Below are 72,089 nucleotides of genomic sequence, written 5' to 3' on the forward strand. Positions count from 1 at the left end.
ACTGAGTTATACATGGGGGAAATGTATACAGGCAAATAAACACAATGATACAGAGTTACTTGATGGATCTCAGAGCAAGAGAAAAAGGGACCACTATCTAATGTTTATATTTCACTTTTTATTAGCTTCTTTCTTTTATTTCCTTATATATATATATATATAATCATGTTCATTCAGAAATTAATCAGAGCAAAGAAACCCAAGAGATAAAAAAGCATAAGAAATAGTAGTAGGATTTTCTATTCCAGTGACTGAGGACTAAATTGGTTCATTTATGCAGCCGATGTATTTCACTGCCCCATGTCATCAAATCAGTGGCCAGGTCGAGGGCTGAAATACTTACATTAAACTGTATTATCCAACCATATGACTGAATATTTTGCTATAGGCATTGACTAATGTTATAATCTCTGTGCAGGATGCTGCAAAACAAACTCTACGAAATGTTGTTGAAAAGATATGAGAACAAAGATATGCACAAAGGGAAATAAAAATAGACAGTTAAGGAAAACAATGGGAATCAGAATGAGGGAGAGAAGAGATCCCGGGTGAAGGTGCAAAAGAGAAGAAAAGAAAAAAAGTATAGAGTAAGAGAAGAACTAGACAGACAGAAAATATCAAAAGGGAGTGGAATAAAATGGAGTAGGTTAAAACAAGAGAGAATGAATAACTTAAGAACAGTGACTTAAGCCAGCTGTACATAGCCAAGTAAATCTGGGCCAATTTGGCCACCCACATGCAGGGCCAAATCGGGATGGTCATACCTTGGGGCCTTCAGAGGCTGGTCAGATAAGGAACTCATCAATGTGCCAATGAGCTCCTGATTTGACAAGATTTTCAAACCTGAGATCTAGCCGATTTTTGGCCAGATCAGTTGTGCAGGCCCCATACACAGGCCAATAAGCTGCTGACTCTGTCCCTCCAGACCACTTTTATCATCCCTTGTATGGACACCTTCAGTGGAAAGAATAAAGCTCATAAAAAATGTAAAAGAAATATCAGTTAGTGGCCCATTTTTCTCTTGCTATGAGGTCCATGAACTAACTTTATATCATTTGTGTTTATTTGCCTATATAAATGTCCCTTGTGTATAACTCAGTTGTCTTAGTTAAATACAATAATATTTATTGTTTAAAGTACTCCACTTGCAGTCACATTTCGGCGTTTTGGTTGTAATAGATGGTTCTCGTTTAATGACCAACACAAATATAAAAAATGTTTATACCATAACAGCCAGTAAAATAAACACGGGAATGTAGAGAAAGTCTGGCATTGCAATCAAGAAATTAAACAAGAGCTTATAGTAATTGTGGAATTAAATATTTTCCTGTTTTATATAATCTGACCAAAGTTAAAAAAAAATGTGGCAAACGTCCACAAATTATAGATTGGGTCATGTAAGGTCTGAGGCAAAGTCCATTTGAAGTTTTTTGTGATTTTACAGTGAAAAACAGCTAATTAGCCTGGCATTAACAAAAATATCAACTTATTTAAACAGATCATAAGCTCAGTTACTTAAAATTTCAATACAACAAACGATTTTCTCTGAATAATAGATGTGAATGATTAGATGACTTAGCAAGTGAAACAGAATAATCTCAGTTAAATCATGTTAAGAATAAGCTCGCTTGTCCTTAGCTCAGGAGTTCAGAAATATCACTAAAGCGCTTATGTGTGTGTGTGGGGGGGGGGGGGGGGGGAGAGTTGATAAAATGTTGCTTGTCCTTTTTCCCCTGCAATTCCTTGCTCTTATTTTACAAGAAAAACATGAAAGTCACACGAGAATGGAAGATTTTAAGTAAGTGGTATTAATTAGTTTAGGGGGAGAAGTGTAATACAGAACTAAAATACAACTAATCCAAGTCCAGCAGAAATGTAATCCTGAGTTTATATCATGTGGTTTATGGGAGTTTATTGGAATATACAACAGGGTTCATGTAGTGTGTCACCAGGTGAAGTCTGTTCGCTGGTGATTTACAAGCTGCATGAGCTGGTAGAACTGAAATTTATAGAACCCAGATGGTAAGGAATGCCCACCCCCACTCCACCACCGTGGCTGAATCAAAAACCAGATCCATGTGTTATCTGCTATGGGTACCTATGGTTTATGGTCTAACGTTCTATCATTACTCATTAACGTGCATTAAATTTGTGTAGACTTGTGTGTATATATATAATTGTTTTATGCACATTTAAGCGCCATTAGCTTATTCCATATTTAAATATCTAGTACCCCTAATCATTGTTTTATGACATTTACATTATTTTTTATCTTTATTGTTTCCATACCTTTTTTATGTGCAGGTCCTTTTAATCCTATTGTTATTCGGTAATCATTGTTTGATATTTTACTTTAAGACCTCTGATCAATGATGAGCGAATTTATCTGGTTTTCGATTCGCAGAGTTAACAGAAATTCGGGAAACTGCTGAAAAATTTGTGAGATGGCGAAAAATTTTCACCGTATGTGGCTACTGCACGACTTTTTATATGCGTGCAACTTTTTTGACATAACCACAACTTTTTTGGCGCAACCACAACTGTTTTCTCACTGCACATTTTTGTTGAGGTGAATTTTTGCATCAGTTTAGCAAAAAAAAATCACCAATGGCAAAATGCAGAAATTTGCAGTGAATCCATGCCTGGAAAAAAAAATTCTCATAGTACCCCTATTTGTTAAAAAGGTATGTGACCCATTATAGAGAATGCCTGGGTGCCTTATTATAAATACACCCCTGGTTTTATTATTACAGAGAAAAAGGAAATATTTTTTTTAAATTTGAATTATTTTATGAAAGTGAAGTCTATGGGAGAAGACCTTCCCCTAATTCACAGCTTTCTGGATAACAGGTTTCCGGGTAACGGGTAACGGGTCCAATACCAGTATACCATCTTGTGTATGTTGATGATGCCATATAAATAAACAAAGATTCTCAATTTTTCTTACTAGGATGAAATACAAAGAACATGTGTCAAAGTTTTCTTTTTTTCAAAATAGCACTGGAGATTACAACTAATTTGCCTTACAAATTGGCAACTTGGCTGCTTTTAAGAGTATTGCATAACTATGGGTCCATGTGAAAGCCCCAGAGAATGTTGTATCCACTGAAAATGTGGAATTCTAGGGGATAAGATAGTCAATGTGCCTCCCAGCAGTATGAAGTAACAGAGATGCAGAAATAGACTGCTGGCCAAAGAACAGATCATTGCAATCTGGGGCAATCATTTCTATCTCAATAAGGGACCAGGGAATAGCCAGTTTAACTAGGGTATGTGCAAAAATATGTTAAGTAAGATATATAGATGATAATGGACACCAAATTAACACCTACCTGCCTATCTATTAACTAATAATGTATCAATCTGTATCTATTGTTCATAGGTCCAACATTCTTAAATGTTACTGATCAATGCTAGTTATAAAACAATATCTAACTGCTATAGCCATGCACTTTGAACTTTCCCCCATCACACTTAAAGGTTAATTTATCAAAAATTGAAATTTAAATTAAAAAAAAAAAAAATGAATTGAAAACCTTGACTATGTAAAGTATAGAAACATCTAGAGAAGAAAAAGAAAAGAGAGAAAAAAAAACCCCATAGTACTCAATGAGTCTGCCAAATTCCAATGAATCTGAAAAAAAAATAGTTTTGTGACTGAAGGGCTGCGATTGGCTATTCCCCTCTTACTGTGCTTCTTATAGGGACCATTAGGACACACCTAGAAAGGATCTATAGGGAGCTCCAATAGAGGGGCCATTTTTAAAGTTAATGATAATTTTTTGCCCAAAGTGAAACCAGCACTATACTGTGTATTACTAATTACTGCCTATTGATAAATCTGGCCATTAGTTATGAAAATTCAAATAGATAATTTATTGTGTCTTTCCCGTAATTGCGCAGTGCAACATGTATCAAAATAGAACCAAAAACTGTCAAGGGCTGTAGAATTTATGATGCTGGCCCAATCTGACTTTCAGCTCCATAGATTCTACAAACTGTTACTCTTAAGGGGTTAAAGTGTAATGCCCTTTGGATATAGAGCTGTGAATAGAGAGCAGAGAGCAACGACCAAAGTAACAGTTGATATAATAATACTATATACATTGCTCTTGTTGGTATAGAAAGATGAAATATATGAATTAATCTTTAAAAATGTATTTCCATTATGAGTCCAAAGGCTTTGGAATCTCTGTGTGGATTCAGTTATTCATTAAATCTAATCAATAGATTCTATTTATGTCATAGGTAGTAATACATGAAAGATGGCTATGCAAACACACGCCAGCACACAAAAAAAATCTTCTTACGTTGGAAAAAAATCATCATGATTATTAGTTCAACCTCTGACATCTAGGTCTCGCAGCTCTTTAACTGCACTGCCATCTTTAAATGGCAGTCATGTGATATACCCACTCTTGACACATCTGTTTAAGATCTGTAACACCCTTTGCTAGTCAGACTGATGCTAAAATAAATATACTTGCTTCAATAGCACAAAAAAAAGAATCAATTGTAGTTCAGATTTTATTGCTCGGGTCTTTTTGCTTTTATTAGTTTCATCAGTGTATTTTATTAAATGTACACGAGTTAACTCTTTCATGCCTGCAGCCTGGAGGAAGAAGAAAAATAGTTAAACTGGGATGTGACATATTTAAACGTATGAGATCTAACGTACGGTTTTATTAACTTTATTTAAATTTCATATGAAAGGTGTAATCAAATAAAAATATTAAAATGACATAAGCTGCCTTATCGAGGGTAGAGAAAGAAAAACAGAAGGAGGGCCGTAATGGAAATAAAATTGACAACCTCTCAAAGCTCAGGTGGCACTTTCCCTTGCCAGTTAATTACGGTTTTAATTACAGAGCTTCTTGTGACTCCTTGATACCTAATAAACTAGACTCTGTGGGGCGGCAAAGTTGAGTTTTGCTTGAACTGCAGGTGTAAGCTTCAGTGTGAATCATAAATCAGCATCTTAAAAGTGTTCCTAAAGTTTTATTCAAGATTTCTTTTCCCTTCTAACATTATTGGCTTACAATGCATTGAATAGCAGATTTATCTGTGATCTGCTCCTGTCAGCAAGAATCAAAATCACCAAGAAGACGAAGAATAAAATCCAGCATGTGTACAATGCCGTCCATTCAGGCTGGGATTTATCCTAGTTCCATGCCATGTTAATATGTTTGAATATTGCATTCCTACTGACACTATTGGGGTTCATTTCATTAAATGCCCAGTGTCTCTTCCATTTCTTAAAGGACATGTAAAGCCTATATTTTCCTTCAATGTATATAGGTTTGGCACATCTTCCCCACCCAAATGGCACTATTTGTACTGCATATATCCTGTTCTTTTGCCAGTGCAATCACGTTTTCTTAAAAATAGCAGCTTTCACCTTGCGGCCATTTTCCCTCTGACATCATCAGTGATGTTTACATCTGCAAACAGCACATGTGCACTGTAAAGCTCACGCTTTTAAGAATGCAGGCTTACACAGGCAGAACTTACTTACTTAGCACTGCAATTGTTAAATTAAGCTCAGGAGAGGCGGTTAGGAGAAAAAAATAGGAGCATACAATGCCACTTTTCATTGGCTGCTAGACTAGAGGGTGTGTTAAGTTATCTGAGCTGAGAAGAACTGAGCATGCTCAGTAGCCAACAGCCAAAGTAACTTCATGAGAAAGGAATCAGAGTGGGCTTGAAGAGGAGAAGAATTCCTACGTGATTAAGGGGATGCTGCAGCCTTGCTGCTGTTCACTGATTATATTTTTTGGGGGGGAAGGGGGGGGTTATATGTCCCTTAAAATCAGACCCTATTCACTTTGCATGAAAAATTTCATACATCAACCTTTTTTGTGCAAGAATAAGGGCCCTTTGGCAATTGAAAAGACCAAAATGGCTATTATGCCAGTTAAAAGTTTGGCACTATGCATTCCACAAAAAACTCATCTACTCTTGGTGCCAAATAGCACCTCGCAAACAAGTTTTATGCGTAGAAAGAACACTTAATAACCTCTAAATGTAGTAAGGTTACCAACTAATTTAAAAAATTTGGGTCACTACTAGAACATTCAGCTAACAGGGCTGCACTGATCTAGAAATCATATCCTGTAGCTGCAGGTCAGCCATTGACCTTATCATAAACACACCAATTAGAATTTAGGGCATTAAAACATATTAAATAGGGACCCCTTAGAATAGATCCTGCTGTAAATTGGAGGGAAGTTTAATTATGGATAAATACTGGACTCTTGTAGGGAGTCCCTACTTCCAACATGGTCACGGGGGGCACAGAAGTGTGCCCATAGCACGTACAATTCAACTGGGTGGGTACATTACAGAAGGAGAACCAAGCAGAACAGAAAAGGTAATATTGAGGCAGCAAGCAAAGAGTTTATAGCATGCTTAGGGGTCGGGTTTTTATCTTATGAGACATCCAAGGGTGAATGTTCTTATGCTTAAACCTGTTCTCATAGGCTTTGTAAGTGTCTAGTAAATTACACATAAAGGTTTAAACAGGGGTTTGGCTACTTGAAAGGCCATTTACAAAGAGCATATTTTACATAGTCCAGAATAAACTGAGATCTTACATATTTACACAATATAAGCATCTCCTGGCTACGCAGGGTGTTGTAGTAACTTTGCTTAAGGGCGTTATGTCTTATTAGACAGTCAAAAACTTACAGTGTAAAACTTTTAATATGAAATATAAAGGTGATGTAAAGGTGATACCTTTAATGGATAACTAAAATGGTAATCTCAGGAAAATGTCAGAACATTCCATCTTTTTTAAAAGATAATTACCTCCCAGTTTTTGCTCTCTTATATAATGCCATGTGTAAGTCTTCATTCAAAACTCTTATTCTACACTGAGTTTATTCAAACTATTTGTCTGCAGACACATACTGATTTTTTGTAGGTGAGAGGTGAGTTATGGGACCACCAAAAGCCAACTCTGAATAGAGTCTATCTGTAAACATCTTGCCCTACTGCCACGATGCTGGTCTGTTATCCACTACTCAAACCTACAAGTACTGTTCTGCTAGGCCAAACGTGGGTCTTTGAGCAGTCAACCCTATTTGCAGTCTTCTTAAAGCAGATTTGCCTTGGACTTGTTCAATTGTTGACAGAAACAGGATAAATACAATAAATATGCTCCTGTCTGTCATTGTTCAGTTACAGCAATAGACATTTTTGATACAGGTGTGGGATCTGTCTCCCAACGGAAAGGGCAATTCCCATAGACTCCATTTTAATCAAATAATTCATTTTTAAAAATAATAGCCTTTTTCTCTGTAATAATAAAACTGTGCCTAGTGCTTGATCCAAACTAAAATATAATGAATCCTTATTGGAGACAAAACATCCTATTGGGTTTATTTCATGTTTAAATGATTTTTTTAGTAGACTTACAGCAGTGAACCCCAACCAGTGGCTCGTGAGTAACATGTTTCTCCCCAACCCCTCTGATGTTGCTCCCAGTGGCCTCAATGCAGATGCATATTTTTGAATTTCTGAGGAATAAAGATCATGGGTACTGCCGAACAGAGCCTTCTGTAGTTTTAAACTCCACAGTGGCTACCAAATACCAATCACAGCCCTTATTGGTCACCCTAGAAATATTTTTCATGCTTGTGTTCCTTCCCAAGTTTTTTATATTTAAATATTGCTCATGGGTAAAAAAATGTTGGGGTCCCCCAACTTAAAATATGGTGATCTAAATTACAGAAAGATCCCTTATCCAGAAAACCCTAGGTCCCTAGAATTCTGGATAACAGGTTTTATATTGGTACAGGTATAGGGCCCATTATCCAGAATGCTCGGGACCAAGGGTATTCCGGATAAGGGGTCTTTCAAAATTTGGATCTCCATACCTTAAGTCTACTAAAAAATTAATAAAACATTAATTAAACCCAATAGGATTGTTTTGCATCCAATAAGGATTATTTATATCTTAGTTGGGATCAATTACAAGGTTCTGTTTTATTTCTACATAAAAAAAGGAAATCAGTTTTAAAATTCTGAATTATTTGCTTATAATGGAGTCTATGGGAGACGGGCTTTCCGTAATTCGGAGCTTTCTGGATAATGGGTTTCCGGATAAGGGGTCTGATACCTGTACTGAAAACAGTGCAGAGATATGTTGTTTTAATGCTGAAATGTTAGAAGTTCTTCTATTTGTATATTCATTAATTCACCTCCAACAATGCTGCTATACAAAGATTTAGCTCCCATATTAGAGCAGATTCTCAGCCTTCCCTGTAATGATATAAAAATTATTAACAGTCCCTAGGACAGACATGTTAATGTATCGTCATTACCCACGGGATTTTATCCACTTTCACATTCGATATTCAACTGGATGATTTAAAAATTTATGTTGCGATGTCCTTATGTGATAATCACTTGACCTAAGAAATCACCCAGCACTAGAACTAAATTTTACTCCTCATAACATGGGCATCCTGGTGTTCATTAACTGTGAAATACACATTTTGTTCATGCCTGAGAAGACAATGCCATATTTTTTCTTTAGATGACTTTAATAGATTGTTATCTTATCCTGCCATATGCCGATTTTAAAAAGAATCACTTAATTGATTACAGAATTCCATTATGAACTAATTAAGACTATTCTCATTTATATGACTTTATTTGATTTTTTTTTTTTTTAGAAATTATAGCAGAAATAAAGCTTTTAAAATAAGGCATATTTTTAGGGGTGGCCAAAAATGTTATTTTTAAAGGCTGCATGTTGTTGAAGATTTTGGCATCATTTTGAAAACAAAGCCTACTGAATCATAAAAAAGAAACCCTTTGAAAGTCTATGGGAGGGGGGGGGGGGTGAAACCAAGCCAAGTCCTTAGATTCAAAATGTTTGCTCTTATCATGGGCACTGAATTAGCGGTTTTCTGAAGTCCATTTAGAAAATAATCATTGAAGCATTTATCATTATTTTGTAAAACGGAGACTAATCTTGCTCTTAGTAAAGTCTACTCTTTTATCTCACATTCCTTCTTGCAGAATAGCAACATGCACATTTGGTCGCCTTCTGGAAGCCCCGGCTTGCATATGTAAGATGCAGTACGGTTGCAAATACAGTCCTGGCTGATCAAAGAGATTATTTTCTTATATAGCCAATAATATTTCTTTACAACTGTACTACTTTGGTACAATCTGCCTTTTCACTATGCAGCTATTATTAATAGAGCAACAGAATTTAACATGTTTAAAAGGCCACTTGCTATTTTATAGGAGAGAAGTTCTATAAGAAAGCAAATAAAAATTGTTTCCTTATTCTCCTGGTATATATTGGTAAGTCCATTGCAATGCAAAGCTTGTGCTGCTTCCATCATTTACAATGAGTTTATAAAGAAAAAGTTCAAGAAAAAAAAAATCTCAATCGAAATTTAGGTGCAACAGTAGGGAGAATGAATTTAGCAGCGCAAATATAATAAAGGGCACTATGGGGTTGATTCACTAAAGGTCGTTAAGCATTATCGCATGGTTTTTTGCGTTCAAATTGATGTGATAAATAACGACCGATTTGTCAAAGTAATTTCCCATGCGTTAAAAAGCGCGCTACTGCAATGCGTTAATTTTAACGCATGCGTTAATTAGTGCGTAGATATAATACACAAACACATATGAAGCATTAAACGCTAAATATCGCATTAGTCTATGCGAAGATGAACACCTACTTGGGGCAGGAGGTACTTAAAGAAAATTGTGGTTCAAGAGCTTTTGGCAACACAATATGGACTTTGCAGTGGGATTTATTCAAGTCTGTGTTGGCCCTAGAGTGATGCAGCCTCCAGTTTGCAGGGAAATGGTCATTTTCCGAAAAGTAGTTTCACGAACGTAATGCGTTAAAACGTGCGCTAATATAGAAAGCGGCAAAATATATTGCGCGCAGTGGGAATTAACGCACGCACGGAAAATAACGCAAGAAAAACGCTCATCGCGACTTAAATAACGCAAAGAACATGATTTATTGTGGGACCCAGTGACTTTTAATTAAGCCACTGGATCTGAAATTATAACATTATTGATCTTTAAGCTTAAAATCTATAATACCCATATGTCACTTTGACATATAACATTGTACTCTTCACTACTCTTTAGGCATGCTGTGCATATTTGACTGTTTGTAAATATGGATATTCCTTGGGGGAAAAAGCTGCATAATTGTTGAGAATCCAAGACTATTCCTCTCTGAAATGAATTACTCCAATAAAAATACTAAAAAAGTATAACAAAGAAAAAAAGAATATAATTGAGTAAAAGTCCACACTGTATTTTTTTGTTTCTGTCAACAAAGCTGACATTGGTATCGTAGCTTCCCCTTTAAGACAGTATCGGATCTAGAATTAATGGGTTGTATTCCTGTCACATCTGCAGAATGTTATACCTCACCTGAACAATAGTGAAAAAAGGCAAAATCTCTAACAGCAGGTTCCACTCACACAAGATAACAGAGGGAAGCAGAAGACAAATGGGACAAATGAATGGAGGCCAGTCATCATCCGACAAGTGAAAAGCCTTGTGGTTTACTTCTTTTGCTTTGCTGCGGAGAGAAAAAAGCTCTTTAATTTATCAAAGCTGTTTGAGTCATTATGTGAAAGGCCACGAGGGTATCAAGAAGTTTTATTTCTTTCAACTTCAGCATTTGGGTTTATAACAACATTCTCCGCTTAATGATGGAAGCAACTTAATTACTTTTCCCTTTGTTCTGCGGAGGACTAGGAATGAAGGCATGTCAAGATCATTTACTGACAGAACATAATTAACAGTAAAATGAATATTGATTAACAGGTACAATTGGTGATTATTGTTTAAAGACTAAAAATGAAGCTGCAGCAATATACACGTTGGTGTATTCTGAAATCAGGATTGGTGCAAGAAGATATAAATCTTGTCCTGCGCTGCTTTGATTTTCAGCACAATTATAATCACACAAATGTTGATTTAATAAACAGGAAACATTTTGCCCATGCTGTGGAAGACTTCATGTCAAAAACATTTTGTGCTGTGCTGTTCCTTTTTTTGAGAATAATAATAATAAATTAATATAATTATTGATATCTAGCATAAGGGGTATATTTATCTTGCTGTGTAAAAAGTGGAGTAAAACATTACTGTTGCTCATTGCAGCCAATCAAATGCTTTGCTTTGGTTTTCTAACTGTTGAAATCTAATAGCTGATTGGTTGCCCTGGGAAACATCACCGGTAATGCTTCACTCCACTTTTTACACAGCATGATAAATATACCCCTTAGTAAATCTAGAGCAACTGAACTTGCTGAGTAGTCATTAAAGACGTTTCACTACTCAACCGAGCAGATTCTTCAGTTCAAGGTAGATTCCATGACCTGGATGAATGAAAAACCTTTATGGTCATAATCATTGATTATGGTAAGGAAACATTTGCTTATGTTGGCAAATAACTGTTTGTCTGTTCCTTCTGTATTTGAGTTGGTTTCATTTTGGTGCTTCCACAATCCAAAAACATACCATTAGGGTTATTGACTTCTTATGATAGTCACATTAGAGCAGGGGTCTCAAACTTGCGGCCCGCGGGCCATTTGTGGCCCTCGGTACAATATTTTGTGGCCCGCACCAACGCCTTCGCAAAAGCAATGAATGGATCGCGATTTTTATTGCGATTCAAGGGATAATTCAAGGCACGGCGGGCGGGAGCTGCTGATTGCGGAAATGACGTTATGCCATCATAACAGTTATTATGGGAAGACGTTCTGTGTGCACAATTAGCTCCTTAGTTAGCAGCTAATTTTGCACACAGAACGTCTTCCCATAATAACTGTTATGATGGCATAATGTCATTTCCGCAATCAGCAGCTCCCGCCCGCCGTGCCTTGCATTATCCGATAATGCAAGCCTTCATGGACTTTTTTTGTGAAATCCCTTATGCGGCCCAGCCTCATCCTGACTTTGCCTCCTGCGGCCCCCAGGTAAATTGAGTTTGAGCCCCCTGCATTAGAGTGTGTTCTTAGACATTTTTAGTTGTGGTGGGGACATCAGAATGTAAACTCCACCGAGGTAGGAAGTGAGTAATAAATATTCTGTATAAAGTATAGGGGTCATTTACAACCACAGCGCAATGAATAAAATGCATTTTTAATGCAATCGCCATGTTTTTTACCATTATGCAGACTTTTTCCCAGGATTCCACAGTTACAAGAGGTGTTGTACCTGATGCAGTTGTGACCAATGTGTTAAAATCAATGCACTTGCACTTTAAAGTAAAGCGGATGCAATCGTGTTGAAAGTTTTCCAAGTCAGATTGGCCCTTATTTCCAAGTGTTTGCATGGGAGTTGCATGTGTGTCTGAATCATGTGTGAATGTCTGAATCATGAGTGCTAGGGCAACCCTGGAGCTACCGCCTGGTCCGGAAGCGGCTGCAGCGACAGATTTCCTATAACAGACGCAACTGCACTCATATAACACAGGAAGGCAGCGGCAATGAGCACAACTTCATGGAAGTGCAAGGAGCACATTTTGATGCAAGTAGTTTTCATTAAATAGTTTTTTTTGATCAACTACTGCAGGGAAATCTGCATTAACACAACTGTGCTTGCAGCTGTAAACGAGTCCTTATATCTTACTACATTGGTAAAAAAAAACCATAAAATTTGTAAAATATAAAAACTATTTTAGCAGACCCCAATAAAAAATGCCACAATTTGCAGCTCTGCCGAACTGTACAATCCATGTGGACCCAAGGTGCCATTATCAATCGATTTTATGAATCAGTTCATCTATGTACAAATAATTTGTTAAAATTTCTAACAAGTTTTGCCATGCTACATTTGTGCAAATTAGGGGGCAGATTCACTAATGGTTATAAGGAATGCAACAAACTACATTTTTATGGCTTTGCAAAACCTTGTTTACACCATAGGGTATTATTGTGAGAGAAACCTATTATTAACTGCCCATGAAAAGCAAAAAAAGAAGGTAAAACAGTATGGGGTAGACAAAATGGTATTGATGTGGCATTCCACACATTTTAAGAAGTAAAATAACGTTTTAGGACCGAAAACCAAAAAATATACAACGTATTAGCGGAAAGAGAAACATATTGCATAAATATTACATGCATTTTTTAATCATTATTCAGTTTAAGACCCAGTAGTAGAATAATTTCTAGACTGTATTTTTTTATTTGCTTATGAGTAGCTAAAGCTGCCTTTGCTCAGATATAGATGTCGGGCACTTGTGTGTGAATATACAGTTGAATACAGGGAAGGAAACCCAGTCCCATTCTATAAACAAAGAAAGAGGGAATGCTCACACTTACATTTCTAACAGTTTTGCTGTGTTGAAGAATTAACGACTTGATTAAACAATGAAAACATGGTTTATGGATTTGTTTGACTACCCCGGCTGGTTTCTCATGTTTGTATATTTTATACTTCACAAATTGTTTTAAATATTCCAAGCACATCTGAGTGATGATGGTTAAATAATCTCCTTGAGTCTAGGTCATAATAAAAACAACAAAAACCAGGTCTGAACTATAAACCATGTTCTTCCACCATTGTATTTTTTTGAAGTTTTGATTATGTTATGCCATATTGCTATGGAATGGCATTTTGTTGCAGTTTCACAGTAGTGTTGCACGATTACTTTTTCAGTAAAAAAAATTGTTGGTAAAAATCCCCCTTTTTTTGCACACAAGTACAGGTATGGGATCTGTTATCTGGAAACCGGCTATCCAGAAAGATCTGAATTACAGGAAGGCTATCTCCCATAGGATCCATTTTAATCAAATAATTCAATTTTTTTTCAATTAACTTCCTTTTCTCTGTAATAATAAAACAGAACCTTGTAATTGATCCCAGCTAAGATATAATTAATCTTTATTGGGGGCAAAACAATCCAGTTGGGGTTATCTAATGTTTAAATGATTTTTTAGTGGACATAAAGTATGGATATCCAAATTACAGAAAGATTCCTTATCCAGAAAACCCCAGATCCCAAACATTCAGGATAACAGGCCATTTAGCCCCCTTTTTATACTTCTACTACAGGTATGGGATCCGTTATCCGGGAACTCGATATCTAGACAGCTCTGAATTATGGAATGCCTGTCTCCCATAGACTCCATTTTAATCAAATAATTCATATTTTTAAAATTGATTCCCTTTTTTTCTGTACAAACAAAACCGTGCTTTGTATTTGATCCCAATTAAGATATAATTAATCCTTATTGGATGTAAAATAATCCTATTGGGTTTAATTAATGTTTTATCAATTTCTTAGTAGACTTAAGGTATGGAGATCCAAATTACGGAAAGACCCCTTATCCGGAATACCCTTGGTCCCGAGCATTTTGGTAATGGGTCCTATACCTGTACTGTATTTTTTTTTTCTATTTCTTCCCATCACTTCATCAAATAATAAAATAAATAAACACTGAAATACATTTTAATATAATTTGCAGTTTGTTAGTTTTTTAGTTTTTTAATTCCTTCATGGCAGGTCATGGAGGCTCGTTGGTTAAAATTGCTGGGATCTTAAATTAAATTTTGACTTAAGCAATATCTGCATGTAGTGTATGTGTTCTTCTTGGTCTGTGTGGGTTTCCTCCAGGTTCTACAGTTTCTTCCCCAACTCCAACAGGCAGGTTCATTGGCTCTTAATAAACCTGATTCAAAAACCGAGGCAGCACCGGCCCAGACAACTAATGCAAAAACTGTGTAATATTTTGTGTAATATATAAATGATAATACAATGTTTTCTTTTCTTTTTGGATGTTTTCATTCCAGGTATTGGAAATATCAGGCAGTTATTTGTTATATGCATGCTATACAAACAGCACTTTTCCAAAAAAAAAAAAAACGTATTTTTCTATAAAAATGTCTTTTATATAAATGTATGTTTCATTTACAGCAAATGTTATTTAACATTTTCATCATCATCATCATCATCATCATCATCATCATCATCATCATCATCATCATTTATTTATATAGCGCCAGCAACTTACGCAGAGCTTCACAATACATTTAAACAAACAGGGATCTTAAAAGTTCAACAAACAAGGGTATACAGAGTAACAATAGGATCAGCGGGCCCTGCTCGCAAGAGCTTACAATCTACAGATTAAACAAAGCTCAGCATTTTCAATAGATAACCATTTAAATGAATGACCCATGGGCTTTTTTTTATCTGAATTATGAATTTTAGAGTTTGAACATTTAAATCGTGGTAAAAATTCTAATGGGTTATCTAATTGTTCTGCTCCCAAGGGCATGGTTCAAATGTTTTACCCTGATATCTGAATGATTCCCAAACAGATTTGATTGAGGAGGTTATTGTTTCTTGGTCCAATACAAACTTTAGCTATTGAGCTGTCTCAAAGCTAAATCTCCTAGCATGCCTCCCAGGTTAGTTGTGGAATGCTTGCCTTGTAGTGCAATGGCACCCAAAATCAAAATGCCAAATTTAAATGATACTGTAGAGTTATATCTGCTTAAATTCTTGGCAAAAGACCTTTGGGTTGCAATAGCCTAAGACTTTTCAGTATCAATGCTTTGAATCTTTCCCATAGAGCTACTGGGTAAATAAAATGGAGGCTATAGGGAAGTACAATGTTACAATTTTACATTCATGATATTTATTATGTAGACCCACATCATAAAAAATATCTATACAAGTATAGGACCAGTTATCTATAATGCTTGGGGCCTGGGATAGGGGGTCATTCCATAATTTAGATCTCCATACATTAGGCTTACTAAAAAAATAATTGTAACATTATATAAACCAAATAGGATTGTTTTGCCTCCAATAAGGATTCATTATATTATAGTTGGTATCAAGAATAAGGTACTGTTTTATTATTAGAGAAAAAAAAATTAAATTAGAATTATTTATTTTATTATTTGTCAGTGGTAGATCACTTTTTAGTAATTTAAAACTTTCTATATAATGGGTTTCCGGATAACAGATCCTATACCTGTACTTATGGCAGATATAAAGTGTAACTACTATTATCAATTGAAAGCCATACTCCAGGACATACCCAAGAGGCCTATAATAACCAAAATATGGTGAATAAGTGAATGTTACACTAAAGTCAATGTTCCTGTCAATATAAAAACAACAATATTAAAAAATAAGGTTTTTAGAGTGCAATATAATGCATTTTGTTAACTGTATATAAAGTACAATTCACAGGTATTGGTTATCTTTTGCCATTTTAAAAGCCTGTATATAATTAATTTATTCCCAATGATTGGCACATACAATGAATAGCACTGCTTCTATTGATGAAAATATAAATAGCTTTTGATATGTTATGAACTTGCCAAACCGCACACGTGGCTAGTGACACCCACTTTCACCGTAGCCCATTCTCGCTGGTGATCAATATTGCAGTGGAAAAGCCTCTTAAAGCAAAGTTGTAATTAAAAAAGATAATATTAATGAGAGCAGTGCAGAACATTTATGTCATGCCCATTGACATCATTTTCCCCTGCAGTTTCAATCCAACAGCTGCTCAGTTCAACAGATGACCGTTTATACTTTGGAGATTTTTCCAAAAACCTGATTTTGTTACTTGTGCAGCCATCGCCGCCAAGAATAATTTTCCCTTTCCAGTACAACACACTTCATAGCAACAAGTCTTCCAATTGTAACCGACGTTGAAAAAAAAAAAGGCCTAACTTTGCCTGCCAGAAAAAGACAATGCTTAGAACATTGAGATGAATGGATCTATTTTATGAGCCATAAAAGTTTTATTTATCTTGATGCTAAAACAGGTTTAGTCAGAGAGCTGACATGCCTTAAATAAATTAGTGGAATTAATTCCTACTTTTTGATACAACAGAAAACCAACGCTGGCACCGGAGATCAACCCATTGCATCCTGTTCTGAGTTAATAACGATATGGATATTGTTTAGATTTTTTTTTTCCCCCTTCCAGACGCAATGCAACGAGGGCTAGCCCGAGCCACAGAGATTCTGCCTGTTTATTAGAGGCTGGAAAAAAAAAAAGGATCAAGACCTGGTTGTAACACAGCTAACTCTGACAGCTAAAGAACCAGTTTGGCGTCTGGTTTGTCTGTTGTTTTACTGCTGACCTTCAAATCAACTTTAACCCATGACTTCTTCAGGCATATATCATGACAAGAGCCTGTTTAACACAAATGGTGCCCATCTTAAGGGGAAGAAAGTCAAGATTTCCTTTTTTTTTTATGAAGAATTTGGTTTTCCACCCTGCTTTTCTCCGTCACCACAGGTGAAATCCTTCCTAGCAGCTGGCTTATGAAATATTGTGATGGGAGGCCTTAATAAGCCGAAAGCACCCTCAGCGGGAGATAAATGTATGCAAATGAGATGCACAAACAAAGGAGCCCGGACAGAGAAATATCTGCAAATCCAGCAAAAAAAGCTGCCTGAAGCTAGAAGATGAACAGCTTTGATAAAATGGTAACAAAAAGCACCTTTTTATCGTGCAGCATGTTTTACATTGCAATAGACTATTGTCATTGGAACCCATCAGAGCATGCTGGGGTTTTCTGCACTATTTCAGTAACCTGGTTAAGCATTTGATTTGGGGCATTCATTCAATAGAATAAACACTTTATTTGAAAGAGTTAAAGAAAGGCACTAAAAGTGATTTCACGTCAAGAAGCATATATCTTGCTTGTTACAGGTAATTTAAAGAATCTGTAGGGGCGGTAATAATTCCTGACAATACTGAAAAGAGAGAAAAAGAAAGTGTTACAGGCACAGTTTTATTCTCATTGTATGTCTTCTTATTCTAAGTAACTCACATTAGACATTTGAATTCATTCAGGGGTTTTATAAAACACTGGAAAACAATGGTATCTACCTGAAACTATGTTTATTGAATTCTTGAAAAAAAAAAACATTTAGGCTACAGAACAAATGTAAACATAAAAATGTGAGAACAACGTATTTGATTTGTTGAAATTAAGACAATTTTTTTTATTTCTATTTACTGTATATTATTTTCTAAAAATATTGAGAATGAGTTTGTAAAGGTATAATGTGCAGTAAAGGTTCAGTCCAATTGTATACAATCATGTGCAGGCTTAGTAATGTAGAAGAGCACAATACAAAGAGTGACAAATATCACATCCCAAAGACAAACATTGCGGGCAATTGTCTTTTAAAGTGATTCTGTCGTGTGTTTGTGTGTGTGTGTTTGGGTGAATTTATACACACAGGAAATTTGCCTGCATTGTTTTTCAAGAGCTGTGTGTTTTCCAACGCTGGAAACTTTAGAACTTTGATGCACGTACAAATTTGATTTTAATTCTAACATCTGGCAGAGGGAAACAAGCTGTACCTTCATTGGCGCTGTGTTTGTTGTCGAGGATGATGCAGGAAATCTACAAGAGCTATTCATCCAGCCCAAAGGCAGAGTACAGGTTGTGTCAAGTTGTGTATTCAGATACCACAAATATTTAATGATACTGAAGGGTCTAAAAAACGAACACGGACTGTAGTTTTAGCTCATTAACTTCGAAATGGAAACATACATTTAGAGATCAGAGCAGGGACATGGTTGCAGTTTACATCTCTCTCTGCAATCTCCTGCTCTTGGCAGTGTAATTATATTCAACTGCTGCTAGATCTAAAGGGCAAGCAGCAGTTTCCACCCAGAACAATGAAATTACAGCTGAGATTTAAGCTGGCAAAAGCCGTCTTCTCTGGGCTTTTATGATTCATTATTTCCCATTAAATACAGTATTAAAAGTGTACACCAGATAGCTCCTGCTTTCTGCTCTCAGAGCACATTATCTGTATTACGCAGGTCTGGGGAGCAGAATTAGAAAACTTTAGGGGAATGAACAATATGTGTTTGCTGTTAGACATACCATATGGCTCATCTTTCTCAATTGCTTTCATTGCGATCCTGATGCAGGAGAAATTAAAGTTTTATTTGATGTGGTGCCGCTTAATGAACTGTCTTCTGTTTGGAAATTGAATATGTTTTCTGTTATCTGAACACAAAGCTTCTTGCATTTGACTTTATTTGTATTTGCTTTTCTTTGCCAAAGAATTTTACAGATTTTTAATCGAAAAACATTGGAAAAAATATCTTTAAAACAGGAATAATGGCAGTGTTTCTATGACTAGACATTATAACTATAATTGAGTAAAAATGACCTGTTTATGAATAATGCAGGTAGGGGCTGACAGTTATCTTATTGGGATTTCCCACTCTAGAATTTTGTGTTCTATTAACAAACTGAGATTAAATATTTTTACTTGTGTTTATAAACATTTATCATAAGGATATTAAAGCATCTGCATTGTCTCTTGTAATGTTTATAGTGCCCAGGAAATAAAAAAGACAATTAAAAAAACAACAAAATTAATTAAAAACAAAGGCATAAAAGGTAAAAGAAAAAATGCAGTGTGTTTGTGCCTTTCATTGCATTCTCCACATTAAAGCCTTGGCTTTTCCAGTGATATTACAGAACATAGATTATAGTGAAGCTGCCTGCATTATTCTTTATGCCAATGATGTCTTTAGTACTTTGCATTAATATTCAGGTTTAATGCTGGAAAAGAAAGTATGTTTGTTGCTGTATTTTTACTTTTGTTTTTCTTTCCTTGGAATCCTAGCTTTCTAAAGGGACAATAGAGGGGGCTGTACAAGCAGAAAGGGAAAATGGGAAAACAATAAATTAATAAGTTATTGAATACATAGAATATTAATGGACAGAGAAGGAAGGCTCTTTGGGGGGATTTTTTTCTACCATGCACAGTTTAAAGAAATCAAGTATAATCCATAGGGCTCTAGACAATGACATATTAATATAGAGATTCATGCGTATATAAGTGGTGGGAGGCACCTGTCCACAGAGCTTGCAATTTAAAAAGGATAATATTGGCATTTAATTGTAGAATCAAAGTGTCTGAGAGAAAAGCATTGATAAACCTAATAAGAAGTAAAATTAAGTACAGGTATTAAACCTGTTATCCAGAATGTTTGGGACCTGGGGTTTTCCAGATAAAGGGTCTTTTCAGTAATAAGGACTTCATACTTTGTCTGATAAAAAAATCTTTTAATAATAAATAAACCCAATAAGATTGTTTTTCCTCCAATAAGGGTTAATTATATCTTGGTTGGGATCAAGTATAAGGTACTGTTTTATTATTACAAAGGGAAATATGTTTTAAAATGTTAAATTATTTCATTAAAATGGAGTCCATGGGAGATGCCCTTTCTGTAATTCAGAACTTTCTGTATAATGGATACCTGTAACAGAAATTTCAGCAGTATTTCTCCCTAATTTATGGTATTTTACACACTTCCTAAGGCATACATTTTATAACAGGGATAATAAATAAGTGTAACAACACTAGTAAGGATGAGTTGTCACGATAGTTGTCCACCTTTAACCACAAGTGGTATCAGGGACTCCGCCAGCTTATTAACTGATTAAAAAGGAAATAACACTGTAATACTTTTATTAATTTTGTATAGTCGTTACGGTTAGTATCATTCTAGTTATACAGGTATCTGACCCCTTATCCGGAAACCCGTTATTCAGAAAGCTCCGAATTATGGAAAGCCCATCTCCCATAGACTCCATTTTAATCAAATAATTCCGAATTTTAAAACTGATTTCCTTTTTCTCTGTAGTAATAAAACAGTACGTTGTAATTGATCCCAACTAAGATATAATTAATCCTTATTGGATGCAAAACAATCCTATTGGGGTAAATTAATGTTTTATTGATTTTTTAGCAGACTTAAGGTATGGAGATCCAAATTACGGAATGATCCCTTAACCAGAATACCCTTGATCCCGAGCATTCTGGATAACAGGTCCTATACCTGTATATGAAAAAATAACATTGTGAACTCTTCATTCAGTGGTAGTCAGTTGTGCTTTCTTTACAGGTAACCTGATATCCAGAAGGCTCTGAATAAGAGGAAACCATCCCCATAGAGTCCATTTTAGGCAAATTCTAATGTTCAAAAATTAACTATTGTTTTTCTATGATAATAAAACAGTACCTTGAATCGATATTAGTAACAAAACAATCCTAGGGTTTATTTAATGTTTAAATGTTTTTTTGTTAAACTTAAAGTATGGGGATCCACATTAAAGAAAGATCCTTTATCTATTTTTTCAAAATGTTTAGGGGAAAAGGGCCAAAAGATTAATCAAACGTAAACTGCCCATTTACTAGTATCGTGGTATTGCCAATCTTTGGTAAATCGAACCGCCTAGGTGGTGGGTCAGATAGAACTGATAGATTTGGATGGAATGGGGAGATCTGTGTAGATTGGGCCACGTGTGTCGTCTTTGCCCAAGTGGATGTTACATTCAACTTGACTGACAACTGGCCAAACCCCAGTCAAAAATAATTTGGGGAGTCTATCTCTTGGCCTCAATAAGATATCAGCCGTCATTACTGTCTCACGTATAACCAGCTTTATTTTAAGGATCAAATGTTAAATAGTCTGCTGCTATTGGTACCCAATAATCTTCAGATTTTGCCAACATTTGTGTGTTCTGTAATTACAGATGTATTGTCTTTGCATTCTTGATGTCTGAAGCAAGTACTGTTGCATGGGCTTAAAGTTTTGTAAGTCATTTTTAGGGGTGGAAATATTCGAAAAGTCTAAGTATATATGAGGGAAGGATAGAAATTTCCTGCAGTTTAACTCTCAGCGCTCATGTACTAAACTGTAATCAATTCAAACAAATAATTAATATCTGCATTTATAGTTTATTTGCCCATATCAGCTATAAGCTTAATTGTACATGCAGATTTGTTTTTTCTTATGGCTAATGTATCCAAATGCGGGGGCTGCCATGTGCTTTATTCTACAGAATAAAATTTATGACCACTTGGAGTGTTGTTGTTGTTCTTTATCTTCATATCCACTGAAGAAAAATAAACATATGATAAACTTTAGCAATATACACTGTATATTTACCCTTTAAAAACCTGAATATATAAAGGAGAAGACAAACCCCTACATATTGGATCCCGGTTTAAGAAACAGATGTACAATAGCTACAAAATTATGGGTTAAACAAGCTCTTTTGGAATTTGTATCTAGTAACCAACACTTTTCTTTTGCATTTGTTTGCTAAATATGCTCTTATTTTGTTCCTCAGGTGAATGTGGATTCCGGGTTTCGAAGAAGAATGGATACTTGGATGGAAAATTGGAATAATATCAGAATCAGTGTCAAAGGATTGTTGGAATAGGACACTCCCACTCTAAACAATACGTACACATGAAATTGTTGACACTGTCTGATAACAGAACCAAAATAAATCTGCACTTTATGTACAAAGCACGTGCACCTTCTTTTTCTGATTTTATATTTATTTTCTTCCTTGAAATGCCTGAAACTAAATATGTGTGTGTGTGTGTCAATGATTTCTTCTTGTCCAAAGCCCCCCCCCCCCGGAGAGAAAAGACTTAAATGATCAGTAACACCACAAAAAATGAAAGCTGATCAAAGTAAATAATATATTATGTACAGTTGCCCTGCACTGGTAAAAGTTGTGTGTTTGCTACAGAAACGCTACTATAGTTTATATAAACAAAGCTGCTGTGTAGCCATGGGGCAGCTATTCAAATTAAAAAAAGGAGAAAAGGCACAGGTTACATAGCAGAAAACAGTGTAGATTCCCATTGTATTCTACAGAGCTTATTTGTTATCAGCTTTGTACCCTGTACTTTTTATCCTTTTTCCAGCTTTATATGGCTGCCTCCATGGTTACACAGCAGTTTGTTTATATAAACTATAGTAATCTTTCTGAAGCAAACACACAACTTTTACCAGTGCAGGGCAACAGTATATTCATGTTTTGGTGTTACTGTTCCTTTAATAATGAGTAATGTTCCTAAAGATACCTGTAAGTAATGGATAAACAAACACTACTTCCCCACTAGCTGGAAATATTTACCAGTTAAAATTGTTCCTTATGCTACGAGTGCCATTGAGTAATAGATAACCAAACACAGAGGAAAAAAAATATTCAATAAAATGTCCATTTCAGCAAACGTAGGAGTGCAAACGTCACTTTAGATGACAGTATTTTTCATGGAAATTGCCAGTTTTTATGAAAGCCTATCGCATGACAAAAGGGTTCCTTTGAGAAAGAGCATTATGCATTGTTATCAGCATGGCGTAATTTGACTGTTGACAAAGTGTCTTTGGTGGCAGAGGGAATGAGAGCAGTTAGAAGTGCAGCGGATTGTAATCAAGAAGATGCTTAGCTGTGCAACGCTGCATCTTGAGCAGATTTGAATCAACATTGCCTTGAGGGGACATACGCACACACACACACCAAAAAGAGTCCATTCATTTTTAGTGAGAAAATTAGAGTGGCACTTCATGAGGTAAAATTTGACATGCGTTAATTGCTGTGCAGTTCTCCTAATTAGGGATTTTCACATTCTTTTACTGCTGTCAGACTGATGGCACATTGTCTCACCGGACAAAAAGCAAAATTACGATTGAAGTTGATCACAGAATTGAGCATGTGAAGTGAGTAGAGTTTCACAGCTCATAGATAGAGAGAGCTATATGGCAAGTTATAAGATATATATACTGTATATATATATATATATATATAAGGCAAGAAAATGGGAAAAAATTGTAGGACGCAATGGATAGAAAGCAATGCAATGAAGCTGCTGATATGAAATAGGTGCAAAAAATAGGAGCAAACAGGGACAATTTTTTTGTCGAAACCCCAACACCATTTATTCCCCCAGTTATAATTTATAGTTGCAAGTGCTTCTTATTAACATTTTTGCATATGTACATTTTGCACAAAGGGCAATTGTAGCAGGTGCATCACGCGTATTAAGTTCTAGGTACCCATTTGAGATGGCAAATAACAAGTATAAAAAAAATGGACTTCATAGGAATAAAAACATAATTTTTCATTTCGAAAAATAATTAAGTCGAGATGCCGTGTCTACAAGTGCATTAGCATCTCCCGGAATCGACAGGACAGATTTGGCCGGCTATTAAAATGATGACTACACTTCAGTTTCCGTTTTTCATTTATGAACTTTCCGCCCTGAAACATTTCTTAACATATTGAATTTTTTTTTTTTTTTTTTTTAATTTTCTGTCTCTTCTTGACAACGATATTAATATTGGGGGGGGGCAAGCCTTGATTAGAACTAAATGACTTGTTACCCAGTGGCATTTATTTATATGGCACTGAATTATAAAGCTTTACTATTGTCATGCCTTAGGCGAATTGTTTATGACACCAGTAATAGAAGTAATTGTTATTGTTGAAATTACCTGTCAGCTACCCATAGCAGTGGCCCTTGTCCCACTGACAAATAGTGACAGGGGAGAGGGATCGACCACACGTCCTCTTGATGACTTCTCCTCTGATAATAAGGAGTGCAGGGCCTCTGATAATTTGCCTGTCACTGTTGAGTGCAGCTCAGACAGAGTTGGCCAAATTGTTGTCATTCACTCTGACAAAGGCAGCAAAATGCTGAATGCGAGGAGGGGCATACATATCCTAACACATCCTTTCCGTTGGCTCCAAATATGCTTTGGCTCCAAGACAGCAGCCATATGAGAGCTGTACAATTGCAAAACATTTATTATAACCGTTGTGATACCTTCCACTGTCTGCAAAGTGAAATCACATTTCAATTACCATCGATGATATTTTCATTAACCAGGCTGTGTTCTGTTCAAATGAGATCTCACAACATAATGCGGATCAAAAGCTATCCAATAAATAATACATTTAGTCAAGGAGCTTCAAATTCTCACCTCTTTTATAGTATATTTCTATCATTATATTTAAGAAAAAAAATTGAAAACTCATTTTAAAAATGGGGGGAGAATCCACATTTCTGTTGAAATTTAGTGGCAGATTTTGGTCAAAAAAGACACATGCCTCATACTAAGGAATAATTAGTAGTTCTTCTTATAATTAGACAGTAGTCTTGAATTAGGTTGGTTAATGGAAAATAATGTTTGTGTTGCCAACTGCCTTGTTTTCCTTCAGTGTATAGATATTGGCAGGAATTTATGGACACTGTATTGCATATTAAAATATGTTCAGACACCTAAATCCACATGCGCAGAATGCACTTTTCTAACAAAGCAGTAGCTTTTTGCAACCAATCAGAAGTGGGTTTTGATTAGTCTTGTTAAGGATAATGAAAGCTAAAGTATACTAGCTGATATGATTTACAGCACTGATGCAAATTTTTGCTTTTTTTTTTTTTTTTTTTTTTTACTACTGAGATAGTAGGCTGCAATAATAAGGATAAAACACTGCCTTAACAAAGAGATAAAGGAGATTTATACAGGAATAGAATCTCTTATCTAGAAGGTTTGGGACTTTTGTGGTTTTCTGGATAAGGGATTTTTTAATTGGGATCTCCATACCTTAAGTCTGCTAAAAATAATTTATATATACTGTATATGTATATGTTTAATATATATATTTTAAAAAAAACAATTGGTTTTGCCACCAACATGGATTCACACAGCTTAGTTACCATCAAGTACAACCTACTTTTTTATTATTACAGTGAATAATGAAATCCTTTTTAAAAATAAGAATTGTTTGATTTAAATGGACTTTATAGGAGATAGCCTTTCTGTGAATCAGAGCTTTCTGGATAACAGGTTTCTAGATGAAGGATCCCATTCCTGTATATATACATAGCAGGAGCACACACATCTTAAACAACGGCCTGGATGCTAGCAAAAAGAGTATATACAAGTATGTGATCCATTATCTGGAAACCTGTTATCCAGAAAACTCTAAATTACGGAAGGGTCATCAGACATAGACTCCAAAAGTATTTTCTCTTTCTTTATAATAATAAAACTTGATCCCGACTAAGATATAATGAATCCTTGTTGGAAGCAAAACAATCCTTTTTAATGTTTAAATGATTTTTTAATAGACTTAAGGTATGGAGATCAAAATTATGGAAAGACCCCTTATCCAGAAAACCCCATATCCCAAGCAATGTTTACTAGTACACATTTAGGGGCGTATTTATTATGCTGTGTAAAACTAATTCGCTGAAAAAACGGAGTAAGATCGCCATCTGAACGCCGGATATTACGCCGGATATTACGCCGGATATTATGCCATTATTTTCCATAAGTTCCGGTGGAAGAAAAATTCGTAAAACAATTATGCCGTTTTTACGCCATTTTTACACGGCGAAGCCTGGCGATGTGTGGCAAATTTTCTCGCCGTTTTTTACACAGCATAATAAATATGCCCCTTAATGATATATGCATAGATTGTTCACCAGAATAATGAAGGGCCCAGACTGTAACCAATAGCTAAATTTGTATACTAAAATATGAAATCAGAAAGAATTGCAATAAAGAAGAGAGCCAATTGGCTCAAAGCCACATACATTTGCTAAAATATCTGCTAAAATATCAGCTGACAATAAGTAGCCATCATTAAATGTTCTTGCTGTCGCAACCATATTGCACATAAATACAGCGTGTGTATATATATATATATATACTGTATATATAAAAGCTCAACATTTTTTATATCATTAAACCACAAATAACTCTGCATAGTTTAACATAAAGTTACACAGTTCTGATTATAGTTTAACATCAATAGAGCAAATGAATGCATGCAATCTCTGTACATCCGACCTCAGCCTTGATACATTTAATTCTGATCCATGCAATCTAATGCCCTTGCAAAGCAAACTGTGAACAATGATTAAATGCAGACAACATAATTTAGTAAACACTTTAAGCGAGTAAAATGAGATTTAGCACACCCTTAATCTAAGCCAGTAAAATGAAACCAGACAAGTCATTTTTCTAATTATTCAAATTCCATACCGGACAATTAATCACGTCTCCAGACAGCTATTGTTGAGAATAAACACTCATAGCAAGATCTGGCCTCGTGTATAAATACTTAGCTGCCTTTCTTATTAAAATGCTAGCAATTTACCTGCGAATGCTGTTTGCTCTTCAAATACTTCTAAAGAATATTATGCGATGTTGTTTTCTCTGTCAAAGCCCTATAATGATCCCAGTGGAGAAAAACAAACCTGCGTTTGGAAATGATGGTTTTTAAATATACAACAAGCATATTTCAAAGGCTTCCTGGTCCTTGACATTTTAACTTCGCGCTACAAAAACCCAAATTAAGCCTCAGAGGAGTGGTTAATATTGTTTCCCTGTTATCAAATCCAATTGCATTTTTAGGTAGGCTTTATAGAAGTAAATTATATTTATACTGCAGGCATCCCAGGCTGCGTTGTAAAAGTCCCCATGAAAATAGGGATGGGGGGGGGAGAGGTTTAAATTAATATCTTTATTTCCAACACAACTTTCACTAAACATTAAATGCATACTGACTGATTGTCAGCAAACTCTTTATTCGTGTAACATTTTGAAAAAACCATCAATGTCAAGCACAAGTGAATAAGCCTCTGCTACTCCCACTAAATCAGGCAGAGCAACACTGAGAAAAATGTCAGAATATTCTCTGAGGATTGAAGCAACATTTCTGCACCTTGTCATCTTAGATGGCAAGGTTTAATGTTCTGCATAATTTGAGGGATATTTTCTATACAAGTATTCTTTATACAAACAGGCCTCGATGTTTTTTCGCTCCGTGTAATATTACAGATCATATTTTATGATACACTGCTCTAATAGCTGAAAAGGTACAGTGTTATAGCAAAAGTGAAATCAGTTTTGAGGTTAGCAGATTTATGTTGAATTAAAGCGGCTCGGATAAAAATTTCACAGTTTCTGGTCGCGGGTTTATTGTAATCTGATGGGCAAAGCTTAAGTATATGAATTGCACTTGTGTCGCTGCTGGGCGTGGCAAGACATTTTTACCGTGTTTAAGTTTCTCGAAAATGTATGTTTTTGTTGTAGACACTAAAAAATATATATATTGTCCCTGAGGAAGAGCATTGGTCGTGCTCGAAACGTTGGAATTTTTTCAATAAAAACATTTTTTCTTTTGTATCAAGCCCCTGTGTGTGCGGCACTCTTTATATATATATATATATATATATAAAAGAAACAAAAGGAGCACTCACTACAAACAATCAACTGCCCCAGGTGCTGGCCAGAAGGTTATGTAAATGAAGAAGAACACATTTAGGGGCAGATTTACTAATCCACGAATCCTCCGAATTCGAATCCCGAAAGGGAAAAAATCGTATTGGAAACGAAAATTTTGCGGCTTTTTCGTTGCCGTCGCAATTTTTCATATTTGTCTCAACTTTTTCGTCGCCGTCGCGACTTTATCGTATTTTGCCCGACTTTTTCGTTGCCATCGCAATTTTTTCATATTGAGCGATAGTAAACAGCGGAAAAACCAATCCGTTTTTTTTCGTGACGGCGACGAAAAAATCGCGGGACATACGAAAAAGTCGCGCCGGCGACAAAAAAGTTGCAAAATTACCGATCATTACGAAAAAACGCATTCGGACGCCTTCGGACCGTTCGTGGATTAGTAAATCTCCCCCTTAGTATTCAAAATGTTGGATTAATAAAGATTTTTTGTTCTTTTTTAAAGTCCCTGTGTGTGCGGCACTCTGTTCTTCCTTTTTATATATATATACAGTATATAGATAGACATGCTAAGATCACTTTATTGGGGCAAATGTATCAGAAATATTTATGAAATTAACAATATCATATACATATATCATATACACTTTGCAAGGCCGTATTTATATATAAGCACCCTGGGGCCTGTGCCCAGGGTGGCAGCTTTGGGGGTGCCTATACAAGTATGGGATCTGTTATCCAGAAACCTGCTATCCAGAAAGTTCCAAATTATGGGAAGGCCATTTCCCACAGACTCCATTATAAGTAAATAATTCTAATTTTTAAAAATTATACTTGTAGTTGTACTTGTACTTGGTCCCAACTAAGCTATAATGAATCCTTATTGTAGGGAAAACAAATCTATTGGGTTTATTTCATGTGTAAATGATTTTTTGGTAGACATAAGTTATGAAGGTCCAAATTACAGAAATATCCCTTTTCCAGTAAACCTCAGGTTTCGACAATTCTGGATAACAGGTCTTATACCTGTACATGCAATGTATATGATATACAGCACTGACACTTTGGGGTATATTATTCGACTTCTCCACAATATTTTGCAAAATGTATTAACAAATCAAATGTATGGCTTCTGGGAAATGTATGGCTTCTCCCTAATAAATATGCTCAAAACACATACACTAAAATATTTAGTTACAAGGTCAGTAACACTTCCTTTATACATTACTTTACTTATAATTTATTAATTAATTAATTAGCTTTGGCATGTTCCCACAAATTTGGCTCCTTCCATCCAAGTCACAACTCTGAGGGGCCTGCCCAACCCTATCGAATTGGGGCAATGACCGCATAGACTATTGGATGCAGCATTGTGATCCACAGAGATACAGTCATCTTAGATTCAAATGATTAGATCAACCTGAAATCTCATGGTGGGCATATTGGGAAAAAAAATCTGCTTATTTGAGGACCTCGCCAAATGAGTGGATCTTTCAATGTATTGCTAGGCTTTATTTTGCAGAAAGGCAGGCCAATCTTTAAGTGCTTGTAACACCCCCACACCCGTCTCCTTAATGGCCGTCTTATGTCTTTGAAATGGTGTTGGCCTATAAAAGCTACAGGGGGAGAGGATCCAAATTTGAAGTAAAGTCACAATTCTATTATACTTTAGTTAGCCTTAAAGTGGTCCCATTAATAACTTTAACCAGTATACAGGACCCCTGCAGGACTGGGTCCCCCAACATTTGAATCTTTATCACTGTAGAAGACCAACCACCTGTATCACACATAATTTCCAGTAATACATTGATAATGCTGGCCTCTGTACTCTTCATTTGGGAAATGCAGTCGCACTTGGGCCATTTTATCTATGACTTTTGCCAAGAAAACGTCACCAGGATCAAAATCATTGGAAATATCTCAGAGGAAAGATGTATAGATGCATTATTGCTCCATGTAAGCTTTTGAGATATAAATCCCGTGCCTCTTTTATAATGTTCTATCTTGGTTACTTATCCCACGACACTACATTAAATACACAAAAGTCCCCACTGCTTAATGTGGCAAATGGAGGCTTCTTTTATTAGCCTTATGCGCACTTTTATAAAGAGGCTCCTAAAAGAAACTTTGGAGTAAATCTAGTGCAAAGTGATTGATCCATATGTTTAAATGAAACACCATCCAGAGCAATCAGTGGAATGTTTTATTTTATAAATTACACTTTTATTTTAATGCAGCAACAGTTGCTTCCAGTATTCATTGGCCCTTCCACAGCTCCGAAATGATAATGTATTTAATATAAAAAAACAAAACTGTGTTCATTAAATAACTTACATAACTTTGATTCAGACATCGTAAATCACTTTAACCTCTCAGTATGTTCTGTCTATTCCGTTTCATTATTTTTATTTGAATGACATCATCAGCATGGCATAAATTTATCACGTTTATGTATATTGATTTCTAAAACAGTCTCATTAGTTATAATAACAGCTAGATGTAGCTGATATGACAAAACCATTTAACAGTTTTTAATACAGTTTGAACATGTAAATGGATACTATAGACAAGTCTAAGATTTAAACTGTGTTCCAGGAGTTAAGGAAATATTAGATTTGTCTTCTTTTTTGCCCAAGGCAGACCACTTTACATTGACATAGAATATAACTTAATAGGCCCTTTGCAAAACACCCCCACTACTATATATTTGAATAAACTAATTTATATACCTATGGGGGTTATCTATCAAACTAGGGCTGCCACCCCAGGAGGTTCTAAAAAACATCTTTAAGAGAAAATTAGAGTGGTGTGCCATAATATAAAGGCTTGAACAACATGGTGAAATTTGGCTACGTTCAAGCTTCTCTTTGTGGTCCAAAATTTCACAGGGCCCTCCTCACCTCATAAAACATTCTCAGATATATGGAAGCCATTATTTGAACCATATGATTCCATTGATATTTGCGATAACAAATAAGTAGCTACTATAATTTCAAGTATGTGTAGGACAGAATATACCAGTCACACCACAACAACTCACCTTCATTGTGGGTTTCTGGGAATATATAGAACAATGAGCATTCAACTTCAAGCTGATTCTTACTGTCTGGACTTTAGGCTGCCACCCTGCCACTCTTTTGGGATCATCGTGGGGAGACTGTAGATGAGTACAAAGTACTGCCCCATATGGCCAACTTTATTTATTAAAGTCTCTGCTACATGTTCTATTAGTGTAGAATAAACAAAACAGCATGTGTAGCAAGTTGAAGGCAAAGTACTCAATAGGGTGGGCCTAATGTAGCATTTCTGGAGACAGAGCATGGCTGAAAAGTGAGAAGAAGTGAATTCATGTAGGGGAGGGGCAGGGAAATTTTACACTACACAAGGGGGCCCATTTACTTACTCACGAACCGGCCGAATGCGTCCGATTGCATTTTTTTCGTAATGATCGGTATTTGGCGATTTTTTCGGAAAATTATCGTGACTTTTTCGTTGCCATCCGAATGTTGCGCAAAATCTGGCGATTTTTTCGCAGCGTTAAAACTTGCGCGAAATGTCGCGGCTTTTTCGTAGCCATTCAGAAAGTTGCGCAAAATGTTGCGATTTTTTCGTAGCGTTCAGATTCATTCAAGCTTCAGTATGGTGACTTTTCTTGGGCCAGGTTGGAGCTGCAGGGTGCCATTGAGTCCTATGGGAGACTTTCCTTGGGCCAGGTTGGAGCTGCAGAGTGCCATTGAGTCCTATGGGAGACTTTCCTTGGGCCAGGTTGGAGCTGCAGAGTGCCATTGAGCCCTATGGGAGACTTTCCTTGGGCCGGGTTGGAGCTGCAGAGTGCCATTGAGCTCTATGGGAGGCTTTCCTTGGGCCAGGTTGGAGCTGCAGAGTGCCATTGAGCCCTATGGGAGGCTTTCCTTGGGCCGGGTTGGAGCTGCAGAGTGCCATTGAGCCCTATGGGAGACTTTCCTTGGGCCAGGTTGGAGCTGCAGAGTGCCATTGAGCCCTATGGGAGACTTTCCTTGGGCCAGGTTGGAGCTGCAGAGTGCCATTGAGCCCTATGGGAGGCTTTCCTTGGGCCGGGTTGGAGCTGCAGAGTGCCATTGAGCCCTATGGGAGACTTTCCTTGGGCCAGGTTGGAGCTGCAGAGTGCCATTGAGCCCTATGGGAGACTTTCCTTGGGCCAGGTTGGAGCTGCAGGGTGCCATTGAGTCCTATGGGAGGCTTCCAAAATCATGCTAAGTCTGAAAGTTTCGGCCGCCGCTTACAAGCGCTCAATACGAAAAAGTCGCGACAAGATACGAGCGAATCGTAATGGCTACGAAAAACTCGCGTTTTTTTCGCGAAAATCGTATTGGTAACGAAAAAGTTGCGACAATTTCCGAAAAGTCGTAAAGGCGCCGAAAAAGTCGCAAAAAATACGAAAAAGTCGCAAAATGTTCGTTTTCCAATCGGAATTTTTCCAATTCGGATTTGTGTCTTAGTAAATCAGCCCCAAGATGTGGCAAATGAGAGGGTAGAATGGTTTGGTGGGAGCAAATGACATTGGTGATGAGAGTAAAGGATGGATGAGGAAGGAAGGGAGGAAACACTGGTGCACAGAAATAGAATAGTTGCAATGCAAGGAGTGGAGGATACAGATTTTGAAAAAGCTGAACCTTAGGGGGTGGAACAAGAGAGTATCTGGTACAAGTAAAGGATGAACTGCCATCTATTGAGTTATGTAAACATGTAAACAGATATACAGAGCAAAACCCATTTTTTTGGGGGGGGGGGCAATTAGGTCCACTAGTGTGAATACAGACTGGCAGAGTGACTGGTGTAAGTAAATACTTGTTAATACATGCAGTAAAATCAGTAAATGAAATGTAAATGAAAATGGCACATGAAACACCTGGCGGGTAGGTGCCATAAACAGGTCAAAACAAAAACAATGCACTGAGTATTCCGTACATTTTATATCCAGGGCATTTTGCTATATACAGGTATTGGGGGGGGGGGGGGGGGGGGATAAAATGAATTTTATTATATCTGCGTCAGGTCCGTTCCCTTCAAAGTTAGTATTATGTCAATATCAGTATTCTTGTACAGAAATAATTTAAGCTTCTTTGACATTACTTATTGAGCTGGAAGATGAGAAGACTTAAAATAATCATTATTCATTGCTGTGTCAATAGGAAGAAACCTTGATTGAATTACTACTGCAGGCATGATTATGAATGGGGAATAACAAAACATGAAGTCATGGTCCAGGTAATTACATGGAATATCTATATATATATATTATTCTTTTTAGTAATAAAATTTCTTGAGAGTTGAGAATTTGACCGCTGTAATGAAAAAGAAAAATATATATATATACATACACCCACACATGTATGGGATCCATTATCCAGAAAGCTGAATTACGGCAAAGCCAGCTCCCAAAGACTCATTTTTTTCTCCTATAGACTTTTCCTATAGATTTCATTTTCGCTGTAATAATAAAACAGTACTTTGTACTTGATCCCAGTTAAGGTATAATTAATCCTTATTGCAGTTGAAATAATCCTATTGGACTTTATTAATGCTTAATGATGTTTTCTAGTAGACTTAAGGTATGGAGATCCAAATTACAGAACAACCTTTCATCCAGAAAGCCCCAGGTCCCTAGCATTCTGAAAAATGCGTCCTATACCTGTATATATATATATATATATGTGTGTGTTTATCTATATGTATGTAGATAGACTGATGGACAGATAGGGATAGACAGAAAGGTAGCTAGATATAGATAAATACATAAAAATTGCAATACTGACATTTTGGGGCTGAACATTGGCATTACTAGGAAAGTAAACATTTATAAGTGTGTTAGTTCTTCAGCTAAATAATATATATAACAAGAAATTGCAGCTTGTGCCTGCTGAGCATAGAGATTGTTGACATGCCCATCTTTGTTGCTAGGATTTAATGCGCATCAGAATACTTTCAGCAGCAGGCTCTGATTAAGTCAACGTTCTGTCTTTTCTTTCCTTCTGTTTTGCCCATCACCTCGCTTTTTCCTCCCCTCGTTCTGACCTGTAATTTTTTTTTTTTCCTCCCCTTGAATCAGGCACAGGCAGGTTGAAAGGTAATAAGAACCAGATGGACATTGTGCAGAAACTGTCCAAATGGGTATGAGAATGTAGAGAGCTGTCAGGCATGAGGAGAAGCTGGAATTTTTCAGCAATAAAACGGGATTTATCGCCACTCTACCACAGTCATTGCCGACAAGCATTTACCTTGACAGAATCTCCAATCCAATAGGCCACTCCAAAGGCCATTTTTTTCTCTCTCAGAGAGTGATGATTGGTATTTGTTCTAAGGCACAAATGGCCTGCACTAAAGGTGAAGCATTAGGCCAAAGTCCTGTATTCCCCACAGAGGCAAATGAACCTGCTAAAATAAGTTCTTACCACAATAGCTGTGTAATTGAAACCAGAGAGTGGGAGAACTTGATAAATGGCTTGACCCCTGAGGAATGCTCAGGTCATGGATTTTCATACGCCTTTTCTCAACTTCTTAAGTATTTATCTTGTTTATAATTCATATTTATTTGTTCCTTTGACAAGACCAGTGTTCTTATTTGAAAATAAGCATCATTCTATTCTAGGAAAGCTGTGGGGTCACTTATACATATGAAAAATGATTAGGAACAGTTGTATACTTCCATAAATGTGCTTTGTTTATACCATGCATAGGCCAGTGGCAGCCTTCCAGATATTCCTGAACTACAACTCCCAGTATTCCCAACAGCCTTTGGCTCAATAATATCTGGATGGAAGGGATTGTGTTTATAATGTAAACAGGATTCTTTCATACTTAAATTTCAAATATATTTGCTTTTATTTTCCATACATGTCTAATTATTGCTGGACAATTTTATATTACTGTATACATACATGGGTCTTGTATCCAGAAAGCTATGAATTACAGGAAGGCCATTTCTCAAAGACTCAAACAATTCAAATTTTAAAAAAAATATTATTCTCTATGAAACAGCACCTTGTGCTTTGTCCCAATTAAGATATATATTGGAGGCAAAACAATCCTAATTGGTTTATTTAATGTTTAAATTATTTTTTAGTAGCCTTAAGGCTTTGAGATCCAAATTATGGAAAGACCTCTTATCCAGAAATCCCCAGGTCCTGAGCATTCTGGATAACAGGCCCATACATGTTTATATGCACATTATTTAATATATACTTAGATGTTCACAGCTTGAATGGTTTTTAATTCATAGGTCAAATGATATAAAACTGAGTGACGGATATTTTTCCCCCCACAAAATCAGTTATTGTAATCCCATAATAGGACTTCACTAAAGCATTCCACTTTTCATAGCCTTACACACTTAACCCAACACTCAGCAGGTTAAATAATCATTAGCACAGTAACCCATTGCTATCAAAAACATATTGGTCCACTAAATTCTTGCCTTTAATAGCCTGTCTGCTAGGTTATGTCTAGGTGTCGCTCATTTTGAATCAATGTGATATAAATTCTTTCCTGCCCATTAGAACATTTGCTAATTGATATTTAGGTTGGAAAAGAGGAAATTCTCCGAAATGCTTCCATGAAAAACCCAACAGCATTTAGTGTAACAAATATCTAGACAGGTGGACAGATTGACAGAGACTGGTAAATAGATAGATAAATAGACTGATAGGTTTTTACTGACTGCATAATTAAGACTATTAGCCAAGTAATAATACAGATTTATGTATAGATCAGAACTAAGGGACTGAGGGCATTGGAATTCTCTGGGAATTAGGCACCAATTCTGATATACTGATAATACAGGTATGGGATCCATTATCTGGAAACCCTTTATCCCAAAGACTCTGAATTACGGGAAGGCTGTCTCCCATAGAGCCAATTTTAAGCAAATAATTTTAAACAGAATTATTTTCTTTTTCTCTGTTGATAAAACAGTACTTTGTACTTTATGTTAACTGAGTTGTGTGAATCCTTATTGGTGGCAAAACAATCCTGTTGGTTTTGTCCAATGTCTAAATGATTTTTAATAGACTTAAGGTATCCAAAGATCCCTTTTTCAGCAAACCCCGGGTCCTGAGCATTCCAGCAATATATATATTAATATTACTTGAAATTTAAAATCTATTTATATAGCTGCTCCCACAAGTCCCAGGTCCATGTTGCAGCAATAGATTTTTATCTTCTTTATACAGCACTAATACATATATGCAGAACTTGGATATATTGACCAACCACACAACACACTAGGGTCAGTTTTATAAGAAGCCAGTGAACTTAACTGTAAGTATTTAGGGGGAGGAAGAAACCCCCAGTACCTGAAAGGACCCTCTCTCTCATGTATGCTGATTCCCTTTGCAAATAAATGCAGTCATTTAGAGCACAGGCTTTATACCCATATGTGTGTGTGTTTCTATAGGTAGGTTGGACCACTTAAAAATATTCCTTCTTCATTCACTATGTACAGTCCTAATTGTCTTTTTGCCATATCAATGAGGATGTCACTTAGGTTTCTTAAATACTCCCTTCGTAAACTGCATGAATTGCATTCCAAAACTGATTCCATAGATCCTCAGGATATATCACCATGCCATTAATAATATATGCTTTCTCTATGTCATAAAATATTATTGCATGTTTCTATCTCTCATTCAGTCATAAAAATGATCCCTGCATACCATTCATCCCTGATAATATCAACTGTTGTATGCTACATAGCCAATGGGAAATATACCCTATTATTATGAATTTTGTTCATACATCATGTCATGTCTAAGTGTATTGTACATACAGAAGGTTTCTTCTCTGCTTTTATGCTGCTAACACATGAATTGGTGCTGCCAAATGGTTTGCAAGATTAATTAACTCATATTCCTCATTTATCTTGTTCCATCTGTATCAAACACAATACAATTTTTGTCTCAGTCCACTCAATAAATTCTTATAGGGTTTACCTATTATTGCCTTGAACTTTGACAGTTATAGATGTGAAAAACTCAAAATTAAATGGTGAACCCTTCTGAACAAGTGAGTAGTTAATTTTGCGTTATATTATATATATACAAGTCCTTTTCAAAAAATTAGCATATTGTGATAAAGTTCATTATTTTCTGTAATGTACTGATAAACATTAGACTTTCATATATTTTAGATTCATTACACACAACTGAAGTAGTCCAAGCCTTTTCTTGTTTTAATATTGATGATTGTGGCATACAGCTCATGAAAACCCAAAATTCCTATCTCAAAAAATTAGCATATCATGAAAAGGTTCTCTAAACAAGCTATTAACCTAATCATCTGAATCAACTAATTAACTCTAAAAACCTTAAAAAGATTCCTGAGGCTTTTAGAAACTCCCAGCCTGGTTCATTACTCAAAACCGCAATCATGGGTAAGACTGCCAACCTGACTGCTGTCCAGAAGGCCATCATTGACACCCTCAAGCAAGAGGGTAAGACACAGAAAGAAATTTCTGAACAAATAGGCTGTTCCCAGAGTGCTGTATCAAGGCACCTCAGTGGGAAGTCTGTGGGAAGGAAAAAGTGTGGCAGAAAACGCTGCACAACGAGAAGAGGTGACTGGGTCCTGAGGAAGATTGTGGAGAAGGACCGATTCCTGACCTTGGGGGACCTGCGGAAGCAGTGGACTGAGTCTGGAGTAGAAACATCCAGAGCCACCGTGTACAGGCGCGTGCAGGAAATGGGCTACAGGTGCTGCATTCCCCAGGTCAAGCCACTTTTGAACCAGAAACAGCGGCAGAAGCGCCTGACCTGGGCTACAGAGAAGCAGCACTGGACTGTTGCTCAGTGGTCCAAAGTATGTCATTCGGAAATCAAGGTGCCAGAGTCTGGAGGAAGACTGGGGAGAGGGAAATACCAAAATGCCTGAAGTCCAGTGTCAAGTACCCACAGTCAGTGATGGTCTGGGGTGCCATGTCAGCTGCTGGTGTTGGTCCACTGTGTTTTATCAAGGGCAGGGTCAATGCAGCTAGCTATCAGGAGATTTTGGAGCACTTCATGCTATCATCTGCTGAAAAGCTTTATGGAGATGAAGATTTCATTTTTCAGCACAACCTGGCACCTGCTCACAGTGCCAAAACCACTGGTAAATGGTTTACTGACCATGGTATTACTGTGCTCAATTGGCCTGCCAACTCTCCTGACCTGAACCCCATAGAGAATCTGTGGGATATTGTGAAGAGAAAGTTGAGAGACACAAGACCCAACACTCTGGATGAGCTTAAGGCCGCTATTGAAGCATCCTGGGCCTCCATAACACCTGAGCAGTGCCACAGGCTGATTGCCTCCATGCCACGCCACATTGAAGCAGTCATTTCTGCAAAAGGATTCCCGACCAAGTATTGAGTGCATAACTGAACATAATTATTTGAAGGTTGACTTTTTTTGTATTAAAAACACTTTTCTTTTATTGGTCGGATGAAATATGCTAATTTTTTGAGATAGGAATTTTGGGTTTTCATGAGCTGTATGCCACAATCATCAATATTAAAACAAGAAAAGGCTTGAACTACTTCAGTTGTGTGTAATGAATCTAAAATATATGAAAGTCTAATGTTTATCAGTACATTACAGAAAATAATGAACTTTATCACAATATGCTAATTTTTTGAAAAGGACCTGTATATATATTGATGTTCTCATTCAGGGTTTGGGATCTGAGGTCTCTGTACAAGTCTGCCCATCTTTAAAAAACACTCAACATATACTTTGGCTTCATGTGGCCTCTTTATAGTGATCTATGTGTTTTTCTCTTGTCTCACTCTTTCTTCATTTGTTAATATCTCTAGTTCCCCCCCTTGGATGTCCTAAAATTTGCCCCAAATGAAACAAGATTTATGATATAAAAACACACGCACAGAACCTCCTCCTTATTGGTCTATGACTCTTTAGGTTATATCTGCTTTGGTTAAATCCAAATTCTGTTGAATTTACTTCTTCTGTGAAGCTCATCACATACACCCAACTACAAATACTATTTTGTATAATTTAACAAACAGTAAATAAACATATGTATGGAGAGGTTAAAGAAAATGTCAGTAGTTACCAAGAACTCTATAGAAAAATTATTCTTTTTTAATTTTGGCACAATCCATGAAATACCAACATGTCTAGGACAGTTTTATGGCCATCAGATGTCCAGGTACTATCACTAAACAGTAGAAATTTCTACTTGTAGTATTGCTTTAGGTTTAAATGTTTTCCATTGACTTTGTAAAGAAGGAAATGCAAAATCATTCAGTACCCACGTGGCATTGTAGCAGTTTACAATTTGTGTTATATAGGCATTAATTAAGCCCCTTAAATGAGCCTCCCATGCCTGATGGCTATATAGCTATTCTGTATTAGCAGCTGACAAGATGTCAAATGGGGGTGCAGTCAGCAGGAGAGCTAACATACAGTTAAACTCTGCCCAAGATTGAAGTCAGCTGAGACTCATTAAAGCTTCAGAGGCCCTCATTAAGACTCCATTAAGGCTTAAGAGAGCAAGATTCTGTTTATGCAGACTGGAAACTGAAGCCATAATGAAAAAAATACATTCGCATACATGGTGTGGATAAAACATATATTTCTTTCCAACGTTTATATCAGTACACAAATTTACTATTCCATCTATCATACAGAGACATATTTTCAGGGGGGAACTGTAGACATGGATTAAAAAATATAATGCCTGTGGCTGTATGTTCATGCAATACCTCCAAAAAGTAGTACAAAATCAGAAAGGGGAATAATATGGTAGTCAAGGTTTTCCCATTTTATATACTTGAGTTTCACATAAATGTGCCACTTCTCCTGTAAGTATTCTAAGAAATGCAAAAAAAATTATAATGTACCTTAAAAGGCCACCATGCCTTTACATTGCATTCTTCTTTTCTTTATATATGTTTAATTGGTATATTAAAGGAATTTTATCAGTACATGGCTCTTGCTTGCACTTAAGGCACCCCTTCTTTGTCATTTCTTTTGAGCTTAATGGAGATTGTTTATATTACTGTTCTGCTGGAATTATGTGAAGTCATCACCTCCATACATATGGTGAAGATGCCTCCATACAGTGGGTAAATGTAGGTGCATTGTATATAATATTTGGATGGGAGCCTCTAAAACTAATCCTACTGTACATGCATTCCATAATTTATTTTAATTTTAGGCTCACTGGTTTAATTAAGGCATGTGGTATGGTAGATTTGAGATCCTATAAGTTCTTAACTCAAATATTTATGTACAATAAATATAGACATGAAGCAATACTAATACAATCAGCATTCTCATTTATTTATATAGCCCCAGCATGTTACATTAGTTTATCACAATCAAACAAGGGTCTTACAAAAATTTCACAAAAAGGGTTACAGAATAAAAATAGAATCAGAGGACTCACAAAAGCTTACAATCTTAATACAATAAAATACTGTTACAGATCTCTCCTAAAGTTTTGGCAAAGCAGTATTTCCAGGCAATGTCTTGGATGGGCCAAAGAGAACACTTGGGGCGTATTTATTATGCTATGTAAAACTAATTCGTCGAAAAAAACGAGTAAAAAGCTGTGTAAAATAAATGGAAAAGATCGCCATCTGAACGCCGGATATTACACCATTATTTCCCATAAGTTCCGGTGGAAGAAAAAACGCATAAAACAATTACGCCGATTTTACGCCATTTTTCACGGAGAAGCCTGGCGATGTGTGGCGAATTTTCTCGCCGTTTTTTACACAGCATAATAAATATGCCCCTTGGTGAACATCCTATTCCCACCCATTCAGCATGCATGTATGTTGTTCCATATGTTTCCAAAAGTGCAATATAAATGTGCATCTTACCTTAAGCCTATGAATCACCAGGGATTTTCATTTCTGTTACACTTAGTAGAGACTAAATGAGATGTAAGTAGATCATGGGTAGAAATGCTGTACGTTATATACTGGACTTACTGTACCAGCCCAGAGGTTCAGCAGCCCTGTAATGGTAATGATTCATGGAGTCACTGTTGTCCACAGCAGATCACTATCTTTGATTGTGTTGGGCCATTTTTGCAAGCCAGTGGCTCAGCACATACTGGGCATCTTTGGAGGCATTGCTATAGGGTTGTAGTGATCTTGGGCTAGTGTAGAGGGCTAAACCCTATAGTGTAAGATGTTTATATCTCTAAGAAATTAGAGAAGCCCTATTATTAGCCACTATTTTTACTTGAAAATTCTTTGTCGGTGGCCCACAGTGACCGCAGTGTCTGCTGTATCATAGTGCTACCTCCCCAGCCAGTCTCCTATTTTAAACTTAACCAAAAACTAGAGCAACCATGCAAACAGGTAGGAAGCAGGCTGGGAAGGGGGTGATCAAGGAGGCATTATTTGCACCAGGCCCCCCCTAAGAGTTTTTGGCAGGGGGGCCCAGTGTTCCCAACATCCACTACTGGTTTCAAGACAGGGTTGGATGGCTTGAGTGCAATTATACTGTGTAGTTTTTTTATTCATGCACTGCTGTGATTGCCATTTTTCCACTTCTGAGGCAAATCGAAGTTTCAGAGGGGTTTTGCCTTTCAACTTGACCAACTAGAAGTCAGGAATATTTGAGTAAAGGGTGAAAAAAATCACATGACCATCAAACCAAACCTTTTGCTCAAATGGTTGATCTTGATGGCTGTGTGATATTTTTTACCCTCAACTGGTAGGTAACTATTTAGAAATTCCCCATATGCCTCAAAGGCATAGAGAAACAGAAGAAAAGAACAAGGTTAAAATGTAGCAGTGTTTTACTATGAATCAGGGGTTTGTGCAGCCATGTGCTGGAGTTGTAACTTATTTTCATTGACTAAATGGTTCTGTCAGCACTCCTAGAAATGTTCAGATGAAGCCAGTCCTGTAAAGCCGCGGCAGATAAAGTTGATTAAGAGATATTCTAAGTTTTTAAGTGATGCTGTGTGAGCTGAATTGCATTTTACCGATGACAGTTACGGGAAGTCTTACCCACAAAAACTGTGCAGAAGTAATGGTTATAATAGAGAATATAGATATATATACGAAATGAGATCATAAGTAATGTACATTTAAAATTAGCAAAGTATTTAACATGTTCTGAATGATTTTATCACTACTATAAAAGCCAGCAATTAATTACTCTAAAGATATTAAAGATTCCACCTTCATTTCAGTGAAAGTCACTATTTGTCGCTACCTTAATAAAATTATGAAAAAAAAATCAATTGAAGTGTTTTCTTTGGCAGCAAATTGAAAAACACAACAAATGATTTGCCCTGACATTAAATAAATGTATTTAACTTTATATTAGTTTCTTAATCAAAGCACTGTGCATTCTCTTTAGCATTTATTTGTGCCATTGCCTCTTGTATGTACTGTTGGTGTTTTCTAAAGATGGTTGTCTTTCTAAATCTTACCAAAATGCAATTGTATAGCCTAGGGAACTGCCATTCTTTTCCCCCCAATGCTGTGGATTCATTTGGAATATTTTCTGGACAGAAATGTTCTCTTAGTTGACACAGTTGGTGCTTGCTATAGCCTTTTACATCCAGATTCTTTATAGGCTAATATTCTCCTTGGATATATCAGCATGGATTACACCTTCTTCACCTCAGTGCAAAGAAAGCACACACTTCTCTTGTCTTGCACTCTTCTGCTCACATTTCTCTTATCATCTTATCCTGTGCAAGTGCCTGCCTTCACATCAGTGTTGGATTGAGATGCCAGGGGCCCACCAGAAAACCTTGGACCATAGGCCCACTTTGTAAACTATTAATCCTCCTCTCCTCACTCAACCTCTTTATTATCCAAGTCTCGTTTCTCTATCCTTCCATATCTTTTTCCCATACAGAAATTGGGAATGACCATGCAACTGGGCAAATAGTTAGACTTCCCACCGGGAGTTTTCCTGGTATGCTGGTGGGCCAGTCCGACACTGATTCACATGACTGTTCATGCCGTAGCATTTTATACATGTGCTGCTACGCTTGTGTATAAGTGCCCACCTGCTGCCATTAACAAAAATGTTTAATCTCATGCCTGCACATAGTTACATTTGGGATAAAAAAAAATACCATCAAAAAGCCCACCAAGTTTAACCCTTCTAAACAAACCCCAGTAAAAACTATATATACCAATAACTATGCTAACGAACTGTAGGTTTTAGTATCACAAGCTTTGGATATGATGCTTGTTCAAGGACCCACCCAAGCCCCCCTTAAAGGCATTAACAGAATCTGCCATCACAACATCACTAGGAAGGTCATTCCCCAACCTCACTGCCCTCACCGTGAAAAACCCCCTACGCTGCTTCAAATGAAAGTTCTGTTCCTCAAGTCTGAAGCTGTGTCTGTAATTTTTCCCCCTAAATCTGTCTATAACGTCCTCTAATGTACTTGAAAACAGTAACCATGTCCCCCCACAAGCATCTTTTCTCCTGAGAAAAACCCCAACTTCAATAGTCCTTTCTCATTGTTTTATCCTTCCATTCCTTTAGAATGCCTAACAACCTCTTGTATGCTACAGTCAATGGCCATCAGTAAATATAGGTATCTTAACAGTTATCTGATGATTTAAGGTTTTCATCTCCACCTTCTGGTGGGTTTTAGGTCATCTTAGCTCTTGGTCATAATCTTGAGCTATGCTACACTGTTATATATACAGTAGAACCCTAATTTTACATTTTTCAAGGGACAATGGTGCAAAATCTGGTGAAATGTAAAGTCAGGGTAATGCATTATGCCTTGGTAGGACAACAAAGAACAGTGTAAATTGAGGGAAACGTAAAAGTAGGGTATATAAAATTAAGGTTGCACTGTACTCTCATAAATATTGTTCTTGCATTGCATCATGTAGGCTGATGTATGTGCCAGGACTAAATCCTGCTGCCTCCCTCTAGGCATGGTGCTTATTTTCTGTTAGTTCCCAAGTTAAACAATGATGTCAGCAGCATAAAACTGCAGCTTCATACAACATTGCCTGCCAACATGACAAAAGTGCCCAACTGAAGGTATTGCTCATTTTAAAATGAAGCACTGCCAAACGTGTGCTACTGTTTAGGATTTAAAGAATGGCTAAATTAAAATACGTGAAATCCAACAGACTTCCCGCAGAAAGCAAAACAATCATGTATGATAGATGCCAAATAACAGTCTTACCAAGAATCACTACACAAGCCAAAAGACACAAATAAAACTTACAGTGGATAACAAATGACATAATCACCAATTCAACACATGCACACAATATCCAAAACTGAGTGCAAGGCAAGCCGCATTCAAAATTTAATAACAGAGCCACATTTATTAAAGAGAGTTCCCAACTGGCATAGAGGAAGGGTTTGTTTTCTGCAAGGGCAGTTAAATTATGGACTGATAGACTTGGAAGAGTGGGGCTCAAAGATTGGTTGGGTTCCTTTATGACAGCAAAGGGCATATATAATTATGATTTGTTAACAATCAATTGGTGTGACAGCTGTACCCACAATTCTGCCATCCAGTAAGGTTGCTACATCCTTCTCTTTGTGAATTAGCTCTGGTGGAGATCTGACCTGAAAATCCAAAGCAACGTGATATTAAAAAATAATTATTATATGAATGTAGGATACAGCACATGCAACCTTTCTAAAAGGCAAGCCTTCTGTCCAATAGCTTTAATAAAGGGAAAGCAAACTCATGCTAGCCCTACAGAATGCACAACATTTTTTTTCTCTTCTTATATGTGGTTCTGCCAACTAAAGGGCAGATTTTTCAAAGTGTGACATTAGCGCTCACTGCAGTAGAATTCCACCATTCTCTATTCATATTCATGAAAATTATCAACGGGTTCACCATTTGATAAATATGCACATCCCACAGAAATCAATAGAGAGTGGTGGTGAGCACTAATGTCACACTTTGCACTAATGTCACACTAAATTTGCCCCTTAGTCTCCCTTCACAACACATTTTGCTTTTACCTGACCTGTATAGGCATGCTACACAAACCTATTGGGGTGATTTGTTCAAATTCAAATTTTTTCCACGATTCAAATTTTCTTGCACTAAAATTTCCAATATTGGAATTGTGGTTCAAAAACTTTGTGTTTGATATATTTATTATGTGCAAAAAAAATCCAAAAACTTCAATGCAAAACCTTAAGAATGTAAAAGTTTGCAAAAGTATGTAGAAGTCAGTGGAGATTGTCCTTCAATTCAGTTTTTCAAGTACTTTGTTAGTTTTTGAAAGGATTTGCGAAATGGTAAAAATGTTGCACGTCCAAACAAAATTGCTGTGCACGCCATTTTTTTGACACGTGCGACAAATTTTGGACAATTTATTTTGACGCGTATGATTTTTCTTATGAGCGCAACAATTTTTTGATGCACAGCGAATTTTTACACTGCTAATTTTGTCGCCGTTTGCTAATATCCGCAAATGGCGAAATACGCAAATTCAACGCGAATCCATGCCTGGCAAATTATTTCACCCATCACTAACAGGGGCCATTTCATGTATATATATATTTAAAATTTTATTCAATTTTTTTGCACTAAAATTTCCAATATTGGAATTCTGGAATATATTTATTATGTGCAAAAAAAATCCAAAAACTTGAATGCTAATTTTGTCGTCGTTTGCTAAATTATCCGCAAATGCCGAAATACGGAAATTCAACGTGAATCCATGCCTGGCAAATTATTTCGCCCATCACTAACAGGGGCCATTTCATGTATATATTTAAAATGTTATTCATCTGTAATGGGTTCTAATAAAGCCCTTTAATTAACCTTTACGGTGTTGGTTTTACTAAATTATATATTTCTTAATGATCTTTCCACCATTTTCTTTAAAGCAACAATTGTATTTTTCCTTACTACAATATGCTATTCTTCTTTCTGTTAACTAAAGTCAATACATTAACCCACATATTACCTTTGTTAAAAATAGGAAAACCATAAAAGTCCTTTCTGCGCTCAGTAAAACCATGTCTCAGTACATGTAGGCAAGAATATCATGCCGTTTTTAATGTAACTTACACCAGCCGTAGCTTGATTTGATCTGACACTGCTTTGAGTTTGATATTAAAGAAATGTAGTACATATTTTGAAGCTGTAAATTGTTATAGTGATTGGGAAACCATATGCATGACAAAAAGAGGTCATAACATGACCATCTGGTTTTCCTGCTCTTAGTGCAGGGCTAAGATTACTTTTGCACAACAGAATACCATTATGGAGCGGAGCTATTTTATTGTTGAAAAAGTTGATCTACTCTATAGAAATACTTAGTCTAATCCCAGTGATCTTATATCACTTACTTTATGTTCATATAATGAATATGCTTTTCTGATAGTGCTGTTAACATGTCCAAAGCAGTATATTTCCTTAATATGCTGATATTTAATCATGCCAAAGTGAGTGGAAGCGAAATGGAAGAGAAATTAAAAATGACTGGGAAAAAAAACGATATAATTACCAAATAATATAAAGTATATTATACTTAACTCATATGACAGGTGTTTCCATCCGTTCCCATTTCGTTTCAACTCATCTGATAGATATGGAAAATATTTGATGGGATTTAAAAACGCATGCGGCAATACAACATTTGCAGATCCAGTTTATATATAGAGTATTAATGTGCACTGGCCATTATATTTGATGGGATTTAAACAGATGTGTGGAATAACATTTTGAGAGACTATTAAAAAACAAAAGATGTAGCATTTGTTTAAGGAACAACAGAGACTGAAGACCACATAGCAACAGGGGGCCCAAAAGTCTCCAGGAAGTTTAACTTGTACTTAAAGGGGACCTGTCTCCCACACAAAAAAAGGCTATAAAATAAAAGTTCTTTGCAAATTCAACATGAAAACCAAATTTGCTATTTTATTAAAACATCCATACCGGATATATATTTGCATTAAAAATCTCATCTGTCAATCATATATTGCCTGCCCTGCCTCTATGCCTCAGGCAGTTACTTTCACTTTCTATTCAGCACTTCCTAGATGCCACTGCCCTCCTCAAATCCCCTCTCCCTCCTCATGCTTTATAATTGTTTAGCATGGGCATGTTCATCAGGTCCCCCATTCTGGCACATAAAGAATTTAAGGTGATGCAAAACTTGCCTTTATAACATTATCCCACAAAATGGCACCTGCCTGCTTGCTGTGATTGTGAATTTCAAGACTGAAGGGAAAAAAATTAAATAATTTTTATAGTGTAAGTGAAATGTATTTTGCTCCACTAACTTGATAGAAAAGGATTTGAAATTATTACTTAAAGTGACAGGTCCCCTTTAAAAGGAAGAGAATGCATGGAACTGATCTATGGGTAATGAATCAAAATGCAAAATGCCTGTGGTACCCTTCAACAAAATGGATTCTGTTTCACTGAATTGTTAAATAAATTATAAAAAGGTGCCAGTAATCAAATCCCTCCAATAAAAGGAACCCTCCTATGTATATCCATATGCCTATCCCTACCACTTTTACTGTGCCAGTCATTATAATATATAACATTGTACAGAGTATCATATGGAATACATACATAGAAAGTACCAAAACCTCAGGCAAACCAGACAAGGAACACAAACCAACAAGGGCCAAGATTAGTGAAAGGACTCGTAGGCAAAGGTGTTTGTTTCTGGGTTCCACCACAGGGCAGTGCAGAAACAAACACACTCCATACTTCTGTATATTCCTGTACTGACGCAGGTGCATGTAAGCGCTGAATGTAGGTGCAACGCAGCATGTTTCAAAACCAAAACAAGCAACTAATTGTCAAGTTGTTCCATAGAAACAGTTGGTTACCTCAGGCAATGCAGCTATGACACATCCAACTACAAAATTTGAAAGTGCTCCTATCTGCCTCAGCTATTCCCTGTTACTGTCCCCACTCTGGCCCAATCCCCATCCACTTTGCACCTCTGCCCCCACTCTAGCCCAATCCCCATTCACTTTGCACCTCTGCCCCCACTCTAGCCCAATCCCCATCCACTTTGCACCTCTGCACCCACTCTGGCCCAATCCCCATCCACTTTGCACCTCTGCACCCACTCTGGCCCAATCCCCATCCACTTTGCACCTCTGCCCCCACTCTAGCCCAATCCCCATCCACTTTGCACCTCTGCACCCACTCTGGCCCAATCCCCATCCACTTTGCACCTCTGCACCCACTCTGGCCCAATCCCCATCCACTTTGCACCTCTGCACCCACTCTGGCCCAATCCCCATCCACTTTGCACCTCTGCACCCACTCTGGCCCAATCCCCATCCACTTTGCACTTCTGCACCCACTCTGGCCCAATCCCCATCCACTTTGCACTTCTGCACCCACTCTGGCCCAATCCCCATCCACTTTGCACCTCTGCACCCACTCTGGCCCAATCCCCATCCACTTTGCACTTCTGCACCCACTCTGGCCCAATCCCCATCCACTTTGCACCTCTGCACCCACTCTGGCCCAATCCCCATCCACTTTGCACCTCTGCACCCACTCTGGCCCAATCCCCATCCACTTTGCACCTCTGCACCCACTTTGGCCCAATCCCCATCCACTTTGCACCTCTGCACCCACTCTGGCCCAATCCCCATCCACTTTGCACTTCTGCACCCACTCTGGCCCAATCCCCATCCACTTTGCACTTCTGCACCCACTCTGGCCCAATCCCCATCCACTTTGCACCTCTGCACCCACTCTGGCCCAATCCCCATCCACTTTGCACTTCTGCACCCACTCTGGCCCAATCCCCATCCACTTTACACCTCTGCCCCCACTCTGGCCCAATCCCCATCCATTTTGCACCTCTGCCCCCACTCTGAACCAATCCCCATCCACTTTGCACCTCTGCACCCACTCTGGCCCAATCCCCATCCACTTTGCACCTCTGCACCCACTCTGGCCCAATCCCCATCCACTTTGCACTTCTGCACCCACTCTGGCCCAATCCCTATCCACTTTGCACCTCTGCAAACATGCAAATATGGACAGTGAATAACACAGGGAGGCATACTATAATGTCCCCCAATTTGAGATTCTTATTGCAATGGACCTCCTTGTCATTTTACCATGAAACTTCTGCCAAGTTCTACAAAGTGACTCGTATGTATGTGTTAGAATTTGTTTTTGCCATACATTCACAGGTTATATAATTACAAATACAGCAAGCATCACTTACACTTTTATTTCTAGCAAGTTGTATTTCAATTCGATGTGGTTTTTAAGTGATATGAAAAAAAACCTTTATTTAGGCTCCTAGCCTTGGCGTAGAAGATCAGACAAGATGGAAATGCAACTGTTCTGTATCTCTCACACGTATTTTAATTGCACATCATTCCGGGCCCTCTTTACGCCGGGTTCCCACTGCAGCCGAGTAGTTTGCTATATGTGCCTTTAACATCTGCCCCACACACACAAGGGAAGAAACACTACTATACTGAATATTTGACTTTAAATGCACCTGGTTTAATACATAATTATGTGGCTACAATGCACTTTCCTTGTTTCAAGGGCAATTATACAATACATTCAAAAGTGTATATCTAAAAAAAGAAATCTTAAACCATCTTATGAAATAATGACATATGCGAATTTTTTTTACCATATGTAACAAACAGCTGTGTTTGATAAGAACTCGCAAACATGAACTTTTTTCCCTTCAACGGGGAGGACAAAACTGGTTCGTGTTTTGTCCAATCAAAGTCTTTTGAGTTACAGCAATGTGTGTTCAGGTTACTTGCTTATTTTAAGACCTTGTATTTACCTTATGATCTCTGTAGGTCATTGACATCCCATTTAACTCTTCTGATCCTTTTTATACAAATGCTGTACAAATTAAAAATGTGTTTTTGTGGCTAACATTAGCATTCTTCGGCATAATCCATCAAGGGCGTAACAATAGCTTACTTTAAGATGTTTGTTTTAGTGCTGTAGCATGGGCCGTATTGCTCACATCAAGTGTAACTGCCTGATTAAACAAATCTGAGTAAGTAGAAGAGAATCCTAAATAAAACCGAGAATAAAGCTCGTAATGGCACTATAAGGCTTATGTTTAGTTTTTAGGTTTTAGAACTAGGTAAGCGAACACGATCCCAGTTGCGCAACCAGAACAATGACGCCAACGTTACAGTGCTTTCCAGGTACATGTGTGTGCCGCAAATATTTATTTTGCAATTTTATTTGATCAACATTTCATTCTTCATCAACCATTAATTCCCTCATAGGCAATGACTGCTAGGAAACAGATAGTTACTGTAACAATGGGAAGAATGGTAGGATATAGTAATCTGTGTTTTATTTTAACAGAAAGTAACAAAGTAAAAACAAAGATAACATTTCACTTTTTATGCAGTACATCAGTTTAAGAACAATTTGGACCTTTTTCTTGCTGAGGATTGTTTTGTTACTACGAGTGTGGGACCTGTTATCCAGAATGCTTGGGGCCTGGGAATATTGATCTCCAAACCTTGAAATTAACCTAGTATAATGTAGACAGTAATATTATGAGACACTTTGCAACTGGTCTTCGTTTTTTATCATTTGTGGTTATTGAATTGAAATATTTTGTTCAGCAGCTCTCTGGTTGGTAGGGTCCAAATTACCCTAGCAACCAGACAGTGGTTTAACTGCGAGACTTGAATATGAATAGGAGAGAGCCTGAATAGAAAGAGAAGTAATAAAAATTAACTACAACAATAAAATTGTAGCCTCAGCAATAGTTTATGGGCTGCCAGGGTCAGTGACCCCCATCTGAAAGCTGGAAAGAGTTAGAAGAAGAAGGCAAATAATTCATAAATTATAAAAAATGAAAAAAACGAAGACCAGATAAAAAGTCGCTAAGAATAACTGCAATGTGTTTCCAAATTATCCAAGTATTTTACTGAAACTATAGTGGGTGCAGACCCACAATTATGCTGTAATTAGGGGGGAAAATGCTAAATTGTGGGTAAAAAAATGGCTTATTCCATCTAAAATGTTAGTTTGCACGGAGCACTTAGCCACAATAAACAACCTGGATGTCACCTAACAGAAAACAGAATAGAGATTAAAAAGATAAAAAAAAGAAAATTTGTGCAATCAGAATGAAGAAAAGATCCAGGTATTCAATAAGTTTACTACTCCCCTGTGAGCATAAACCAGTGATCCCCAACCAGTGGCTCGGGGGAAACATGTTGCTCACCAACCCCTTTGGACGTTGCACCCAGAGGCCTCAAAGCAGGTTCTTATTTGGTTGCATAAAAACCCGGTATAGTGCCAAGCAGAGTATGATGTAGTCTGCCAGTCAACATAAGGACTTCCTAATAGCCAATCATAGCTATTATTTCATGCTTGTGTTGCTCCCCAACACTTTTTTCATTTCAATGTGGCTCATGGGTATAAAGGGTTGGGTTCCCACTATATAAACAGTGTAGACACTTTTACTATAATCAGAGAGACGACCCACTTTTCTCTCTTTCTTTCACTCTTTTATATTGGATATTGTTGCGTGGAGGTGGATTGCAAAATCATTCAAGGGAATCATCCTACGCAACACCTCTGTTTATTAAATGGATGTGACAAGATAGACGCTTGAATTTTATTAACAATACTTGCTCTTTAACTTGTGTATAAACATTTATATGTTTAGGCATCCAACCAAAACACTGATCAACAAGTAATAATTGTATTTACTGCTATAAGAAGAAACTGTGAGTGTTGGGACAACTGGGATACACAAATTTGAGTGTATATGGCTTCACTTGAAAAAGAACTGATGTGCTCGAAACATGTGGTGTTAATAAAAGAAAAGCAGCATTCTGCTCATGGTGGACCTTTCCCTTTCTGCTATATCATTTTGAAGTTTTGCAAGTAAAGAAAAGCAAGGCATTGGTAGCCAAGTTGCAACTGATCGGTGCATGTAGGGGACTGAAATAGTTTATTGGGATATGGAGAAACACAGTGACAGGGAGACATATTTATCAAAAGGTGAGCTAGAGCTCAACACAGTCGGCCAAAGGTGAAATTCCACCGCTCTATGTTTATTTGCATGTGATTTTTAAGAGCATATTTATCAGTGTGTGAAAGTGAGAGTTCATCCTTTGATAAACATTTTTTTTAAAAAATCCCACAGAAATGAATAGCAAATTCATTCTGCTGGACTGTGGTGAGCTCTAGTTTCATATTTTGATAAATTTGCCCCATTGTGAGATCAGGAGAAAGGGACAGAGACATGGGCAATGTGTGGCAAGAATAGAATAGCATTATGGCTGTACAAATTCGGAATAGACACAGCAAAATAAATAGGCCGCTTGGTGAAAGAAGAAATGTAGAGAAGAACAACACCCATTGATATATATTTGAGGTAAGCAAAAAATGCACATTACCCCATATGTACTAAAAGGCACTAAGTTTTCCCAGGAGCAGTAACCCATAGCAACCAACAAAATGTTAATGCTTTTAAACAGGTGACCAGTAAATGCTACACCCTGATTAGTTGCTATGGGTTACTGCTCCTGGGCAAATTTAGTGCCTTTTATGATATATCTCCCATTTGGTTGTGAAAAAAAATATGATGCATTAGGAAGACTTTTCCTGTCCATGGAACAAAATGAAAAAGGCCATTTATGGCTGCTGTCAGTTGTGAGAAAAATCCCATTCATTAAAGATCCATGCCCTCTTTGCACTTGGTACCGCTGCCTTCCTCACACTTGCTCTTGTGAGTGCAGTTGGGCCCATTGACGCCATGAGAACCCTGGAGCTATTGCCACTTTTGGACTAAGCAGTTGCTCCAGGGCTTCCACAGTAATCTGCATCAATCACGGATGATTTGTGTTAAAGTGCAAGCACAGCTGCATAGATTTTGACACGTCAGCCAATATTGGGCATAGTAACCACATTGATGCTGGAATTATGAAGGGAAAACACTGCATTATGGGAAAAAAAATAGCAAAATAGGTATTTTGAAAGGTTTAAGCAGAAACAAATGGTTTTATGAAGGACAAGTGGCAAATCAATTTCTATCCAGTTTCTATCTAGAGATCAACATCATATAAATGATAACAGTTTTGTTAGTTCAATAAATCCCACATTTTGCCATTGAAAAATTTGCCAAAAAACGTTAGAAAAACACCGCAAAAAAAATGCCCATTCACTTTATCTGATGAGCACTATTCAAAAACAATGGCTTTGACTTCTCAGACTACCCAAGTGATGCTATTATATGAGGGTAATAGTAAAGCCATTTGTAATATATTGTTCCCATTACTTTGAACGTGAATTTTTTGCAGTAAAATAATTCTTTTCTAAAGCTCCAGGCCTTATTCATACATCATGGTGCAAATAAAAACATTGATTATGCAGGTGTACAAACGGCAGAGGAACCTGTCCCCAAGAGCTTATAAAACGAATCACATTTATCCTATGGCGCTGCAATGCCGCGTGCCTTTGCAAGAAGTCCAATAAGAAATATAGCATTAACCAGAATTCAAGCAACACAACCACAAAATTACAAGCATAGCGACCACATTAATGGTTTTGCAATGTCAACAGTCTGTATCTGTCAACTTATCCTTACTCGATTATATGTTACATTATTTTTGGTTAATTCTCATGTTGTTTGGTTAATGTTTTATGTCTATACCAATAATGTATAAATAAGGTGTAAGGTATAAATTTACCAACGCACAGCTCACTGACTTAAATTTATATTTTAAAATCTAAGTGGCCAGTGGTTCCCCTACTGTTTTAGTTAGCTAGGAAAACAGTTTTATCAAAGTAAGTATTATTCTAAAACCTAACTTCCTGTGCAAAATATTCCCCTGTGTTCCATCAGTCTGGCTCTCTGATGAACTGCATCGTTTCTTATAAACTGTCTATGGACCATAAATTTCCAAGCATAAAGACTATTTCTGTGCTCTGCAAATCCACCGAGGACTGTATCCTTGCAAAGCCATTTTGTGCTGCTGCAAAATCCACGAAGATAACAATATATATATATATATATATATACTGAATTGTTACATTGCATGCAACATTTTAACTAAAGAATTGTGTTTTGGCTGGATCTGGTTAAAGATCTCTTATTATATTTTAATCATGACACTTGTCCTTAAGGTAGAAAAGACCTTTGAAAATGAACATCAGCGGTGGCCCTGTATATGTGGGTCTGGTGTAGATCAACAACTGCTCTAGGGTAAATGTTCGGCACGTTGATATTCCGGGCCCTTTCTTTACCATCAAATTACCAATTGGTTAGAATAAAGGTTTGACTTACCTGCCACATCCCCGCATCAAGATCAGCACATCCAACATGTGAATGTCATAGTTGTCTGCCAAGTGTCAATCAGAAGGAGCTGGAATTATGCTCTAAACTTGGTGCACCATCCGGACCAACAAAAACACCTTAGGCTAATTCCACACGATGTGTATGGTGCATATTTTTGGCAAGCCAAAAACACTTGATGAGAATATGCACCATACGCTCCTACCTGTGCCTGCACCCGAATAAATTGAATAAGCTTGGCTGCAGGCACATGTAGCCGATATACACATGAAAACGTGAGACTTTGCATTTTCTTGCATTTTTAGGCTGATATCGCTACATATGCCTGCACCCGAGCGTATTCCATTCATTCGGGTGCAGGCACAGGTAGGAGCGCATGCTACGTATTCTCGGCAAGCGTTTTTCGGCTTGCCAAAAATATCCGCCATACACATGGTGTGACTGCAATGTAATTTCACCTTTCCATTGCACTCCAGTGCATATTGGCAAAAAAGGGCAAGTTTTGCTCATCGCTAGACACTAAGGGACTGATTTAATAAAGTTCACATTTCTGTGGTAATTTAAAATATTTTGTGCTAAAACTCATGAATTAGAATTAAGGCTTACAAAACTCAAAGGTTCAGTATTTATTAAGTGCAAAAGATATAAAAAAAATACTCAAATGTAAAGCTTTGGCATCCAAAAGCTTGCGAGTTCATGTAGAAGTTAGTGGGGGTTTTCCCTGGCAAGTTGGAGCATTTGGAGAATTTTGGAGAGACCCTTTGAAAATGGTGAATAGAATATGTATGTATGTATGTATGTATGTATAACTTTATTTATAAAGCACTACAAAGGCACGCAGCGCTGTACAATCTTACAATATACACAATTACACGCAGGGAGGACAAGTGTTATGATAAATATATATAAATACACAGGGAATAAGTGCCATGTGGTATGAGACACAGTAGGAAGGAGGTCCCTGCCCCATAGAGCTTACAATCTAAGTGAATATGAATTTGATGCATTAGAGATTTTTTCACAGTTTTATTCAATTGAGTTTTTTAGCTTTAATTTTTTTAATAAATAAACATTCAAAATTTGTTAAATTTCAAGTTTATTAGAATTGAAAAAAACCCTCTAAAATTCACAAACTCTAAATTTGATAAATAAGGCTCCCTGTGTCTTGGGTTTAAAAAAAGTTTTGAATGTTTGATGAATATTTAGAATCGCCCAAATAATGCTGTTATGTGTAAACACCCTACCATATAGGCTGAATACTTTTCAGGTCCGTATAAATTCATACACATAGGGGCTGATTTACTAAGACACGAATTTGAATCCGAATTGGAAAAATTCCGATTGGAAAACGAACATTTTGCGACTTTTTCGTATTTTTAGCGATTTTTTCGTCGCCTTTACGACTTTTCGGAAATTGTCGCGACTTTTTCGTAACCATTACGACTTGCGCGAAAAGTCGCAAATTTTTCGTAGCCGTTACGATTCGCTCATATCTTATCACGACTTTTTCGTATTGAGCGCTCGTAAGCGGCGGGTGAAACTTTCAGACTTAGCATGATTTTGGAAGCCTCCCATAGGACTCAATGGCACTCTGCAGCTCCAACCCGGCCCAAGGAAAGTCTCCCATAGGGCTCAATGGCACTCTGCAGCTCCAACCCGGCCCAAGGAAAGTCTCACATAGGGCTCAATGGCACTCTGCAGCTCCAACCCGGCCCAAGGAAAGTCTCCCATAGGGCTCAATGGCACTCTGCAGCTCCAACCCGGCCTAAGGAATGTCTCCCATAGGGCTCAATGGCACTCTGCAGCTCCAACCCGGCCCAAGGAAAGTCTCCCATAGGGCTCAATGGCACTCTGCAGCTCCAACCTGGCCCAAGGAAAGTCTCCCATAGGGCTCAATGGCACTCTGCAGCTCCAACCTGGCCCAAGGAAAGTCTCCCATAGGGCTCAATGGCACTCTGCAGCTCCAACCCGGCCCAAGGAAAGTCTCCCATAGGGCTCAATGGCACTCTGCAGCTCCAACCCGGCCTAAGGAAAGTCTCCCATAGGGCTCAATGGCACTCTGCAGCTCCAACCCGGCCTAAGGAATGTCTCCCATAGGGCTCAATGGCACTCTGCAGCTCTAACCCGGCCCAAGGAAAGTCTCCCATAGGGCTCAATGGCACTCTGCAGCTCCAACCCGGCCCAAGGAAAGTCTCCCATAGGGCTCAATGGCACTCTGCAGCTCCAACCTGGCCCAAGGAAAGTCTCCCATAGGACTCAATGCCACTCTGCAGCTCCAACCCGGCCCAAGGAAAGTCTCCCATAGGGCTCAATGGCACTCTGCAGCTCCAACCCGGCCCAAGGAAAGTCTCCCATAGGACTCAATGGCACTCTGCAGCTCCAACCTGGCCCAAGAAAAGTGACCATACTGAAGCTTGAATGAATCCGAATCTTTCGTAGTCGGCGCGAAAGCTGTGAAAAAGTCGCGACTTTTCTCGCAATTCGTAACGGCTACGAAAAATGTCGTGTCATTTTGCGAAACATTCATAATGGCTACGAAAAAGTCGCGACAATTTCCGAAAAATCGCAAAATACCGATCATTACGAAAAAAACACATTCGGACTCCGTCGGAACGTTCGTGGGTAAGTAAATGTGCCCCATAAAGTAAGCTAAATTAGAATAAGGAGACACATTTTCTCATTTGGATTATTTGTAATAATTTGTTAAAATTGTATTAACCATGATAGATTTTCATCAAAATACAAACAAATCATTAGGGTTGAGGAGACTGCCTCATACTGATACAAATAAACAAAAGGGATTCTGGGAATGAATTCCAAAGAGCTCCAAGAAAATCCATTTACATGGGTTTATCCTTTAGGCTAAATCTCACCCACTGGGTTTTTAAAGCAGAAGCCGGGATAATAGCTGATCAGATTCCCAACTACAGACCGGTTTCGCCCTTCTTGTGGCTCATCAGTGTAGTGATCAAAATATTTGTAATTCTTGGTTATTATTTGTTATTATATTTTAAGGAATGGTCATGTTAGTGAATTAAAAATAATGCTAAAATAAAATAATTGTTTACTTTTTTAATAACATCCTTTCCTGTAAACATTTCTGTTAAAATAGATAATACATTAGAACTCTGCAATCTGTTGGTATAAAATGTTGTCTGCTTTTGCTACTCAATAGCTTGCCTAAAAACAGCACACATCAGCATATACTGTATTTCCTTTGTGTCTTATATGCTAGATTTTCTTATGACATATTTTAGATATAGACAGTTAAAATAATTTTATTTTGATGATAGTTCCTCTGACTGGCCAGGATATTCAGGATTCTATTTGCCCTTTTTAAAGAATATGCCTATTAATACAGTGTTTTCTAAAATGAATGTAACTTAACAGCCTATAGGTTCAGTAACCCTGTAGTAGTATTGATCCTTCGCAGTCCTCAGCTGCCCCTCATGTTCTGATTTTGTTAGGTCATCATTTGTGAGTCGGTGACACCGCACATGCTCAGTGTGCTCTGGGCTTCTGTTGATAAGTTCAAATTAGAGGTTCTCATAACTCATCAAAACATTATCAAAAGTATGGTTATACCTGTCATAGAAGATAATGCTACAGGGCTGATAGCTGGCTGGTTTCTATAATGCCAAGTAATGTGAAATTTGAATTACTTGTCAACCTTATGTTGTTATGTTGTGTGAATGTTATATTATTTATACACAATTTATTATAAGTTGGTCCTTACACATAGCAAGATGGGCAGCAGATCTTTACTGCTAATGGGCTCCTGTGGCCTTTGGCTTGTACAGAAGTCTAAACATGAGGCATAGTATTTACGGCCTAATCCTTTATTGAGCCTTCTACTTTAACCTTATGGTTGGCACTGTTAATATATAATATATATATATATATATATATATATATATATATATATATATATAAATATACAAAAAAATGCTAGTCAGCAGCACACCATAAGATAAAGTTAATACCTGGGTGCCTGTGCGAAAAAAACAGTATACAGGCTCAAATGACGGCACACACAGGATTTGTTAATAGAAGTCACTGGATCAAACGAAAATTGATTACATCAGAGGTTTATTGGTTCCAACGTTTCAGCTCCACACAGGATCCCTGACGAAAACTCCTGTGTGGAGCTGAAACGTTGGAACCAATAAACCTCTGATGTAATCAATTTTCGTTTGATCCAGTGACTTCTATTAACAAATCCTGTGTGTGCCGTCATTTGAGCCTGTATATATAAATATATGTATATATGTGTATATATATGTATATATATATATATATATATATATATATAGTATATATAATTCTATAGAGGGACTAATATTTTCCTTTGGCATATAAGACATCCTGATCTATTCCTTTAGATAAAGATATGATAATGACCAGTCCTTACTCCCTTATTATGTACATAAAGCACTGTTGCCCTGTTTTGAAGGATTTTGTAAACCAAGGTACTTACATTCTCTTTCCGACATATTCTTATTTATATATCATTTTGACACTGACTTGTCTTCTGTACTCTCCTTATGAATGGCCTATTAGTGCATAGCTGGCCTTCGTGTTTTTTCATTCCTTTTTGATCATTTCTTGTTATCTCTGGAATCCTCTCCTACGTGTAATTTATCAGATACTGTACCTGTTCCTAAGTTCTCCTAGTGCCAGAATTCCCCCTACGTAAAAAAAAAATATATTGTTTAAGTCATTACTCTTGCATTCCTGATTGTGACATGAAGTTTCTAATTTAGCCTTAATATACTTCCATTTATGTTCAGTGTATGTTGTCCTTTGCCTGTGCAGAATTATTTAATGTTCTCACACAAACATGTCAGACACGGTACATTTAACATACATGTAAGGTCTGTTTAAGAATAGCTGTAAATATGAAAGTGGACTTTGGGAGTTTGCGGCTAGCACATGTGGCATAATAAAACCTATAAATCTATGTATAGCTCCAAACTGCCTCCATACCACAAGTGCCCCACATAAATACAGAGAGAATATATATGTGCAAAAGCGTTTGTGTGCGTGACCCTAAATTCCTAAAATTTCACAGTGGCCATTGGAATTATTAGATTGAAGTGGACTCTATGGGAGATGTCATTGAAGTAATTTGGAGCTTTCTGGGTATTGCGTCTCCAGATAAGGAACCATACACCTTGAGCTGTAATCTCTTTGTGTCACGGATCTTTCCTTTGGGTTTTTTTTTAATGTTTTTTCAAAATGAATATTTTTACCTTTATTACATTATAGTGAGCTATTGAGAGTGAGAAGAGTTATCAAAACTGTCCATTTATGTACCATGCTACTAGTTACAGTAGTTATATATATCTTACCTCATGGAAGGGTCCCTTTAGTCTACCATTGCAACCTCTATAGCTATCTCTAGCTTTCCATGCCTCAAATTAAGGTAGAATATGCCTCTTTAGCTCATTTCTTCAACCTTGCCGCCTTTATAAACGTGAATTATGAAACTACAGGAAGTCTTTGAGGAATGGAAAGGAAGACTGAGGCTAGAAAGTCTTAAAAGAGACATTTTATACAAGTATGGATAACCTTTGTAGAGGCTAGGGGAACAAAACCAGTAGGACTTAATGATCCATTCATCTGTTACCATTTCTAGTAGACAAATACTACATTAATATATAGAATGAATATATAGTGGTCAAGTAAGAAGCCATTGTTGCATGAATCTTACTATAAAGCAATAGGAGAGCAGCAGAGGTTTTTTGAAGAATACATTTCTAAATCACATTACTTCTGAAGACCATAGGGATTCTTGTTTACTTATGTGAAATGTAATATGTGTTTTATTGCAGCCCAAACACATTTGTAAATTTATATTTCACCAAATATAATTATTCCCAAGGACAAATGGTTCTGCAACTCTGGTGCTATTTTTGCATTCATTTCTTCTTCTCCCGAATACAAAAAAAAATTCTATTATGCTGGAAGTGTTTATTAAAACACCTGTGATATATTTATTTGGGCGAAAGCCAAACAAATCAAGCAACCCACTAAACATTCTTGAATTTAACAATGTAATCATGTATCGAGAACGCAAGTTTAAAATGTAATGTGTTGAGAACGCGATAGGAAGAATATAATCTGGAGAAATTGTGAAGTTTTTCAGAATTAGAGAATCTTAAAAAGTGGAGGACCCCTGCCTTAAAGGAACAGTAACATCAAAAAATTAAAGAGTTTTAAAGTAAAAGAAATATAATGTACTGTTACCCTGCACTGGTTAAAGTTGTGTGTTTGCTACAGTAACTCTACTATAGTTTATATAAATAAGCTGCTGTGTAGCCCTTGGGGGCAGCCATTCAAGCTGGAAAAAAGGAGAAAAGGCACAGGTTACATAGCAGATAACAGATAAGCTCTGTAGAATACAATAGTGTTTTATCTGTTATCTGTGCCTGTGCCTTTTCTCCTTTGAATGGCTGCCCCCATGGCTACATAGCTGCATTCTTTATATAAACCATAGTAGTGTTTCTGAGGCAAACACACCAGTTGTACCAGTGCAGGGCAACAGTACATTATATTGGAATTTCTTTTATACACTTTTTTTGGTGTTACTGTTCCTTTAAAAAAAATCCAGCTTGCACACTTCATGGGAAGTGAAACAGAATGTCAAATAACTATGTAAAGCATTACAGCTCAACATCTGTATACACAGATGTCTACGAAATCTCTTTGCATTAAGGAAATATATCTGACAGAGAAAATCTGTGCGTCATCCGCAGCATTGATGTTACATAGGACAAGTTAACTGTCAGCAATTTGATTCATTTAAACGTTAGATGTGCAGGACAGGAACTCATATGTGCATTCCATTAAATGTGCAAAAAAAAAAAAAAAATTAATAAAAAAAAGCTATAAAATGTGCCTTGTGACAACCTGTCTCCACATCTGTTTGTTTATATTAACAGGAGGATGTTTTTCGTGTGCATCTTCATGTTGTACTTGGCCTTTACTCCATACCTTTGCTTTTTAAAAAAAAAAAAAAAGACTTCCATCTTGGTAAACATTCTGCTTACACCACATTTGTTCATTAAAACATTTTTCTATGGCAGCTTATTAGATGGCATGGTTTCAAAGCTATAAATATTGAGTTGACATATAATTTTATTGGATCAAAAGAAGATTCATTGTAGTAGCTCGGAACTCATGATTGTGTTATTTGGTTTTTCAGATGCATGTTGAAGCTTGCACGTCACCACCTGCTGCTCCAGGAATTTACTATCCATATTAAATCATGTTTTTGTACAAATGAAAATTAGCTCGGTTGTGCAGCTATTTGTTGCTTGGCGTGCATAATATCATTCCTTTCCAGAAAGAACATTGCACTTTCTATTTAAATAAGGGAAGAATCTTGGGGCTATGTGATTGTGATGCAGTTTGTTTCTTTCCATCAATGCATGTTGATGACAAAAAAATGGCTAGGCTGTATATAATTTGCATGAATAATTAAATTCAATAAGAAAAAAAACAACTTGGATGTGAGGTCAGGGTTAGTGTTTGTCATCTCTCCAACTACTTCTTTTCCATCAAATAAGTGTACATAATAATATGATTATGTCTAGCCTTACGTTTACATTTCTGTGCTGCGCTACTGTACTACTTGTTGGATCCCCAGCCACATCAAAAGCCCCCAACATTCTTCTCCTGCTTGCCTGTTCTGTGGCTAATAGACTATTGGCAGTCTCCTTCCACCACATTCTCCATTCTTTCCCCACCAACGTGAACCTGTTGTCAGGTCCTTTGGCGCCTGGATGCCCGCGCATGCGCCCTGTGCTTAAATAGACGCCAAGGGCCTAGGATCACTGCAAAGTGATAATTTTCCTCGGGAAAGACGCTAAGCATTGTTATTCTTCTGATTAAGACTTGTTTTTTGACCCGGCCTGCCTATTGACTGCGTATCCTGCTGTCTGGACCGACCTCTTGCCTGCCTGACCATCCGATTGCCTCTCGACTCTGTTTGACGCCTGGTTCGGCACTCCTGCCACTCCTCCACTTGGTCCCAGTCCTGTTTCACCTCCAGCGACTGTGCTCCTTAGTGGGAGGTGTAGGAGAGGTCCTTCCTCTACGAGTTCTTCCAGCAACACTTCCATGAGTCCTGACACCTGTATTGCATAAGGCAGAACACATTAAAAGCTTTCTTCTGGAAATAGTATTGCTCCAGTTTAGCATCTGAGTGATATCATTCTTAAATGTATGCTTTTAAAATATAATAGCACTGGAGCTGGCCCTTTTTTTGTGCCTGTGGACAAGCAGGGCTAGTGGGAGTGCTATGAGCATGAAGATAAATATTAATTCCGGGTTGATTTGGGTCCTACGGGAGAAAAGCCCTTTACAAATGTTTGTTGTTGTTGTTGTACATAATTTCAGTGAAAGAGGCCTCTGGGACAGATTTCCCAGGAGATCAAGGTCCTGAAACAGGATCTGTCCCCGGAAAACAGGGACAGGAAAGAACCTTATTATGTCACTTATATCACTTATATACTTTGTTTAAATAAATGGCAAAGTAATTAGAATATATCTAGACCAGAGCTATCCAACTGGAGGCCTGCAGGTTGGATGTGGCCCTGTAGAGGCTTTTCACAGCCCACTGTCTGCTTAGAGGCTTCATAGACTCTGCTATATGATATTATCATTTTCATTTAATCCAACCCTCCAGTATTCTGTATGAGGTATAATTGGCTCATTACATGTAATACGTTGGACAGCATTGCTCTAGACAATATGACATTTTTTCTTTTTCATATATACATTCAAAGATTTCAATGAAAATATATTGACCACAAAGACTGTCAGGTCTCTTCCTTAGTGATAATATGGGTTTATGTTACCATGCACCAAATCCAGATTTTTCCATTCGTCCATTACCGAACCAAATCTGAATCCTAATTTGCATATGCAAATGAAGGTATCACACTTGTTAAAAAGAACCACGTCTGCAGCGCACGGTGAAAATTTTTTAACTTCCATGTTTGTGTAACAAAAAGTTTCATGATTTTAGGGATTCGAATTCGGTTCAGCCAGGACCTTGGATTCGGCTGAATCTGAATCCTGCTGAAAAAAGCCGAATCTTGGCCAAATCCCAAACTGAATCCTGGATTCGGTGCATCCCTAGTTATGTCAAAATTAGTATCATTTCCCGCTCCTCTAACTATTGTGATCCATTATTTAACAATGTAATGTTTTTCATTCACTTATTGGAATTCATCTTGACATTTGGGAGCACATCAATCAATTCAGCTTTGTCCATCAGGCCACAGAATGACTCCAGCTGCAGTGTTTAACTCTCTTAGAGAATGGACTGTTCCTGGGCTGATGAACGTTTGACCACAGAGGGATTCCCTTTTGCGCTACAGTGGAGAGAAGAAGCAGAATATTTCCATTTGCCATACTCCATTTCCTCAATATGCTTCATCTCACTCCACATATCATTTATCTGAAAATTCTTCAGACATATCTACATATCTAACATATCTAACAGCTTTTTTCCAAATTATCAAATTCTTTCCAAAAATGTAAAAAAAAAAATCACAATATTTGGTCAGGCTACAAACCTAGTTTCACTCTGTCTACTGTCACAAGATGGAAGAAGACTGGTACACTTGGCAATGGCTATGATTTTATCACAAGGGTGAAGACACATGGAGCTACTAGTAGCAGCTACTTGTTGTGGCTACTAAAATAGACAGTGCTGATCATTTGCTGATAATTGTCTCTATGTGTGTTTTAGCAGAGGCAATTCTCAGTATTGTCTATGGCAGGGTATTTTCTATACTTTAGTAGCCATAACTAAAGCTTGAAATTATAAAAAGCTTAAGTTTTGTTTATCCATCCATTTATCTCTATCTATCTATCTATCTTTCTATCCATTTATCTCTATCTATCTTTCTATCCATTTATCTCTATCTATCTATCTATCTATCATCTATCTATCTATCTATCTATCTTTCTATCCATTTATCTCTATCTATCTATCTATCTATCTATCATCTATCTATCTATCATCTATTTATCTATCATCTATCTATCTATCTATCTATTATCTATCTTTCTATCCATTTATCTCTATCTATCATCTATCTATCTATCATCTATCTATCTATCTATCTATCTATCTATCTATCTATCTATCATCTATCTATCTATCTATCTATCTATCTATCTATCTATTTATCTAATTATCTTTCTATCCATTTATCTCTATCTATCTATCTATCTATCATCTATCTATCTATCTATCTATCCATTTATCTCTATCTATCATCTATTTATCTATCATCTATCTATCTATCTATCATCTATCTTTCTATCCATTTATCTCTATCTATCATCTATCTATCTATCTATCATCTATCTATCTATCTATCTATCTATCTATTTATCTATCTATCTATCTATTTATCTAATTATCTTTCTATCCATTTATCTCTATCTATCATCTATCTATCTATCATGTATTACATATTTAATTCAACTAGCCTCTTAGACTCCGTGTCTTTGAACTAGATACCCATACTAGCTCAGAATTCCTGATACTGTAAAGTCTCACACCAGGATTTGTGCCTATATGAAAGCACACACTAACCACAAGCGCAAACTCTCAGACATTTCTTGTTCTGTCCTGTCAGTGGCACGACAACTAAAATATTCATAACAGTAACTTTAGTCCATCATCATATGCTACAGAGAAGAGGTTGGAGTAAAAGACATGTCCTGAAGTGTACCCTTTAAAGACTATAACTCTAAGTGATAGATAAGGTATGTTCACATTTAAACACACCAGCAGCCCCAACTCATCAATTGCAGCCATGTAAAATATTCTCTCTATCGCCACTCTGCCCTTGGCTGACATTTCCTGCAAGCCACTTGCTCAATAAGCATCTTTAAATATGGCCTCATGTCTGACACAAGATGCCACTAATAGCCCAATACAACTATGCAAACCATTTTTCAAGGATTCAGAATGCTAAAATAAACAATGTCTTGAAACACATACATATAAATGTATAGTACATTAGTATACCCACTAATGTAAAATGTAAGGATATTATAAGCCGCCAAGGAGTTACATAACCATATAAAAGCACAAGGCAAAATTCTTTTATACAGGTCAAGGAACTCTGTGGTGGCTAATAATATCCTCATATTTTTACAACACAGGGTACATTATTTATTATATACAATATATAATATATATATATATATATATATATATATATATATATATATAATATACAAGTTCTGTCACATATAAATACAATGAAGTATCAATATAGCAATATTTTTTAAATTATTTGCCTATAATACTATTATGCTTCATTTATATAGTGAAAATAATTATGGAAACTTTAAGCCAAAAGCCATTAAAACTGCAACAGTGGGGAATATTGATCTCTCTGGTATTGTGGATACAGTAGGGCTCATTTATCAACACTGGGCAAATTTGTCCATGGGTAGTAACCCAAACCAACCAGTGATTGGCTTTTTTTCAGCCAGCTGCAGGTAGAACAATGAATGCCACAATGTGATTGGTTGCCATGGGTAGCTGTCAATGGGCAAATTTGCCCAGTGTTGATAAATGACCCCCAGTATCTAAACCTGAAATAAATCAGAAAAAACCCTGCCCCCATCTTGTGGGAACTACTTACACATCAGACTGATGCTAGTAAACGTACTCATATTACCAAAAAAATGAAGGCTCTTGCCCAGTATAGGTCTAGCCAAACTAGTCTAAATTGGGCCATTTAGACAATAATTTGCAGCTTAGAAATGCTTGCCTGTTACTACTAAAACAAGGGTTACCCCCATATGTAATAAAAGGCACTAAGTTTGCCCAGAAGCAGTAACTAATAGCAACCAATAAGATTATTGCTTTGAAACTGGTGACCAGTAACTGCTTCCTGCTGATTGGTTGCTATGGGTTACTGCACCTGGGCAAACTTAGTTGCTTTTATTACATAACCCCCAAAGAAGCCTAAATTGGTTGCAAATGATGGATCTATGTAAGATTTGATATAATATTATTATTAAAAATCCAATCGCTCTGACTCTGCAGTACCTTCATGAGTGAAACCCCAAGCCCCAGTATCACCAGCACACTCACAGACTCACTCTCCAAAGAAACTTGAGCTTCATTCCATTGCACAACTTGTTAGTATCTGTGTAAAGATATTTGTAGGTGGTGCAGTAATACATTGGCTATATTTGCTGTCTTGCAGTAATGAGTTCCTAGGAGGAATTGCAACCAGGACCCTTTCTGCAAGGTGCTTTTATTCTCTCCCTGTGTATGTGCGGCTTTCTTCAGCCACTGCAGTATCCCACAGTATAAATCCAGGTTAACTGGCTTGTAATGAAATGTACCCTAGTGTATGTGCATTTGTGTGTAATTTGACATTAATGGGTTTAGGTAATAAAAGGCACTTAGTTTGCCCAGGAGTAGTAACCCATAGCAGCCAGACAGGGCCGGAACTAAAGGTGCCCATACACGGGCCAATTCTAGCTGCTGATATCAGTCCCTTAGACCGATTCGGCAGCTAATCGGCCCTTGTATGGGCACTACCGACAGGCCTGCCCGACCAACATCTTGCCTGAAATCTCGATTGGGCAGGTTGGAAAATCATTCGGATCGAGGACTGCATCTCGTTGATGCGGTCCCTGAACCAACGGACGCCTATACCCATCATTCTAATTCGATCGCTTGGCCCCAGGGCCAAATGACCCAATTAGCCCGATATCGCCCTCCCGTAGGTGGGGATATCAAGAGAAGATCCGCTTGCTTGGCGACCTTGCCACCTTAAGGGTAGGCAGAAGAGGTACAATGATGGGGGGGGGGGTCAGGGCCCGGCCAGCATTGCCCGCCACTGCAACCAATAAGATGTTTGCTTTTAAACAGGTAGTAAATGCATCCTGTTAGTGATGAGCACATTTTTTTCTACAGGCATGGATTCACTGCAAAATTCTGCATTTTGCCATTGGCAAACTTTTTCGCAAAACTGCCGCAAAAAAATTGCCATGAAAAAATTTGCCAAGTGAGAAAAAAGTCACGGTTGTCACGTCAAAAAAAATTCGGTTATGTGTTACTGCTACTGGGCAAACTTAGTGCCTTTTTATTACATATGGGGGTAAACACATTACCTGGAAAAGCCCTAAATCATGGGAAGGCCATTTAAAGAAAATAATTTACATTTTTTACCTTTATCTCCTTTTACTCTCTAATAATAAAAAAGTAGCTTGTATTTTGATGGTAACTAATCTGCATGAATCCATATTGGTGGCAAAATCCTATTGGGTTTATTCAATGTTTAAATGTTTTTACTAGACTTAAGGTATGAAGATCCAAATTGTGAAAAAACCCAAGTCACAAGCCTTCTGGACAATACATCCTATAATTGTACTATATTTTATATTAAGTTTTATAATTGCTTAAGAATGCAGATCCAAGAAATCCAAAAGTATATAAAATGTCAGCAATACAAACTATAACATCATAATATGAATAGTGTTACTGTCAGGATGGCCGCCATAAAAAAAAGCAAATATATCCCATATTTATGAGTTGGCGCAATGCATTACATACTATGGTGAATATTTCATAATGCAAGAAACAACCTTAATTAATGCACAGCATTTTCATTTCCTTGGCCTAGTTTGGATTAAGATTAAGAAGTTTTGTATAATTTGGGATAATGCATGGGAAGATTAGTGCCTCTAACAAGATGCCGCTTGGGCGCATGAGAAGTAGAGCAGTAGGTAATTAACTTGTGCACGTTACATGATGATAATGGTTTTCTCCCATTTGCCATCTGCCCAGATCTTTCAGACCCAAAGGCCAATTAAGATGCTGTAGACTCTATGATCTTAGTAGTAAGGTAATTAGTAGATAGATATGCCAGATACATTGCTCACATACATTATATAGCAAATACACTGCATGACAGTTAATATAGCCCAATCATTGTCATAAAAGGGTTCTTATTTGTTTGTTTTAACACTGCTGTATGTGTTTTGAAACAATAATTAAGAATTCAACACCAAATTATCATACAATTTGTTGCATAAAAGCTGAGAATACAGAATCCTGCCAGCGAAAGAAAGGATGAACCACAGTAAATAAACAATCATTGCGCATATGATTAAAATAAACAAGGGCATTGCAGGCTTTCAGCAACTGCAACTCCCATAGTACATACAGTAGGTGATTGGATTGACTCGAAATCAAGTGGGTCTGGGACTGCAGTTCTGGTTATTAATAAATCAGCGCCCCCAGTTATTCAACAATAAACAAACTGATAGTTTTGTGGCTTAGTTCTACCCCTCCTAGACATGGGGGGCATCTGTTAAAGCAATGCAGAGTTATTTCCTTCAATCCATAGTTGGTTAGTATATGTCCATTTATCATTTCATTATGTACTGATAAACTATGGAGACTAGGAATGAATAATACTCTACAGCAGTGATCCCCAGCCAGTGGCTTGCACCATGTTGCTCACCAACCCCTTGGATGTTGCTCCCTGTGGTCTCAAAGCAGGGGCTCGTTTTTGCATTTCTGGTTAGGAGGCAAGTTTTGGTTGCATAAAACCCAGTGTAATTGTCAAACAGAGCCTTCTATAGGCTACCAGTCCACATAGGGGCTACCAAATAGCCAATTATAGCTCTTATTGGCACCTCCAGGAACCATTTTCATGCTTGTGTTGCTCCCCAACACTTTTTCCACTTAAATGTGGCTCACAGGTATAAAAGGTTGGGGATCCCTGCTCTACAGTAAGTGATGTTGGTAGGATATCTCAGGGCTAGAGGCTTAGTGGTTGAAAAAGATGTACAATCTAATTATATATCTCTGATTATATAGGCAATACATACAGTAAAGAAAGAAAGGATAATAAGAATGGACCCATAACACAATTTTCTATATTGCGTTATGTTAATTAGATTGGATTGGATTGCAAGCTTTACTTTTGCTCCATGCTGTAGCTCCCATCATCGCCAGCTGCAGTCAGGTGATCCCAGTGGTGACCATTAAAAAGGGCAACCATTTGTGGGTTTTATGTAGGAAAGCAAGTTGCAGGTAAAACTTCCCATGGTAAAACTGTATCATGAAGCAGTAGAATGCTTAATGAATGAGAAGTGAGTGTAGGAGTGGCCAGACGGGGGATGATAGTTGCAGTTTTCCTTTAAAGTGCCACAAGATACAATACTGTCATGCTTTGTGGTGCATAATACAGGGGAAAGCTTATGAAAGCTAATGTGGCTGCCACCTGGGTCCCCCCTCCCCAGTCACAAGCTCCTCAGCCCAACAACAAACCCCTCCCCCCAGCAGGTACCGCACTTCCTCCCTACGGCCGTGATGGCCCTGACGACCGAAGCTATGAGTTAGGGGAAGGGGCCCAGGGTGGGTTTTTTTCCTGGGGCTCCGCTGCCCCAGTCTGACCCTGGTTTTATGTACAGATTAAGTACAAACTCAGAGAGGTCTCCTGATAATGCTATGTATATTTCCCCATTGCATAGTTGGCCAGATGTCAAACTCTGTACATTTGCTCACAAGTGCAGAGATCTCTGCTAGCTTCTTCTAAGTGGATTATAATAATACAAAAGTGTGGTGGTTCAGCATGTAATAATGGATTAAAGTTTAATTGCATCTTTTGCTGATCTGTATAGAGACAATAAAGATATACATAGTATAGGTTTAGGGAGCTGTTATCCAGAATGCTCATGGCTTTCCGGCTTTTCATGGTTTGTTCTGCCTCCAATAAAGATTAATTATATCTTAGTTGGGATTAAGTACAAGGTACTGTTTTATTATTACAGAGAAAAGGGAATCATTTAACCATTAAATAAACCCAATAGGGCTGTTCTGCCCCAATAAGGGGTAATTATATCTTAGTTGGGATTAAGTACAAGGTACTGTTTTATTATTACAGAGAAAAGGGAATCATTTAACCATTAAATAAACCCAATAGGGCTGTTCTGCCCCAATAAGGGGTAATTATATCTTAGTTGGGATTAAGTACAAGGTACTGTTTTATTATTACAGAGAAAAGGGAATCATTTAACCATTAAATAAACCCAATAGGGCTGTTCTGCCCCCAATAAGGGGTAATTATATCTTAGTTGGGATCAAGTACAAGGTACTGTTTTATTATTACAGAGAAAAAGGAAATCATTTTTAAAAATTTGAATTATTTTTTTATAATGGAGTCTATAAGAGATGGCCTTTCCGTAATTTGGAACTATCTGGATAATGGGTTTCCTGATAAGGGATCCCATGCCTGTATACTAAAATTTAATACACAATTATTAGTAAATGGAATTTTTATACTGAATTTAGCACCCAAACTCTTCTGCTTTCTGCTGAATTGAGCTATTGACACGAGGGGATTCTGGAGCTACCACTACCCTGAATGTTTCGGTAAATCCATGCCTCTTAAATCAGGCTGCATCAAAACGACACAACTTACTCCCAAAGAATTATCCACAATATCAATTTGCAATGGCCATTCTGGATCTATAAGAAAACACACTGCATTGTGGGTATGAAAAAAAACATGGTGAATTGCAATTGAAATTGCACTTCGTAAATGACCTCTTACTCTGTCAATCCCCATTTGACTGTTCCAAAAAAGCCACTCAGCTAAACGTTCAGGCATAACTCACACATCAACAAGATCATTGCACAATGCAGAAGCTGACAGAGGATAAGGCATCCCATTAAGAGCCAATAAGAAACATCACTGCAGTCCCACCAATCGCGCATCTGATAGATACGAAACCCTGATTAGCCACAAACCCCACGTGGTTATACTCACGCCATAATATTAATGGTTAAAGTCTGCCTGCCGTAGGGTTGCCACCTGTCCGGTTTTGACCTGGACAGCCGATTTTTCAAGGAGTTGTCCAGGTGACAACCTTCTGCCCCTTTTCAACATTCTGAAAATTGGGCAGAAACCCTCCGAATTGCATCTGGCAGACACAATAACCCTGCCCCTGTCATCATCACGTGACTAGAAAACTTCATCGTGATGTCGGTGGTTTGCCTCTCTGACATCATCACGTACGCCTGTTTGTCCAAGATTGAAACTTGGCAAAGGTTGCAACCCTAGCCTGGCGTTATTTCCGATGTTCAGTGTATGAGTAATATGTGTGTTCTATTCTTTCGGCGCAACTGAATTTTGGTGATTGACAGAGGACGCTTAGGGAACCTTAGAGCTACTGCCTGGTCTCAAGGTGGTGGTAACTCAGGGGCTCTCTTGCTTCAATATGCACAGCATAATGATAAAGAACAGAAGGAAGGACAGTGCAACACTGAGTGCAACTATACGGAAGTGCAAGGAGTGCATTTTAATGCAAATACCTTTAATAAAAGTGGTTTTATGTGCAGTTGACTCTGGGGAGGTTTGCAGGTTTGCATGGGCACTTGTAGATGTACTGTGTGCAAAGTACCAAATATTGGCATAAATCACCCCCTTTTTACATACACACTGGTTGCCCCAGAATTCCAGCTGAATACCATGCCCCCTATCTTACCAATGCAGGAGCAAACACTTCACCTAATTGTGAGCATGTTGTGCCGCCATGCACTTATGTGTGCACCACCAGTTATTTATTTAGCACTAACACATTTCCACAGCACTTTAAAGAGATTATTCATCAATATTTGCCCCAGAGGAGCTTACAGTGTAAGGTCCCTATCACATTCACATACACTCAGCTCAACCATCAATTTAGCCCAAAGTTACTTA

General features: G+C 37.3%; 1 long non-coding RNA gene across 1 annotated transcript; it reads left to right on the forward strand.

The window, feature by feature from the left end:
• The first annotated feature begins 16,763 nt into the window (after positions 1-16,763).
• Positions 16,764-22,334, forward strand: LOC116411108. The gene is made up of 2 exons (XR_004222853.1): positions 16,764-17,464; positions 22,153-22,334. It is a non-coding gene; the product is annotated as an uncharacterized LOC116411108 (long non-coding RNA).
• Positions 22,335-72,089: the final 49,755 nt, after the last annotated feature.

This window comes from Xenopus tropicalis, chromosome 5 (assembly GCF_000004195.4).
Source record: "Xenopus tropicalis strain Nigerian chromosome 5, UCB_Xtro_10.0, whole genome shotgun sequence".
Lineage (NCBI taxonomy): Eukaryota > Metazoa > Chordata > Amphibia > Anura > Pipidae > Xenopus > Xenopus tropicalis.